A 72,089-nucleotide genomic window follows, 5' to 3' on the forward strand; every position below is an offset into this window, starting at 1 on the left:
CCCCCCCCCTCCAAAAAATAATGAAGACTTCATTCCGAAGCAAAGATTACTTTGGTTTGAATCAGAATGAACGAGGAAAAAACTGGAATGAAAAAAGAAAAAAAATAGAATGAAAGAGGAAAAAATTACAATGAAAGAGGAATGGGAATGATAGTGGAGTAGGAATTAAGATCCAAGTTTATGTTACTTTCCTTGTTGCCTCTGGATGAGCTGAATGCAATCCCTGTGAACGGCTGTCTGCAACTGCAAGCTCCCAAATACTACCATTCTCCTTTCGAGGGATAGGGAGAGAGTTAATGGACTTTATATTACAGGAAAACTAAACTATCCAGTTATATTAATGCCACCCTGTGAATACACCTCTCTCTAGCACAGGTTATATAAAAAAAAGAAAAAAAAGTAGGGTATGGAGAGAAAAACAGAGACTAAAAAGGTGAGGATGGAAAAGTGGAGACTAGCGATCATTACTACTTCGTTCGCTGGCGGCCTTAAACACTCACTCTTTACCCTTGGGGGACGCGGAGAAAGAGAAAAAGGTTGTGTGGTGAAGTGGAAGGGGAAGAGAAAGAGGGCGGGGGTATACTTGGCAAGGAGGTGAGAATCGCGGAGAGGAAGAAAGGAAAGAATTAGGAGAAAATAGTAAAAGTAATATAAGAAGGGGTGGAAGATACCAGAGAGAGAGAGAGAGAGAGAGAGGGGGAGGAATGATCGACACAACTCCAGGACCATGGGTATATTTGGAAATGAAGTGATAATTGCGGAGAGGAAAAGAGGAAAGAATTAGGAGAGAAAAAAATGTAATAAAAAAAATAGGGGGTGGAAGGTAACAAAGGGAGAAAGAGAGAGAGAGAGAGAGAGAGAGAGAGAGAGAGAGAGAGAGAGAGAGAGAGAGGATCGTGATCGACACAATTGCAGGACCCTGTCACAGAACTGGCCTATATTAAATCAGGGAAGTGCTTGGGAGAAAAGAGGAAGAGAGAAGCGAGAGAAGAGGAAAGAGGAAGAGAGGAAAAAGGGAGGAGGTAACGAGTACGAAGGAAGAGAAAGGGAAAAATGGGAGGAGGAACATAGGATGAAGAGAAGAAGAAGGGAGAAGGAAGAGAGGAAGAGGGAACAAAAACAAAGGAGAAAGCAGGAAAAGAGTGTGAATGTAAGGAAGAAAGGAGGAAGAGCGAAGAGACGGCGGAATAGAAGACGATGGGAAGGAGGATGGAAGGAGGAAAAGAGAAGTCAGGAAGGGAGAAAGAAGAACAGAGGGAGAGGAGGAGAGAGACTGAGGGAAAAAGGAGAAACGAATGGGAAGGAGGAAGGAAGGGCAAAGAAGGAAGGACAGAAGGAGGGAAGGAAGGAAAGTGGAGTAGATGAGGAAGACTTGGGGAGTAATGAGAAGAAAGAACGAAGAAAGAAGGAAAGGAGGCTGAAGAACGGAGAGTGGAAGAATAGAGGAAAAAGAAAAATGAAGAGAGGAGGAAGTGTTTAGGGGGGAAAATGAGAGAGAGAGAGAGAGAGAGAGAGAGAGAGAGAGAGAGAGAGAGAGAGAGAGAGAGTCGGTTCAAACTGAGTTCTTTCCCATTAGAAAACTAGAGGGGCACTCAATGGAGCGCATCTCTCCGGCAAGGGCCACGTAATTTCCAAACCACTGTTCATAATGGGTTAGGTTTTCTCATCACTGATTAGGGTTTCGCAAAGGGTGTTTTCCGGATCCATAATGTAATACTATTCGGATCGATCCCAGAAGTTAATCGATTGTTCCCTGGGACATGGGCTATCTACCCACCAAATTTGGTCCAAATCTCTCATTTAGTTCTTGAGTAATCCTGCTAACAAACAAATAAACAAATAAACAGACAGGGGTGAAAACATACTCTCCTTGTCGTCCAGAACAAGGCTTGAACGTGCACAAGTATAGTTATTCGCCCATGACAGATCAAATTGTGCAAGCCGGCCGTTAAAATAAAAGAGGAATTTTTTTTTTCTTTTTCACACTACCGCAACTATATAATTAAACTGATTTATAAAGAATCTGAGCCGCATTATGCCCCTGAGCGATGTTCCCTTAAGCGTGGGATTCTGCTTAACACTTCTGCCATAGAGATTTATTTTGCATATTACACTTCAGCGTTTCCATGCCAGTGACATTCATAATACTATTCTTGACAAATTTTACTCAACTTGGAAGGATCCCTGGAAGTGAAGGTATGAACTTAAGGTGTATTCAACCCCACCAGTCTCCCCTGTGTCCCCTAATCTGAATAGAATTGTCGGAAGATTGATGGTGGGCTTTAGTGCCCAGGTAGTGATATGTGGAGGTGTGTAACAAGCAGGGGGACTATAGGGGCTTAAGGAACGGGAGGTCAGGCCTACGCCAAAAATAGAAGACATTAAAAAATAAAATCATACTAGCGAAAACCTAATATCTGTAACAGGGTCAGTCAGAATAACGGTCCGCTTTTCTTGTTGACAGCTAAGAACAGAGAGAGAGAGAGAGAGAGAGAGAGAGAGAGAGAGAGAGAGTGATTCCGGTTCCCGGTACGACCGTCTATATATATATATATATATATATATATATATATATATATATATATATATATATATATATATATATACCGGTATATTTATGTATAGATAGATATAGATAGATAGACGGATTCTGGTTCCCGGTACGACCGTAGCTCAGGTAGCGCTGGAGGTAAGAATGCCACGTTAAATGTCTGACTTTCCTTACGCGTACACCTCTGCCAGGCGCATATCGCTCACGCACATCGTCACATGTATTGTTTTATGCTAAGCTGCATCTTTTGTTTACCTGTGTAGTACAGTCATGCAATATTATTTCGTTACTATTATCGTAAATTACTCACATACTGCCACGGTGGTCCAGGAAACAGACAACAAAATGACGAAAATCTCCGTGGTTAAGGTGGATTAACTACGCCAGGTGGGAAGTAAATGTATGTAAGAGACGTTTTACAGGATAAACTGCTGTGGCGACGTGGGCAGAAGTGGCTGTCGCTGAGAGTGGTTTGTGAAGGATGTTGGGATCTCATTCTGATGTTAACAAACTGGAAACTAGTGTTATAATGAAAGTCACTACACTGAAAGAATTTGTGAAGAGGTAAGGACGAGGATGGCTTGTACAGTAGGTGGGGACATCTACACTCATTGTAGTGGTATCATCAGGTGATTCTACACTGAGAGCAAGAAAAATGATTTTCTGTAACCCTGAAGGCTATTTTCTACTTCGGGCAGCAGCCATGCAACCAAATGAACGCCTGGTTGGCTAGTGGATTAAGGCGCTTCAATCAGATTTGACCATTTGTTTTTTTCATCCAAAATGTTATTGAGGTTTAGTGCTAGAATAATGCCACCCAGGAAAAAGCAACTGGTTATTGGCATTAAATGTCGAGAGTAAGTACCTTATTCCCGGCTCTCAACACTCTTGATGGCAAAAACACGGCTTAATAAACAATGTCAAATATGTGAAATACGAGTTAAACAATATGCATTTTTTTTTTTTACTTCAAATGAATAAGTACATACTCCTACACTTTATTTTGGCTACCACTAAAATATTTAATTTAGCTTTGGGAAATTTTTGACCATCCTGGGGTTAAGCCTGTCTAGAACCATTTATTCCGTTTGACATTGCGTTTAACAGTCTCAGCTGCTACCACATAATTTTGTTTAGCATTAGATTAAAACTTCCAACTAGAGGGGTAAGATATGATTTTAAAACACACCATCACTATAAGAGGCCATTCCATTGTTGAAAAAAAATTCTTCCTGCAGTCATTAAGAATAAAGTGATAAAACACACACACACACACACACACAAAGTCAAAGGATTACAACTAAAGATTTTGCTTTCAACTAGACGATTTTGATTAGGTTCGAGGAGCCTATGGCCACGAAGGGATTGATCAGTATACATCAAGGGTAGAATTTGAGATTTTCCATAAGTCTTTCAGTTTTAGGAATATTTTTGATCATATACGAATGTTTCTGCTTCATTGCTATTACTTGCTTGTTTTAACCTGACGTATATCCACCACGTCTTTCAGTTCAATTACTTTCTAAATGTGGCCAGGCTGTAGGGTAGATCTGGCTATAGAGCATTTGTTACAACCTGAAGAGGCAGGACGTTCAGCTCGGTTGAGGGCCTGGTGTAGTCAAATTATAGGGCCGTTTTAATTAGTAACCAAGGAGATTCACTTCTCCCTCATAACTAAGGATTTTCGAATTTCATGCAATCATGGCATAGTATTACAGGTTGAAAGAATGGCTAAATAACGTCAGATGGAAAGAAGCGACTTTAGTAACCAAAGACTCATTTATACCTCGTAAGTAGCGATCACCGAATTTCATGCAACAACAACTTAGTATTCAAGTTCCGGAATTTGCCCATTTTCGTCAGATGAAAACAAACTATTTATAAAACAGTTTAAAAGACTGGTTGAACAGTAGCATGTTACCTGGCTTCATAGTTATGGCGTTACCTTGTTCATTGTTGTGGATCTCTTCTAGCTATTTTCAGATACTTTAAGTCAGTTATGGTTATACTATAAATTAATGAACAGATAAATAAATGAATAAATAAAATTATATGTATGCATGTATGTGTGTGTGTGTGTGTGTGTGTGTGTGTGTGTGTGTGTGTGTGTGTGTGTGTGTGTGTGTGTTTCAGGGAATTTGTGTAACCAATGATTTCATGGAATCTCTAGGGAATTCGTGAAATGAGTTTAAAATCGGATGGGTTAATTAAGGTCAGGTTGATTTAGGCTGCAGTTAGACCAGGCTGGGATAATCTTTGTTTAGGTTAGGTTAGGCTAGGTTAGTTAGATTAGGTTAGGTTAGGTTAATTTAGATGAATGTTTAACATACCTTGGCATTCATCTAATTTAACCTAACCCAACCTAACCTAACTAACCTAGCCTAACCTAACCTAAACTTAACCTAGATTATCCCAGCCTTACTTAACCGCAACCTAAGTTAACCTACCTTTAACACAAATTCCCTGTAACATTGCCAGTGTTAATCAGGATCCCCCAGACACCACCTTCCCTTGGGGGATCACGTCCTACCTACAACCTATAGTCGGGGTAGATTACCATTGTCCTCAATTTCGTTCACCTAAAAAAAGAAAAAAAAAAAACTCATACTACCATTATCATCACTTACACTCTAATTACTACAAGTCACCACTACCACCATCATCACTACCACTGTTAACACTGCCATTACCATAACTACCACCACCATCGCTATTGAGGATTCAATTTTGAAATACATACTTATTTACCATTACATACACATTAATATCCCCATCCCTCATCATCCCTTCTCGCCTCTATTACCTTCCTTCCCACTCTCATAATGCTGTTCATTTATTCACTTCAACCCTCCAACCCACAATACCTAATCCAGTCACCCTTTTCATGTTTATAATAAAATATCTGGTCACTCTGGTCAGGGTGTTGATAGGATATTCCCCGATCCCACTCCGCCTAAAACCTGGTTGACATGGACGGCTACCACTGTGCAAAAATTCGTTTTCCTAGATCAAAGGTAGTGGTAAAGCAAAGGTGGAGGCCGACGCCATGGGGCGTTTAGCTTCACTGCTAATTTATTCTAACAGGTCTTTGAGCATGTGGCGGGTTATTCACCCCCTATCCTGAGAACCAAGACCACTGCATTATCCACGTTGCCACAGTTACCTCCTCTAAGGTTTACTCTAGGTATTAATTTTACCTACCAACCAACAAACGGTTGGTTGGTAGGTAAAATTAACATGAGTCGAGTGACGATAAAAAACTACAGCACTGAAAACACACACACACACACACACACACACACATCTATCTATCTATCTATCTCTCTATCTATATATATATATATATATATATATATATATATATATATATATATATATATACAGGTCTTTATATTAACATGATAAATGGAGAGAGAGAGAGAGAGAGAGAGAGAGAGAGAGAGAGAGAGAGAGAGAGAGAGAGAGAGAGAGAAAGTTTAAAGACGGAAAAGTACAAGGTGTTGTGGACGTTTATACCAAGGTCTAATGAGACTTAGCCCTTGGTTGTTACCAGGTAAACATCACATATTATGTAGTGTATGAACGGTAATATGCAGTATAAAAATGTTCAAAATACTAGGTACAGTCTGTCAATATACATCCATACGTCTTTATCCCTGAAGAGGTGGCAACAAACGAATCAGCTCCATGTTACCGTGTCCTTTGCCATCAGGCTGCCGTCCCTGCAGCTCACACCGTCTTTACTCATATACTACGCCACCTAGCTTTCCAATCAGCTGAACTTATAATCCAACTCGCCTACAGGTACTGCAGAAGTCGAGATGATCGGTGGTGGGTGATGTTGAGCGGACTGACGCTCCTGGCCCTGTTCTCTCGGCAGATTGGATTACATCACCCCCCTGGTACCATGTTAGTAACACTACAGTATAGAAAAACAGAATTTTCACTGATTGGTTTTAGTGCTGTTGGTAGGGGTATCCACCATCAATTTACCTGATGCACTTGTACTTTCAGATGGCTGTACACTGGGTGGGAAGCCATATTGTTGCTTGTAGCCCGGGAAGCCATTTACTACGCTGGGCAGTAACCATATTACCAACAAACAGACTCTTGTTGTCCTAGTGGGTTAAGGATAGCTCCAACCAGATGTTCCTAAAAAGGGGTTAAAGCTGAGGGAAGGTTGGGACTCAATGGTAACATAATCGGCTCAGGGAAATGGCGGCTGATCACTTTTTTTTTTTTTTAATTTCTGGACTTAGCTTAGCCCTGGGTCATTAAGCGAGCCACCAAACTGGACACGTGTAGAGTTAGGCATGGGAGAATTAACGGATACAGCGAAGTTATATTTATTTTAACCGTGTAGTGAATATGGGTTTCATCAAATCTTTCGTTCTATGTGTCCGCTTCTTTCGCACGAGAGCTGTAGTGATAAGTCTTTACTGTGTGTACAGGTCATCCTCCAACTGAGAGACTCGAGGTTCAATCCCTGGCCTGTCCGTGAAATCAGAGGACACGATCTTATTTACCCATTTTTGTTAGAAACCAAAATATGAACTTATGTGTAAAACGATGGTTGTATATCGTAGTCTTAGGAAATGCTTAGATGTTATCCATGTCAGTTACGTTTGTATGTGTTTGTGATTGTTCCTGAATCACAAAATATTGCCCCTGAAATTTCACTTCCTCACAGTCTAATTCTTCCTCTGTCATTCTTTCCCCTACAGATGGGACGAGGTGCATTTCGGCAACTTTGCTAACCAATACCTGAATCGAACCTTCTACCACGACGTACACCCACCACTCGGCAAGGTGGGTGAGGCGTATTTGTCACTCTATCTACAGTCAGACACCTTAATCTAGGAAAGGGTGTACAGAGACAAATTGCCTCCAGGTCACCCTTAACTCTGTCATCAGACTGCCCTCCCTCCAGCTCACACCACCCTCATTCATATACGTCACCACCCTATCCCTTGAGCTCATCCTCGGTCTCCCTTTCCTCCTGCACCTCATTTACACACACTCCCCTGCACATGACCAAATCAAAGTATGTAAAAGCGTCATTAATAGAATCCTTCACAGTTCACCAGTCTCTAATTCACTAGTCAACAAAATTAAGCAGCTAGTCCTTACTCTACTAAGGGAGCCACACAAGCGAGAGATCCAGCGTTCGATTCCCGGACCGAACACTGGACCTGTAGGCATGGTCTCCTTTGCCCCAAGCTGTGCGTTACCTTGATTTGGAAATATCGACCTGGGTTTAAATCTGCGTGGGGTATCTGGGGAGAATATTTTGGATGCGAGCTGGGGAGAGGACAGTGAATTGACGGGGGACAAAGCGACGTGGAGGCGGATTGTTTGTGGCCACCCCTTACGGGATTGAAGCGTCTGGCAATAGATAGATGTACAGTTTTGGATGCCTTTCTTATCCACAAAATGCTGCCCACCTATGTTAGGTCAGGCCTCCACACTTGTACTTTCAAATAAAATTGGCTTTCACACTGACTCATGCTTCCCGTGTCCCCCTCCTTCCTTCCGACTTGGTGATAAGCCCAACAACATTGTTTTGTCCTTTTTTCTTTTTTCTTTTTCTTTTTTTTCTTGAGAGGGAGGGTGCTGCTCTCTCTCTCTCTCTCTCTCTCTCTCTCTCTCTCTCTCTCTCTCTCTCTCACACACACACACACACACACACACACACACACACACACACACACACACACACACACACACACACACACACACTCATTAAGGGTTATTATTATTATTATTATTATTATTATTATTATAAATATTATTATTTTTGCCCAAACACTTTAACAATCTCAGGCTCCTAAAACTTACCTTCAGCCGATTTGAAAGAAAAAAAAAAAATCTGGCTCTGAATTATAATACTAGTGTTGTTATGGCCGAGAGAAAGTTAATGGTGATGACACAAGGATTTACAGGTTGCTATACTAATTTTAATATCATGGCTCGTATTCTCCTCAGTAAAGAAGACACCGTAACACCTCTTCCTTAGGGATTTAGTTTTGGATATGGCTGGTTAATATCCTTCTGTACGTTATCCATGCAGAGTATGGTGACAATGGAAGGATTTATGTAACACAGAGGCTATGGCTGTTTAATATCCTTCTGTACGTTATCTATGCAGAGTATGGTGACAATGGAAGGATTTATGTAACACAGAGGAGGACAGTAAGGTGTAATAACCAACATAAGTTACTTAAGAAGTTTCCTTACGCGACAAGAAACTGGTTCATGTGGCGATAACTGGAATAGATCAGTAGAGTTGTTGCAGTCATTAAAAGCTTATTGTTGACATTTTTTTTTTTTTAAATATCAGAACAGAGGAAAGACAAACAAATGAATAAAAAATATATTAACACTCAGGCTCCTCTGACTTTTTGGCCCGTAGGCTCGTGGATTATGGAAGTTCTCTAACACCTTTTTTTTTTTTTTTTTTAAATAACAGAACGGAGGAAGGAAAAACAAATGGGGAGAAAAAAATAATCCATACATCAGATTACTGGTGTCCTCTGTTCATAAAATATCTGTAACAGTTAGACTTGAACAGTTGTAGGTTGAAATTTGGAGGAAAACAACTCTGGGGAAGCGAGTTCCAGAGAGATGCAGTTCGGGGAATGAAAGAATTCTGATAGGCAGAAGTTCTGCAATATGGTTGAGTGACATTCCAGTCATGAGGGCTACCTGATGCCCGTGTAGCACGAGGGAAGGCATGGAGAGGTGGCACCATGGACGCAACTTCGTCTGAGCATTTGCCAAAAAAAATATCTGTAAAATAATGCAAGGGAGGCAACATTCCTTCATACTTGCAGGGGAGGTAGTTTATATGTAATGGCGGGGTTGTTAATGATTCTAACAGCTTTATTCTGAATTTTGTCTAGTTGTCTTAATGCTACCTCTCCACAACCATTCCACAAGGGTGAGCAATATTCAAGCTGAGAGCGCACATGACTCTTATAAATTATAGCTAACTGCTCATCGGCGAAGAAGTTACGGACTCTGTACAATAATCCAAGTTTCTTTGAGGCGGTTTTAGCACGTGATCTGACATGAGAGGTCCAGCTGAGGGCACTGTTAAGTGAGACACCAAGAATTTTAATACTTTTGGAGATGGGAATATTAGTAGCACTGAAGGTTACGTACGAATCTGGCAATATCTGTCTATTAGTAAACTGTATATATTTAGTTTTACTAGCATTAAAAGAGACAAGGTTGTTTTGTCCTCATTCACTGATTGTAGATAGATCTTGATTTATGGAGATGGCTGTACTGAGTTGAGAGGTAGAGATATTAGACTTTGTAAATGGATGTCTGAGTGTGAATGAACTATGTAGTGTTGAGTCATCTGCGTATGAGTAATGGGATTGTGAGTGACAGATAAGAGATCATTGATATGAACCAGAAATAGGGTTGGCGCCAGAACTGATCCCTGCGGCACGCCGGCGTTAATTGAGTGGAAATTGGAATATACATCATCTACTTTTACTCTTATTTTCCTGTCACTAAGATAAGAAGAAATCAAAGGAACAAAAGACGTTAGTCCATAGCAAGGGAGTTTGGACAGCAGGGAATGGTGCCATACTCTGTCGAAAGCTTTAGAGATATCAAGAGCTACTGCATGAGTTTCTCCAAAAAGATCAATTGATTGATGGATGGTATGAGTTAAGAGATTGAGTATGTCAATGGTGGATCTTTCGTGGCGAAAACCGTATTGTCCATCACTAATTAAGTTGTTGGATTCAAGATGTTTAACAATATGCTTATTAATTAAAGTTTCAAATACCTTACCAAGAGAAGATGTGACAGCTATTGGTCTGTAATTGGAGGGGTCAGACGAACTTCCTTTCTTCGGAACTGGGTGGATATTGGCTTCTTTCCATGAATTTGGGAATAAAGAAGTACGTATGCATAGTCTGAATAATTTAGCTAGGACAGAGGCAAGGTCAGGGGAACACTTTTTCAAAACAATTGGCTGAATTCCATCTGGGCCAGGAGCTTTGTTGGTAGGTAAATTGTCTAGGATGGATTTTACGAATCTTGTCTGTATTGTAAGTGGGGCAATTTCGGGAGAATCAAGTTCCAGTACTGAGACATTCTGGCTGGTATCATCTATGGTAGAGTTTCTTGCAAAGGTACTAGCAAAGATATCTGCTTTCCCACGTGGGTCATTTGTAATATTGCCATCTGAAGATTTTAGTGGGGGAATGGAAGATGACTTGTTAAAGTTATTATTGAAAGAATTAAGAGTTGACCAGAATATTCTATTGTCATTAGGGTTGTTAAGTAGTTTTGATGCTTGCTTTTGAAGAAAGTTTGATTTAAATAGATTTAATACAGCTTTTGCATGATTTCTAGCAATTTTAAATTGGGAGAGTGATTCAGATGTTTTTGATTTTAAGTAAGAGTTATATGCTAATGACTTTTGGGCTGTTGCTCTGGCTGTTGCTAAGCAACTTATTATACTCATTACATCTATCTGTGTATTACATAAATCACTCTAATATCGCCATACTCTGCAGAGATAACGTGAAGAGGACATTAACCAACAGTATCCAAAAATAAATCTCTAAGGAAAAGGTGTTTGGGAGCCTTCTTAATGAACGAGAATACTGGTCATTGCCAATTGATTGTAGTCGCCATGATAGAATCCAGGAGTTGTTTCGATCACGAGTCTCAAAGTCTTTTATTTTCTCCACATTAATTCCTACAAGACCTTCATCTTCACTGAAACAATGACAAAAAAATGATATCTGTTTTAATCCTTTCATCTTCCCTGAAACATGCAAGTGTAAAAAGAACATGAAATTCAACGTACTTCATTCCTCCTTTCCTTCTCACCGTCTTTCCTTGTCTATTTCACAATGGAATCACATAAAAAATAATTAATAATGAAATGCCGCCTATCTCCACAACAGGAAAGAAAATATTGGCGAAATTTGATCGTCAGAGCACAGAAAGAGATATAATGTAAATGGAATTCTATTTATTTCAGCATATCATTTTATCTCCACTACAGTTACTGATAGCGGGAATCGCCTGGGTGACTGGATACAAGGGGTCCTTTGAGTTCCAACCTGGCAAGATGTATACTGATGATATTGACTACACCACTATGAGATCGGTGAGTACTGGGTGTGCTCTCTCTCTCTCTCTCTCTCTCTCTCTCTCTCTCAAGCAAGTTTCATACCCACATGTTTATTTCATTTCACTAATTGGTACTGAAGGCAAGGTTATTTTCTGTCCCCTATTCTCCACCTTACTGTCCCAGTTTATTAAGAGTGTGTCTCATTTTTGGCTTTATCAAATTTAGTGTCCGTTTGGGGAAATAATACTGCTCAATTTTCTTCCTCCTCCTCCTCCTCATCATCATCATCATTATCTTTTTCTTCCTCTTCTTCCTCCTCTCCTCCTCCGCCTTCTCCTCCTCCGCCTTCTCCTCCTCCTCCTCATCATCATCATCATCATCATCATCAGCAGCAGCAGCAGCAGCAGCAGCAGCATCTTCTTCTTCTTCTTTTTCTTCTTCATCTCCTCCTCTTCCTCCTCCTTCTCCTGTCTCCTCCTCCTCTTATTCTTCGTCCCTCTTCTCCTTCTAAGTCGAACAACTCTGAAGCTCTTATATTATATTCTGAAAATCACCAGGCCTTCTTAAATTGTACAGTATCTCTGTTTTTCATAAGCGATTGTTCACTTTCTCTTTATTGATCGTAAGAAGGTGATTGATAGTTATGTCCCCCATCTCTGTTTTGGAAATTCTATAATCTTTACAATATTATGGGAGGAAACATAAATATACAATTATTCTCTCTCTCTCTCTCTCTCTCTCTCTCTCTCTCTCTCTCTCTCTCTCTCTCTCTCTCTCTCTCTCTCTCTCTCTCTCTCTTCACAGATGATGTCAATAGTGGGAGCCAGTTTGGTGCCTCTGTCTTTCCTGATGGTGTGGGAGCTCACCTTCTCACTCCCTGCCTCAGCCATGGCCGCCTTTTGCGTACTTTGTGGTGAGTTTTAACACTATAAAGTTACGTGTAAGTACTGTATATTTACGTGTATTAAAGCGACAGACTTCCACAAACCTGAGATGGGCAGGAAGGCTCTACTGTTATGTTAAGCACTTTTTCCCATGTCCAGAAAAGCAGGTAGGCAGTAGGCTTGTAGTGGGAGATGTACATAGGGAAATTTGCAGGAGTTTTAGTCTTTTTTAGTTAGAGAGTCTGTATATTTCAGTGAGAGAACCAACAGGGCCAGAGTACAAGAAGGATATATTATTGCACCCAGTTCAGTTTCCGTCTTCAGTTGTAATCGAACCCTTCAGAGGACTGGTAAACGCACACGTTACCAACCCGACCACCACATGACAACATTCATTCCTGCTGGATGGTCAGGAATTGTAGACTATGAGTGCCTTCAAGTATTAAAGTAGTGTGATGAGTGAGGAAGAAGTATTGGAGGATGAAACCTGAGAGTACAGTAAGATATGGATGTTTGCTGGCACACTGAAGGCAGCTGAGTATGGAATTTAAAAAGTTGCTGCATGAGAATATTGTGATCCCCACTCTAAAGGATGGAAGTGAATCTTGGACACTGTTGAAAGGATACAAGTCAGGAGTAACAACAGTGGAAATTGGTGATCTGGGAGGAGCATGTGGAGTTATATGGTGAGCCAGAGAATTGAGGAAGTAAAGAAACGGTGTGGTGTTATCACGGGTGGATCCAGGAATTTTCGGTGGGGGGGTCTGATTCGCTGATTCAACCAAAGACTTGGCGCGACACACTGATAATTCAATGTTCAAATTGCCTCTTTATTCAGTGATGCATGGCCGGTGGGGGGGGATGCATCCTCCCTCTCCCCCCTCCCCTGGATCCATCCTTGGGTGTTATGTGGATGTGACTGAGAGTAGCCTATGAGCTGTAGTCAGAAATGGTTTCACCATGGGAAAAGGATGGTAAACGAGTGACTGACTAGAAGAGTGTATGTGAGTGAGGTGGATGGATGAGGCAGAGAGGAGGACCAAGGATTAGATGGTGAGGTGGAACAATACTGATATTTTTGTTGTTATGATAATGCGTGTGACATTCTCTGTCTCTGTCTGTCTGTCTGTCTGTCTGTCTGTCTCTCTTTCTCTCTCTCTCTCTCTCTCTCACAAGATACCATTCCCAACAGATACATTCGTGCATCGCCTCAACACACTAGTCCTCCTGGACCCGCCCCTCCTCGCCTCCATGCTGGCTTCTGTATACGGTTCTCTGAAGGTGCACAATCTCAGCCACAGGTAAGTCTAGTCTAATTGGTTCTGGAAAATTCGTAGCACCTTCTCCTCAGCGCTTTATTATTTCGTTTGTTCGTATTCCAAGTGGATTTTGAGTTTCCGTAACACTTCTTCATTGGAGATTTAATATATACTGTATATATATATATATATATATATATATATATATATATATATATATATATATATATATATATATACAGTTTATGTATATATACATATATATACAATTCCACCTTAGACGATTCCGGTGCTGTTCCTCCATCACTTCCTGCCTCTGACTTCCTCATGGCTGACATTAAAATTTCTTCAGCTGATGTATTTTCTGCCATCACTGACCTCAATACTAACAGGGCATATGGTCTTGATGGAGTCCCTCCTGTTGTTCTCAAGAACTGTGCTTCTGTGCTTACACCCTGCCTAGGCAAACTCTTTCGCCTTTGTCTGTCAACTTGTACCTTTCCTTCTTGCTGGAAGTTTGCTCTCATTCAGCCAGTCCCAAAGAAGGGTGACCACTCCCAACCCTCCAACTATCGTCCAATTGCTTTAACATCCTGTATTTCAAAAGATTTCGAGTCAATTCTCAATAGAAAAATTTTAAGGCATCTTTCCTATCACAACCTTCTTTCTGATCGTCAGTACGGGTTCCGTCAGGGACGCTCCACTGGCGATCTTCTCACCTACCTTTCAGACTCATGGTCATCCTCCTTTCGAGACTTTGGCGAAAGCTTTGCCATTGCACTTGACATCTCAAAGGCTTTCGATCGAGTCTGGCATATATCTTTAATTTCTAAACTGCCCTCTTACGGTTTCTATCCTTCTATCTGTGCCTTCATCGCTAGCTTCCTTTCTGGTCGTTCTATAGCCGCTGTTGTAGACGACCATCGTTCTTCTCCTAGATCTGTCAACAGTGGTGTTCCTCAGGGCTCTGTCCTATCACCAACTCTCTTCCTTTTATTCATCAATGACCTTCTAAGCTCTACATCTAACCCTATCCACTCATACGCTGATGACTCCACCCTTCACCTTTCCATTCGGTTCCCGCAACGCCCATCTCAGCAGTTACTTCAACAAACAAGGGATGAGGCTATGGCACACCTAATGTCTTACTTGGCTCGTATCTCTGACTGGGGTAAAAATAATCTTGTTGTTTTTAATGCATCTAAGACTCAGTTCTTACACCTATCAACCCGTCAAAATCTTCCACAGGTATACCCACTAATGTTTAATAATATTCAGCTTAATCCTGCATCATCCTTGAACATGCTTGGGGTTTCATTTACTCAGGACTTATCTTGGAAAGATCATATTACATCTCTTGTAAAATATGCTTCCAAGAGATTGGGTGTGCTTAGCCGACTCCGTTCTTTCTTTACCCCTGCACAATTGTTGACTCTATACAGGGGTTTTATCCGCCCCTGTGTGGAGTACAACTCTCATGTGTGGGGAGGCTCCCCACATACAGCTTTTCTCAGTAGGGTGGAGTCAAAGGCTTTTCGTCTCGTTAACTCTCCTCCTCTTACTGACTTCCTTCAACCTCTGTCTCTTCGCCGCACTGTTGCATCTTTATCTCTTTTCTATCGCTACTTTAATGGTCACTGCTCCTCTGAACTGTCTGCATGCATTCCTCCACCTCTACGACGGGCGCGTAGCACAGGTCTAGCAGCAAACTCTCATCCCTTTTCTGTCCAACTCTCTAATGCAAGAGTTAACCGTTACTCCCAGTCCTTCATTTATGCAACAAGTCAGGTCTGGAACTGTCTCCCTCTGTCTGTATTTCCTGCTGCCTATGATCTCCAGTCTTTCAAACGCAGTGTGTCCAGGCATCTCAAAATGAACGGATCTTGAATTTGGCTCTCTTTTGTATTTTGTTTTTCTCTTGGAGGGAACTGTTATTGCGAGTTCATGGCCTTTGGTTTCTTCTTCCTCGCATAAAATATATATATATATATATATATATATATATATATATATATATATATATATATATATATATATATATATATTGCCAGACTCCACAATCCCGTACGGGGGTGGCCATTTGACTCTGAGTTATTTGTTTTACAGGGAGGGGCACTAACCCTTCACCAATCCACTTGACACGTAGGAAGCACGTATGGTTTGGTTATATGGGTACCACCCTGCGTTGTAAATGGTTTTTTGGCTTATATATATATATATATATATATATATATATATATATATATATATATATATATATATATATATATATATATATATATATACATGGTATAAGTCGATGAGGAATAGGCACTGCGAAATTTATGAACCAACTACAACTACGGCCTTGTTTCCCTTTCTAAATGTCCTTGGTGACTTCCTAGCACCTTTTCTTTGAGGATTATTGTGCCTTTTACCCTTCAGCATTCTCCTGTAATGTATGTTGTCTATATAGCTTTGATATCAACATGGTTTATACCAGCAGAATACAGTGGGATATTGAGGTCCAGTGTGCAGAATAAATCGCTAAGGAAGAGATGCTACGAAACTCCTATACCAGTTAGAATACGACCGTATGGTACCACGATTTTGAGGTTCCCATCCAGTTAGTAAAGAGGAAGATTTTTGCTTTACGAACTTTGTGCGTGTGTGTGTGTGTGTGTGTGTGTGTGTGTGTGTGTGTGTGTGTGTGTGTGTGTGTGTGTGTGTGTGTGTGTGTGTGTGTGTGTGTGTGTGTGTGTGTGTGCGCGCGCGCGCGTCACCTTTGAGTTTTAACCCCTTAACTGCAATAATGTCTTCTTTATCTCACACGTACTGCCAACTGACGATTTTATTCAGCTTAGGAGAGCCCCAGGTAGTGAAGGAATTATTAAGCACTATATGTAACTCCTCCAGTAAAAAACTCTGTCCTGAGCTTAATAAAACCGTCTGGAGGTGATAGGAATAAATCAGTGAAGTCGTCGGCCTAAGTAGGTTAATGCAATGAAAAAAAAAAAAATGTTGCTATTTATTGTGGTTGGTTTTGCTGGCCTCAATTGGGCGTGAACTCTGTGGACTGTAGGTTGAAGTTGTCCTTTTCCTGCAATGTATCATTATATTTTCGGGGGATGATGTGGGGATTGTGGAACATTGGCATAACACCACCGCTTACAGGCGTCCCTCTCCTGCACCACACGCACACACACCAAAAAAAAAAAATGAGTACCTTAATCTTTGTAGCTTTTACAGAGACCCCTCCATGAGGTGGCACTGATATAACCGGGCGATGGAGCTGTATACAACGCCTTTCAGCTTCCTCCTTGTACTCCGGAAGAAGAATGATGGACTGCAGAGGAGGAGTAACCTCAGCCTATAGTCCACTGGGTTCACAATCAAATGAACCTGAGTGGGTACAACTACTGCTGCTTCTGTCTGGTGCGGACAAACTTGCACATTAAATTCAGGCTGATATTAGACGATATTCTTATGAACGCACGTATTCGATTAGAGCTAGTCCATCCATCCATCAAGTTTTTTTTTTTTTTTTCAACAAACGGGTAGAGTTACAGGACTAGGCTATTCACCTGCGACATATAAGGCGAGCGTGACCAGTCTTGCTCGTCCTTGAATGACATTTTGTGAGCAATAAGCCCTAAACAACTCTCTGATTTAGCTCATTACGAGTTCTATCCATTCAGAGCATCCTAACCCGGTATATCACCAGGAGCAACTTGGCTATATGGGCACGATTTTGCTGAGCTGAGAGGAATCTTATAAGTTAACGCCTGCAGTACGATGGTGTGCTTTAATATTTTATTCTTGTACCTACATATGATATTTAACCGAGGGAAAACCTCTCCTTCTCAGGGGATTACTGGAGGCTAAAAATAATTCCTGACATACTTTGAATAAAATCGTATATGGATGGTAAGAATAGAACACAAAGGACGTCATCGCAGTGTAGTGGTTTAAGAGTTGACGATCGTTGCTTCTTCAAGAAACATGAAATTAACCCTTCTGTAATGGAGAGTCGATTATGCATTTGTCTGCACACTTATCTTGCAACTGGAAGAACCCGAGTTTCAGACTCTTGGGCAACCAGAAAGACAACAAAAAACCTTACTGTAACATCGACTACTGTAGATATTATTCTAGAGGAAGACTAGGATTCATAAAAAAAAAAAATGATCATATGTCTTAATTGCCACAATTTTGGTCAGCTTATGGGATTTTCTTGTGCTTCTTTCTTACCAAGTTGTTTGTGTATTAAGGAAGTTATTGTTCTCCTATATGTTATTTATGCAATCTGTGCCAGCATTAGAAGGATGTAAATAACATAAAACAGCCTGTTAAGGTGTAACATGGAACAAATCAACAAGGAAGAGGTGTTGGGAAATCTAACTCCACGGGGTACGACCCAGTGACCTTCGTGCAGTCGACAGGCATTAACCCAAGCCTTGTATTTTTGTCTGTGCTTCAAGGTCGTGGAGTGTAAGGTGGTGGGGATGGCTGACGTTTACTGGGCTGAGTCTTGGCACAGTTGTAAGCATCAAGTACGTTGGCTTGTTCACCGTAGCCACCGTTGGTCTACACACAGCCTACCAACTCTACACCATCGCTGCTGACCCTACAAGGCCTGTGGTTAGTACTCCTCACTGTACTTCTGTAATGTAATGCAATGTAATGCAAACTCGTGAGTCATATGGAATTACTGTAAGCGCCAAGGAGGCTTCATGGCATCTCGTCCTTGGCTATTTATTTTGCAAAATTATAATATGTTAACTTTCTCTTGCACATTTTATATATATCTCTTCAATATCGACATATACTGAATCACTGGCCCAACATAAAGGAGGACTCTCAGATGCAAGGCCTAGAATAACTCGCAAAGGAAGATGTGTTACGAAATCTCAAAAGACCGTGATCTCGTGTACTTAGGTTTTCTAGAACCTCTTTTTTAGCCATGTATCTTCAATCACAAGACCCCAATGACGCGTTCTTCTATTTCGTCTTTGCTACCTACAGGTGATTAAATTAATTTTAGGCGAGATTTCTGGTGATGGACGAGTTAATGAAGACTGAACCGAACCCCTCCAGTGGTAAAAGTCTCTCTATATCTTGAGTAAAATCGACTGGTGGCAGCATGAATAAAATATAAATCCGCCAGTTGATTAAGGGGATTAATATAACACATCAGTATCACCTTTCATGCAATTGATATCTTTTCCACACCTACGCTGATTACATGGATTAAATGCAGTATTATATAAACATGTCATATGCACAAGCTATACTCTGATCACTTTGCCTTGGCCTAGAATTGCCATCTCTCTATCTTCAGTGCCGAGTCATATTAACAGACCAACACTAGAATATGATGCTAGTCACGTAGAAGTACTGCAGAAAGGATGTAGGTCCATAGTAAGAGTATTGTTTTGTTCTGCCACTGAGCTGCGTTAAGTAAGCAGAAGAGGGATGAAAATTTGGGCCAAGTTAAAGTGAATGGACTATAACAAGGAAGAGATGCTTGAAGCTCTCCTAAATCGACGAGAATTTGCATGACCCTCGTGCAGTTGATATGCATTAATCTTGAGTCTCCTTTTCCTCACAGTGGGTAGTGCTGCCTCACGCCATGGCCCGAGGGACAGTGCTAATTCTGGCACCCTTAGCCGTTTACGTCACCGCCTTCCTCATCCACTTCACCATCCTCACTAAGTGGTATGTCTCATGAACGGCCATATCGTAGTATTATACCCTTTTTACTCTAACTTGGCCTAATCTTGCCATCTTCCAATCTTAAATATTGAGGTGCAACAATGCTAGTCACGAAAAAGTGATATGAAGTGGATGTACAGCTGTAAAAAGGTCATACTGTGCCACTGAGCTATGTGAAATAAGTTGTAAAAGGACGAAATTCTGAGTCATCTGAAGGTAAAAGGGTTATAGCTGGAACTCAGGGCTAAACTGAACATGAACCCAATGGACTGTCTTCTTCTGTAGTCCACCGTCCTCCTTTCGGGGAAGTATGGGGGAAGAATGACCTTTGTGTCACTGGGCAGCTTCAGCGTCTAGTCATGTCGGTGCCACCGCATGAAGGCGTCCCTCTCCAGGACCTCCATAGCAGTAATTACTCTAATCTGAATAAAAAAGTCAGATGGTGGCAAGTGGAAAATGAAAACGAAATATCCGGGGGGTTCAGAGGGACCCATTCAGCCTGGAGACGTCTTTTTTTCCCTAGGTTCTTGTGAAACGTGGAACCAGTAGACTGCATGTCCTACAGCCACCATCATCCTTTAGGGAGGTAGGGAGTTAAGGGACATTTGTATACCCAAGCAATGGAGCCACCAAGTTATATGGGTGCAGCCACGTGAAGGTGTCCCTGCCCAGCACATTCTTCCGTTGTATTCTTTCAATCTGACTATTTTATTCAGATCAGGATAGACGTTTCGAACTGAAACGGTTAGATACAGGCTTCATTGACATCTTCAGTACGAGAGGCCTTCTTCAGTTTAATAAAAAAAAAATCGTCTGATGGAAGACTTAGCTAAGAAGGATGTCACTCAGGTATACGAGGTTTACCCATGACGACTTTTTTGTTCTTGCTGCTGCCAAACGACCTTCATTCAGATTAGATATTAATCCTCTCGTCTTGGATGCTTTTTAGCCTTTTTGTACCTTTGCCTGTATCTTACCCTATATCTTATCCTTACACTTAGAGAACAAGAATCTATCCTAGGCTGAGCAACACAGTCTAGCTGAAGTAACAGTTGAAATAAAAACACGTCCCTGGTCTGAATAAGTTAAAACTGAATGGTTGACGGTGGAAGCAGGCCAGTATAATTCGACGGTCATTTATGGAACTCCTATAAGACGTTCACTTCAACTGGGTGTAAATATGCCCAGTCTCCATTTTCAATGCTGAGCTTTAACAGGAGATTAACACTAGAATATGGTGCTAGTCAAGAAGAAGAGTTATGGGAAAGGTATAGAGCAGTTGCATTGTTCTTTCCTGCCAGTGAACTGCATTATAAGCTGCAAAAGGAAAGACATTTTTGCCTGATTAAAAGGCAGCAATTATACAGAGGGATTTAACGTGGTCCATCGTGATCAAAAATTTCAGAAAAAATAGGTAAAAAAAAAATATGGAGACTACCACTTTTTCTTCGGTAGCAGAAAGTATTGTATTATTGGTGGCTTGCAGGTTTCTTAACAACTCATTCTTAGTGATTCGTTTTGCCTGATACACCTTATATATTATTCTGTGTGTTACTGCTGCAAGCTTTGGGGTATTAAGGCGATATATATAAGATACATGAGAGTGCTAAGATGCAAGATGGAAAAAAAGGCGCTAAGGAAAAAATGCTACGAAGCCTCCTATGCCTTATTAAATTTCGCTGTGAATAATACAGCCAAAATTCACGCGCCAAATTATCTGTCGTCAGAAAATACACTTTCTTTATAGGGAGTTTATTATAAAATTTACGATTACCTTAATATTTTTTTTTTCCATGAAGGAGAGCGAGAGACTAACAAGGAGAGTATTTATGACTGACGTGGAGGGGGGGTAAGGGAGGAGGTGGCCGAGGATGAGATGGGGGGGATGGAGTGAAGAGGTGTATGAGAAAAGGGGGTGTGAGCTGGGGGGAGGGCAGTGAAATGGTTGGGAATAGGACGACATGGAGGCGATTAGTTTGTGGCCACCACTTACGGGATTGAGGCGTCTGGCAATAGACAGATAGACAAGGAAAAGGGAGCACAAAATCATCCTATTATGCTTGTTCTTCCTGCAAAACGAAACTTTTAGTTACGACAAGGAATTATATCAAGCTTTTTTTTTTTTTTTTTTTTTTTTCCCAGGAAGGTGAATGGTGGCGGATTCTACCATACCAAGTTCTTTGCAGCGTTTGATGACACGGAATATGACAACGTGACCTTCCCTGAATGTGAGCATAGTTTCTCTCCCTCCCTCCCTCTCTCTCTCTCTCTCTCTCTCTCTCTCTCTCTCTCTCTCTCTCTCTCTCGCTCTCTCGCTCTCTCTCTCTCTCTCTCTCTCTCTCTCTCTCTCTCTCTCTCTCTCTCTCTCTCCCCTATTCTTTTTCTATTTAATCATCAGTTCATCTATCTAGCTATCTATCACTGTCAACCTATTGATCTATTTGTTAATGTATTTTTGTCAGTCTGGCTATTCATCTCTCTCTTTCTTTCTTTCTCTCTCTCTCTCTCTCTCTCTCTCTCTCTCTCTCTCTCTCTCTCTGCGGACATAGAAGTTTGTTTATCTCTTCCTTTACCTAATCATATGTCTATTTCTTTTATGTGTGTGTCTATTTGTGTATTTATTTATTAATTAGTGTTAAGTTTACCTTTGAGTCCGTTTACCTACGTATGTGTTTATTAATCTCCTGGTCTCTTTAATTTTGTCTTTCATTCTGTCCACTAGTATGTACATTTTTTATCAGGTACTGCCTTTTTTACTATATATGTCCGTTTGTTCCAGCGTAAGTCTTTCAATCTGTCTCTTGATCTATATGTCGGTCAGTCTCTCCATCTGTCTATTTACAGGATGTTAGTATAAGAATGAAAGCTTCAAACATGGACTAATAACAGAAAATCTCTTGGAGAAGAAAAAATGGAATCACTCATTTTTCACTCGTAAGGTCTTTAGTAACCTTTGCTCCGAGCCATTGATATTTGTGTTCATATTGCATTTATTATCAGAATTAGAGTAAGAATAACATGACCTTTCTCTGATGTTTCCTGTGACACCCAATAAAATACTATCAGTCAGTCTCTGCACTTCAGCCTATTAGCTAGTCTATAAATAATAATAATAATAATAATAATAATAATCTGTAGCTAATCATCAATCTCCCTATATATTTCAGATGTTCACTATGGTGCCAACCTTACCATTCAGAGCAGCCGGCCTCTATGCGGGTACCTTGAATCTTGGTATGATCTTTTCCCAGCTGCATGGACTGCCCCCTGCCAACAAGTTACCACGGCCACCATTAGAGATGATGAAGCTCTTACATGGTGAGTTACGATTTGCCTGTAGCAGAATCTGAGACTAAAGTTCATCCACGTTTCCACTCGTCTGTCTCACATTTAAGGAATTTGTCTCTTTCCTCCCTGATGCATCATGTAAAAAAATCACTATCTATGGGCAACTGAGAAATGTACCAAGCCCCTCTTAGCCTTGAAATACTATAGAACAGAAGAGGAAAGTGGGAAGCAGCGTGGGTGGAATGTTAGACGAAGTTTTGCCCTTGACGGAACCTCTATAGATGATGAGACTTTTACATGGTTAGCTACGAGCAGGTTGTAGTTAGAAAACATACCACTGTAACGTTACGCTAGTCCGTTGTGGTGTGGTGTAGTTTTCATCAATATTACTTCAGACCTACTTTGGGTGATGTGACTATTCCCTCGTCTTCCTCCTTGAATCCCCACCATAACTCTCTTTCTGGGCACTCAGGTGATCGAGTCAGTAAAGCTTGTAGCTTCTAATCCTTCTAGTCTCGAATTAAATATATCCAGACTGTAGACTTTTAACTGATTCTTTCTTATGTCTTCTTAAAATTAACTCTTCCTATATCCAGACGACTCTGTACAACTTAGAAATGATTTGTGTTGGTGAAATTGTTAATGCAGACTGGATCAATACCTTACAATCCGACAGATCTCTCCTAAACTGAAAAAAAATTATACTGATGTACCGAGAATATAACAAAAATACATCATCGGATTGGAAGGATAAAATGGGCACAGCAGTATGCTTTTTGATGTGTTCTTATGTCATCACACCCTGTAATAGTCCCCATTATAAGCTACAGACTCTCACTCACACTTGACAAATTACCACGCGCACGTCTCGTCCTGCCAAAAGCCGTCCACACTTATCCCTATGTGAAGCATTCGGTTGAGACGAATCTCTTCTCCAGTGACAGAAAATAGTGTCTTTTGGCTCCATGGATCAGGTAACCTTCACGACACGTATTGCACGGCTTGAAATTGTGTAGCAGAGATGCGCGCTTGTGTTACGTGTGCAAGCCAGCCACAATATTACGTACGTACATCTGCTAACTTCTCATTTTTATAACATCCATTTTTCTCTTGTTAATGTTCATCCATACTTTTCTTCACCTTTCAGGACCATTAAGAAAGTGGATCTCGACGCTGGTTCCATATTCGATGGTTCAGACCCCGGCCAGCCTCCTTTACTTGTCCGATCTGGCGACCATGTGATGTTAACTCACGCCGCCACGGGACGCTCCCTTCGTTCCCATGGTCACCGAGCACCCATCACCAAGAGGCACTACCAAGTCTGTGGCTATGGCGATGTAAGTGGACTTGGTGACTGTGGAAGCAAACGCAGTGCAGTATATATTTTTCATCATCATCATCATCATCATCATCATTCCCTTTTTCCATGTATGAGATCTATTCAGCAGAAAGATAAATAACTGTCACCATATGTAACTCTGATACGAAGATGGTTGTGGGTATTGTGGTTATGCACGTAGGTTCAGTATATATAAACGGTGTCAAAAAACTTGCTTGGTTTGCAAAAATGTATCACGTGTATGTTTTCTGTTTAGTGAAAAGGACTGGAAAAAAAAAAATCAGGAGGTATTCTTTCATAGAGGAAAAGTGCGTCTCAGTAAATCGCTTTTGTGTCAAATTGTCCGCCGTAAAGTTGCTCTACCTAGCACACACTGCCCTCTCCATCCCATTCCTCCACCTCATCGTCTGTCTTTCCCTTCCTCTCCCTTTTCCTCGTCACTCATATTCACTCATGTAGTCAGTCTCTCAATCTCCATCACCTCCACATGACCAAAGCTGTTTTTATAAGCAATACATTTTTGTAAACCCAGGAGGACTCTGTAGATACCCTGTCTTTCTCAGGTAGGGGAAAAATCATTGTCGTAGAGAAGCAGAGCTGTAACATTAACAATAGCTATTTGCCCCATTGTTGAAGTTCTTTTCTAATTTCGTTGCAGCAGCGGTAGCAGTTATAGTAGTAGTAGTAGTAATAGTAGTAACAGTAGTAATTGTTGTTGTTGTTATTGTTCTTGTTGTTTTTGTTGTTGTTGTTGCTGCTGCTGCTGCTGCTGAGTAACCGCTGCCTGTTTGGTAGCGCAAACTCATCAACTGTAGGCAAGCAAACGCCCCTCCAGGACCATCCCATGCAATGAACCACGTCCCCTTGCGGCAGACAACGACAGTAGTAGTAGTAGTAGTAGTAGTAGTAGTAGTCAGAAAAAAATTATCAGCTGAGTCTTAAACAGTAGATATGGAATCGTGGAGTGAATATAGCAGATTGTATTGTTCAGTGTATGCCCATAATTAAACAAAGCAAATTATAAAGAGAACAACTGCATATTAAAGGCAACATTCGTGTGTGTGTGTGTGTGTGTGTGTGTGTGTGTGTGTGTGTGTGTGTGTGTGTGTGTGTGTGTGTGTGTGTGTGTGTGTGTGTGTGTGTGTGTGTGTGTGTGTGTGTGTGTGTGTGTGTGTGTGTGTGTGTGTGTGTGTGTGTGTGTGTGTGTGTGTGTGTGTGTGTGTGTGTGTGTGTGTGTGTGTGTGTGTGTGTGTGTGTGTGTGTGTGTGTGTGTGTGTGTGTGTGTGTGTGTGTGTGTGTGTGTGTGTGTGTGTGTGTGTGTGTGTGTGTGTGTGTGTGTGTGTGTGTGTGTGTGTGTGTGTGTGTGTGTGTGTGTGTGTGTGTGTGTGTGTGTGTGTGTGTGTGTGTGTGTGTGTGTGTGTGTGTGTGTGTGTGTGTGTGTGTGTGTGTGTGTGTGTGTGTGTGTGTGTGTGTGTGTGTGTGTGTGTGTGTGTGTGTGTGTGTGTGTGTGTGTGTGTGTGTGTGTGTGTGTGTGTGTGTGTGTGTGTGTGTGTGTGTGTGTGTGTGTGTGTGTGTGTGTGTGTGTGTGTGTGTGTGTGTGTGTGTGTGTGTGTGTGTGTGTGTGTGTGTGTGTGTGTGTGTGTGTGTGTGTGTGTGTGTGTGTGTGTGTGTGTGTGTGTGTGTGTGTGTGTGTGTGTGTGTGTGTGTGTGTGTGTGTGTGTGTGTGTGTGTGTGTGTGTGTGTGTGTGTGTGTGTGTGTGTGTGTGTGTGTGTGTGTGTGTGTGTGTGTGTGTGTGTGTGTGTGTGTGTGTGTGTGTGTGTGTGTGTGTGTGTGTGTGTGTGTGTGTGTGTGTGTGTGTGTGTGTGTGTGTGTGTGTGTGTGTGTGTGTGTGTGTGTGTGTGTGTGTGTGTGTGTGTGTGTGTGTGTGTGTGTGTTTGTGTGTGTGTGTGTGTGTGTGTGTGTGTGTGTGTGTGTGTGTGTGTGTGTGTGTGTGTGTGTGTGTGTGTGTGTGTGTGTGTGTGTGTGTGTGTGTGTGTGTGTGTGCAACCAAAAATTTCTCAAAGTGCGGAGGAGAAACTTTTCAGGAAGAATGTGAATTTATTATCTCCTGATGAGATGATATTACGGTCTTGCATTTTCTTCTTTATACTTGCTGAAATTCCATCCACTGAACATTTGAAGACAGGGGGGACTACGCAGCACTTCCTTCGTGGCGATTTATTTTACCGATTGCGCCTAAAAATTATCTTGTTTATTATTGGTATCTTTTAAATAATGATATGATTTGCATCAATAACACACGAGAGGATAATGAGGTGTAAAGTGAAAAAAAAAAAAAATAATTGAGGAACGGGTGCTACGAAATTTCCAAGGCTACTTACATGATTCCTGGGCCCGTATTTCCGTGTTGTCTGGAGGCTTTCAGATAGATATTTCTTAATGCTTTAGCCTGAATAATAAACCTAGCCATTCTCTTGTGCAGTTCATGTCTTTCAAATACTGACAGAGTGCAGACGTAATTTGCAAAGGAATATTATTGTGCCCAACGCAGAAAAAAACTGGCAAAGAGGAAACGTTAGAGAAGCTTTTACATGAGATCTGGAGAGGGACGCCTTCTTGTGGTGGCGCTGATGCATCTGGCCGGAGGTCCTGCTTAGATGCACAAACATCCCCCAGCTCCCCCACCACCCTAAAGGAGGATGGTGGGGTGCAGCACTTGCTTCCTGCGTTCCATTGGATTCATGTTCAGAGGAACAAAAAATCTTAGTGACCATAGTAAAATAATATTAGGTTGAATCAGTCTTCTGCAAGAACACGTAATATTGGATACATAATCTTCTCGTGTCTCTAAATCTTACAGACAGACAGACAGACAGACAGACAGAAGGACAGACAGACAGACAGGGAAGTTAATTACGACTAAGAACTCATCGTGAATATGTTTGAGCAAACCAGTCACTTTTCACTTTAGTCAGGATGATGCAGAGGGATCAGTGGGGATATGGAGGCTGGAGGTGCATGGTGCAGAGGACGGACACCCCTTACCATCATCAATACGGCTTTCCATAGTCCTGTTACCTTTAAACGATGTTTTGCGCTTACCAGAGACTTTTGAAACTGAAGGGTGCAGATAACTGATTTTTGCCTTACTCTTTATTTAATTATATTCTTTACCTGTTTACCTATTAAATTTTTCCTATTATCTCAACTTTCTTCCATTATCTTTAGACGATTTTCTGTAGCTTTCGGAAGATTTCCTTCGAGGTAATTAGCCGGAAATAAGAAGAAAATCATCCATACCACTTGTATCTCAATCATAACCAGTTTCTTACTCGTCAGGATGGGGCAGGTGGGCCAATGGAGACGTGGAAGCTGGAGGTGGTTGGTGCTGAGAACGGTACACCTCTTACCATCATCAACACCGACTTCCGCCTCAAACACCACAAACTGAACTGTTACCTCAAGGCCAACGAGAAAGTCCAGCTGCCCAAACAGTGGTGAGTGTACGAGAGAAAGTGCAGGGGTGAGTGAGTGATGAGTGAATGATGAATTGTTGACTCGAGGGCAATTAAAATGGTCAACTACCCAAACAGTGGTATGTGATTAAAAGACTAACAGTATATCATTTTTGTTTTGATAGGGATATATGCTTGAATAATGACTTTTTTTTTTCAGGATAGTAGACAGACTTTTATATGATTAGTTATATATTTCATCGCTTGTTTACCAGGAGTGTAGATGACGACAAAGTTTTTATATGCTTGGGTTTAACAGCATTTAACCATTCGTTTATCATGATAGTAAATGGAAAAAGAACTTTTTACACGAATTTAACTCACTCGATGTAGTGCTGCTCTCGGGTGTCTGCTCTTTCCTCCCCTCCATCCTTCTTTCCTTCTATCCTCTTCTGTCTTTCTTTCCTTCATTCTTTCCTCGTCCTTCTGCCTACGAGTGACTTTACACTCCCTCTTCTGTTTTTCTTTCCTTCATTCTTTCCTCTTCCTTCTGCCTGTGGGTGACTCTACTGTACACTGAGTGACAAACCAAATGGTTTTCTGTACACCAGGAAACCATTTACTACGCTGGGTGGTAACCATATAACCAAATGTTGGCGCTTGGTGGTTTAGTGGGTAATTACGGCACTCCAGTCGGATTGAGCCGGTGCAGGTTTTCTATCCAAAGGGTGATTGGGGCTTGTTGCTCACGTAATGCCACTCAGGGATGAGTGAGGTTGGTCACTCTCATCTTAAATGTCAGGACCAACTTGCCTAGTCCCGGTGCTCCTGCGCTCCTCATGGGACAACGTACGACTGGATGATGGATGGATGGAATTTAACAATACTTTATCATTTGCTTATCAGGCTAGTAGGTGGAGATAGATTTGTAATACCAAGGCAAGATAAAGAATGACGAGGTGGTCCAGTCTGAAAACCGTATTCCATGTAGCATAAGAGGCTTCGTAGCACCTCAACCTCATCGATTTTTTTTTTCCATGTTGCACGGTAACAATCTCTCGTATGTTTTTCGTATCGTTTTATTCTAGTCTAGCGTCGTGCGACTCAAACAAAAATAATTTTATTGCTTTTTTTTTTTTTTAAATTCATTTCACACACAGCTCTCCTCACACCATCTTTCCAACTTCCAGGGCGTTCAACGGAGCCAAGGAGGTGACGTGCACGAGAAATGGTGACCAGCCGGGACTAGAGTGGCATATAAACTGGAATACCAGTCCACTGTGTAAGTACGTTCCCTAGAGCCCAGTGTGTAAATCCAATTCCTGAAGCCCGTTGCTTTCCTTTAATATGGGATGGGATTCTCAAATATACTTACGGCTGATTCCTTGCCGTAGCTTGAATCTGATTTGCAGGAGGAGCTAGACACACAGGAAGATTCTGCACTCTTTGGTCTTTGTTCTTCCCACAGAAAACAAGTAAAATATCATGATCAGTATCAGCTTGTAACTAGATGACTGTGTTTCTGCCGCACCCACCGGGGTAGCCAGGTCCAGTGCATGTCCCTGCCTGGTTCAGTCACTCACAAATTTAACATGTCCCTGTATCTTTTAGGAGAATTGGGATCATGCGTTTTGAGGATGAGTGTCTAGGGATGAGGAAGGGTTATTTGGTTTGTCTGGTGTGCGTCTGGTGTGTGTCTGGGTTGTGTCTGAGGCGTGTGTGGTGTGCAGGTAGTCGACTGGGTCTCTGCATCGCGTTGGAGTAGCCGTAAATATGACACAAGGGGCCAGGGCAGCATAGTGGCAGTTAGATGTACAGGGACGGCTTGAGAGCCAGAAGGGCGTCATTTAAGAGCTAACCAGTGAATAATTACTTCCTTCCTGTTAGAATACCACAAGCGTGGGTGCGGGTATCAGAGGTGTCCTTTGTCGTTCTGCTTGGAAAAATAAGATATGTGGGCAAAATCATCTCTTTTCCTTCCTTGCACTTCTTGCGAAAACACTAACGACGGGAGATGCTTGTTTTTGAATCCGGACTCTATTCACTCCTACCTATATTCACCACATGGCAGTATTCTGAGCGGCATATGACGCTTCGTAGCATCTCTTCCTTAGCAATTTGTAGGACGTATTCTATTTTACTGTCTATCTACCTGTAGCCAGACGTTTTAGTCCTGGTGAGAATGACCACAGACATATCACTCCCACGTTATCGTTTCCTCTGCCATCAGGTTGTTCTCCCTCCAGTTCACGTAACTCTCGTTCATACTGACTGTGAGATGGAGGGCCATACTCTTGGTGGCTAGGCGTGGGTTCGTAACACCTTTTCCTTTTCATTAAACAATATATATATCAACTCGTTATACTTCGGATACAGTCTAAATCGTTTTAATTTCAACGTGATTTGCCTCAATAACACACAAGAAAATACTGTGTTTGTATGTTACAGAACAGAACCTTAGCGACTTATATATTTCACATTAACATTCTGTTGTATGCTACTTATATCGTTTTAAAGCCTCCATAGTCTAGATCAATAAGTACCCTTTGCACACGACAGTACCGAAGCGAATATCGGCCCGGAGTCGCACGGTGGGCCTGTGGGGTAAGCTGGTACAACAACACCTCAACATGTTTATAGGCAACGCAGTACTGGCCCCGACGAAGGACGAAATGGAACGATCGTCTAGACCTTGGATGTGGCCTACGCTTTGGCAGGTAAACCAAGGAAGTCTGTCTATCTGTCTGCCTCTGTCTATCTATCTGTCTATTTATACCCAGGCGCCTTAATCTCGGAAGTTGCCTCCATGTCTCTCTGTCCTCTGCCATCAGACTGCTTTCCCTCCAGCTCACACAACCCTTAACCTCTTTACCTGCTCCCTCCATCTCATCAACTTTCTCCCCCTTCCCTTCTTCCCCTCCATCTCACTCACACTCTCCTCATCAGTCTCTCATTCTTCATTCTCTCTACATAGTAACAAGGAGAAAAAATATGGGCAACATAAGGAAGATTGGAAGTATTGGAAGGATAGATAGGAAATTATGAAGAGACAAATATGGAGTGACAGAAGAGTGGACAGAGAGTAACAGAAAAGTAGAGAGGGAGTGCTGGAAAGGTTTTTGATAGAGTGATAACTTGATAGAGAGTGACTGGAGGATATATTAAGAGTGATAGATTAGAAATTAGGGAAAGATATATGGAGAGTGATAGAGATAGATAGGGAGTGATAGACAGATAGGAAGTAATAGAGATAAATAGAGTTATAGAGATATACACAGTAATATATAGATAAAGGTGTGACAGGCATATTCTTGAGAGTTACAGAGACGCAAATAAGGGGTAACAGAAAGTAGAGATAGAGGGTAATAGAGAGTTAATGAGAAAGATAAAGGAAGACAGGAAGAAAAGTAAGGAAATGGGAAGGAAGACGGGCAACAACAGGAAGAAGATCAGATAACAAGGAAAATCAGGTTAAGGACTCTAGCTAGGCAGGCATCACAAATAAAGTGGAGTTACAGAGCTAAGGATATGGGCAGAGAGAGAGAGAGAGAGAGAGAGAGAGAGAGAATGACTGAATGAAGTTGCTTTTTCATTTTCTCCCACTGCAGTTAGTAACAGTTTATCTGACTATGTATACACACGCACACACACACTCACAAATACAGAGAGAGAGAGAGAGAGAGAGAGAGAGAATGACTGAATGAAGTTGCTTTTTCATTTTCTCCCACTGCAGTTAGTAACAGTTTATCTGACTATGTATACACACGCACACACACACTCACAAATACAGAGAGAGAGAGAGAGAGAGAGAGAGAGAGAGAGAGAGGGAGAGAGAGAGAGAGAGAGAGAGAGAGAGAGAGAGAGAGAGAGAGAGAGAGAGAGAGAGAGAGAGAGAGAGAGAGAGAGAGAGAGAGAGAGAGAGAGAGAGAGAGAGGGAGAGAGAGAGAGAGAGAGGTTGTGGGCAGAGTGGGATAGAAGGAAGGTTTACAGTCGAATCAAGTGTAAAAACAAACACACTTGAAATTCTGTAAACCGATACTCTCTGGATGATAGTGGAATATGGTTTTCTATCTAACTATCTATCTATCTATCTATTTATCTATCTATCTATTGTCAGACGCTTTAGTATGTGTTTCTGCCTGGATAAAGAGACAAAAATGCACTAACACTAACGGTCTATTCAGATGTGGTTCAAGAGTCATTTCACTTTCTTTGCGTCATGTAAGGCTTCTCCAATGGGTCGTACTGTATGTGGCTTTAGAGATTTCGTAACAAGTCTTCCTTAGCGATTAATTCTGCATAGTACACCTCAATATCCTCTTGTATGATAATGATGTGATGTATGTCGATAAAAAAGAGATATAAATGCAACACAAGAGATTGCTTAGATGTACAATGAAAAATAAATCGCTAAGGAAGAAATGCTACGAAGCCCCCCATGACACACTGAATAGAGACTTTCATAACTTGGTATGGCATGAGATGGAGGGATGGAGTGGAAAGATATCTGAGAGAGGGGTATGTTAGCTGGGGGGAGGGAAACTAAATGGCGGGGGACAGGGCGACATGGTGGCGATTTGTTTGTGGCCACCCCTGTTTGGATTAAGGCGTCTGGGAATAGATAGATAGAAAGATTGATAGATCTTTTCCAGGCTAGTGTGTTATTTTTCCCACATGGACATTATACAAACCCATCCTTAGTTAGCAAGTTACTGTATAGATTTTACGTCCGTGTTCAGAGACTGTACTTCGATTCAGTAGTTTGAAGAGCATATTAAAACTTCAAACGTTACTTAGTTCTGTGAGAGCAAGTAGGTGGCAAATGCTCATTGCTTTGGAGAGACATAGGGACAACACCTTAGAAATATGCCTGAATCCGCCTCTGACTCACATCACTCCCTTCAGATTGAAATAATGGATGTATGCACTGTGAAAGGGGAGGGAGAGTTCACAGTCGGCATGACCAGCCCGTTCCTCACCTGTCTGAACTTTGCCCTCCCCCCCCCCTCTCTCTCTCTCTCTCTCTCTCTCTCTCTTTCATTTACACTAATTCTCTCTGTACCACCTCCAGGTCCAGACAATGGGTGCATACACTGTGAATGGAGAGGAACAGTTCACAGTAGGGATGACCAACCCGTTCCTCACTTACCTCAACTTGGCCACCCTCCTCGCCACGCCTCTCCTCACCGCGGCACAATCCTTCTGCCTCAAGCGGGAAGTGCGGCACCATCGTTGGCTTGTAGGTGAGCTCTGGAATCAAAGAACCATATATATGTTGTTGGTTTGTTGGTCTTATTCAAAACTATTTCGGGGATTTTGTAACACCTCTTCCTAAGCTATATATTCACTTCCGTATCCTCTTAAATGCTGTTGCTGCAAACTAGGCCGATGATTAAACGATATCAATAATACACAAGATAATGTTAAAGTGCCAAATATATCGCTGTTGACGAGGTGCTACGTGTTCTCTCTACCACTATAGAATGTGGGTCCTTGAGCAAAAAGATCGTGTTAATAAAAGCGAGATGGCAAATGTGTAGGCAAGCCCTCAGTTTCAGGAGACGATGAAGATAGAACGTGTCTGGATTCCCTATATCGTACCTGGGTGCATTGTGCAATTTTGGGTTCAGGCTAATCACATCTAAGAATCTATCCATCCTATTAATGACCTTCAACATTTGCCTTCCCCTTTCGCAGTTTAAGTTTTATTAGTGCAACCGTTGCTACTAACTTTTAATATCCAAGCTGACTAGAACTGTTCGGTATTAGCCATGATAAAATACGGTGAACTATCACTATAGCAAAAGGTCGCCGACACTTCCCTGTCAGCTGTGGCGATGAAAGGTGTTACAGGATATGTTCTAATAACATAATATGAAACACAACTCAAAAAAGGAATGAGAAGGAAGGATGCTTTCTGATGTTCGAGGAGGAATGAGGCATGTGAAAGGCAATATCCAATACCGACAGGGAACTCTCGGTGCACATTTGTTCGTGACTACAGTACATTCTCAGACTGAAGGAGGTTAAAGCACAAATTTCAATACATTACTGGAGCTATGAATTTTCCACTAATAAATTCAACTGCTTCGTACCTGTATAGATGAATCCAATACTTCTGACTGAGACGTATTAAAGTTAACCTATATTACTAATACTTACTCCCCTTAAGTTAATAGCCGATACTTACGTTTTGGCGGGAAAATTGAAAGGTTTAAATATCCCCAAAGTTCAGTGGATCTTGAAAATTAGCCATCAAGATTTCGAGTATTACTGATCTCAGATGATAACTTGTGTACACTAAGGACTTGAATGACACTCAAGAGGAAGGGGTGGGGCTTGTTAGTGTAAGTTAGATTAAGTTAGATTTGTTGGGTTATGTTGGGGTAAGTTAGGTTGAGGTGGTGATGATGATGAGGATAATGATGATGATAGTGAGGATAATGATGGTGATGGTAATAGGGATGATGATTATGATGATGATAAGGATAATGAAGATGATGAGGATCAGGATAATGATGATGCTAAGGATAACGATGAGGATGATGATGATAATGATAATAATGATGATGATGAACTGAAGAACAGTTGTCTTAATGGCATACAGGAGACCATTTAGCATCTCATATCAGCTATCTGGCCAACACATTACACCTTTATACTATCCCGTTTGTTATAGATGCAGCTATATTAATATCAAAACGATAAGAATAACGTACACGACAATATTAGGGCATTATAAGCAAAATAAATCGCTAAGGAACGGGGGCTAAGAAATCTCTTATGCCACACAGAACATGTCCTTAAGGAGAGTTGGTTTGGCTGAGTAGAAGGGCGCTAGTGCAAAGAGAAGTGGTGTTTTGCTTATCATTATTGTTATTATTATGATGATGATGATGATGATGGTGATGGTGATGATGATGATGATGATGATTTTATTATTATTATTATTATTCATTTACCTATTCATTTATCTATTTGTTTTATGAATCAGGAAAGCTGAATGGGGAATCATTCAGTGTATCTAGTTCTTCTCGTGTAAAATCGGATCTGCGTTACGACAAAGAATCAATCAATGGCCAAACGTCTCTTAGGGGTACTGAACCGTCCTGATGGCACAGTGCGAGATCGTAACTATGTCTGCGAATCCGTCCACAGAAAGGTGCCGGTACACAGTGAAGTGGTGCTGGTGGCTGGCGTTATGCTGGGCCTTCCACTACCTCCCCTTCCACTTCATGTCCAGGGTTCTCTACTACCACCACTACTGCCCATCCTACCTCTTTTCCTGCATGATTACAGGTGAGTTGTAACCCATGCTCGTGCCTTCGTTAGCTAAAAAGGGTCCCTCTACACCTTTCCCCTAGTGGTTTATTAATGCATACGGTACGGTAGCATAATGTGTGTGTGTGTGTGTGTGTGTGTGTGTGTGTGTGTGTGTGTGTGTGTGTGTGTGTGTGTGTGTGTGTGTGTGTGTGTGTGTGTGTGTGTGTGTGTGTGTGTGTGTGTGTGTGTGTGTGTGTGTGTGTGTGTGTGTGTGTGTGTGTGTGTGTGTGTGTGTGTGTGTGTGTGTGTGTGTGTGTGTGTGTGTGTGTGTGTGTGTGTGTGTGTGTGTGTGTGTGTGTGTGTGTGTGTGTGTGTGTGTGTGTGTGTGTGTGTGTGTGTGTGTGTGTGTGTGTGTGTGTGTGTGTGTGTGTGTGTGTGTGTGTGTGTGTGTGTGTGTGTGTGTGTGTGTGTGTGTGTGTGTGTGTGTGTGTGTGTGTGTGTGTGTGTGTGTGTGTGTGTGTGTGTGTGTGTGTGTGTGTGTGTGTGTGTGTGTGTGTGTGTGTGTGTGTGTGTGTGTGTGTGTGTGTGTGTGTGTGTGTGTGTGTGTGTGTGTGTGTGTGTGTGTGTGTGTGTGTGTGTGTGTGTGTGTGTGTGTGTGTGTGTGTGTGTGTGTGTGTGTGTGTGTGTGTGTGTGTGTGTGTGTGTGTGTGTGTGTGTGTGTGTGTGTGTGTGTGTGTGTGTGTGTGTGTGTGTGTGTGTGTGTGTGTGTGTGTGTGTGTGTGTGTGTGTGTGTGTGTGTGTGTGTGTGTGTGTGTGTGTGTGTGTGTGTGTGTGTGTGATGTCGATATAAAGACATAAATAACATGCACGGGAACAAGAAACTGAAATATGAAAAAAAACAGATATTCAAGAATGAGGTGCCAGAAAATAACCTAATCAAGATGGCGAGAATATTGGCATTTCTGTCATATTCCAAGTGGATGGGAAGATTCCGTAACACCCCCTTCAGTATCCAATTGCATCATGCTGACGAAAATTGTGTAGATATTGATGTAAAAAAAATACAATAGAATGTGTACGTGTAAGAGTACTTTAAGTTCCTTTGAAGATTTTGCAACATTTATTCCTTAGCAATTTATTTTGCACATTACGCTTCAATGTCCTCTTGAATGGTAGTGATGCAAGCTATGTTGAAATCAAAACTATATAAGTAACATACAAGAGAATGTTAAGGTGTAATTTGTAAGATAAATCGGTGAGATAGAGGTGTCACGAAGCTTTCTATGCCACTTATAATACGGGTGAGGGTCAGTCCTTTTCATTATATGGTGGCTGTTTTTCTTTTTCTTTTTTTTTTCTTTTTCGTTTGAGGGAATCTGAATATTCTCACAACCTAATAATATTAAGTCGTGGTAGCGAGAATTTCCATGAGCCTTAGTTGTGAGGCAGGAATGAATCCCCTTGGTTACTAGTCAAATTTATCTTCCAATCTGACAACACCTGATCATATACAGAGCACTGGGGGCTAGTGAACTTCGTCATATGAAAACAAAAACAGACTGTAACAAAACTTCTCAGACATTTCCCCATCGGATGAGGTGATGTGTGGTGTTAAAAAAAAAAAATAAAAAAAAATAAAAAAATATATATATATATATATATATATATATATATATATATATATATATATATATATATATATATATATATATATATATATATATATATATATATATATATATATATATATATATATATATATATATATATATATATAAAATGTGTGTGGGGGGGGATAGACAGCAACATACTCGTAAAGTACAAAATAGTAGACTATGAGAAGGAAGGAGGCCCTCCGACGTTCTGGGTGGAATTTCTAAGAGCCGTATCCTAAAGCCACCATCACACGGACGTCCACTTTGCCAGGGACTTTCAGACTTGGTGCCGCGCGAGTGTTGTGGACAACCAAGTGCGAAACACCAGATTCATTCGTGGATCCACGCTCACCGTTACTTTCCCAAACTCCGTAATTTCCTTCTTCTTCATAGAGTTTATCTCTAGTTGTGGCTGAGTAGTATGCATCGTCTGGTATCTTGAACTCAGCAGTGACCTCCTCCTCCTCCTCCTTCTTAGTCTTCTTGCAGATGCTTCTTCCTCCTCCCAGAGTGCTGGGTGAGGACTGCAATATCTGTTGCAAAAATCATTGGCTGGTTCACGTCCGTTGTTGTTTTTGATGAACATGTCTTTTGCTAGGAAGCATGGACAAGTGAGTGGGGTGGACTTAATAAAGGAGTCCGCCGACGCACACTGTGTGAAAGAGAAAGCAGAGTTTGAATGTCCATTCTTTTCTGCATGCTGTGTACAGTGTCCCCGTGCGATAGGGGCTTAAGTGGCATGGCACCTCCACTTTAGCTATTTAGTTTGCATATTTTACATCAAAATTCTCGTGTATCGTATTTACATTGTTTTGATATCGACAAAATTTGCATCACCCGAGCCAATTAGAACTCAACGTAACCTCGAGAACATTATGCAGGCAGGGGATCGCTTGTGAAGTTTTGCTGGTGATAATGCATTTGTATTTGAATCTATCCACTCTCTAGTCGTTTATTATCATTTTCCTGCTTCATAATACTTCACAGTAACTTACGATGCATTACATTGGCATATATATCGATGATTGTTTTAGCACAGTCAACGTATTGGTCTCCAACCCATAGATAATATCATTAAATGCTTTGTTGTGTGAAGCGTTAGGCCTGTGGAGTGGAGCCCAAATTTGTCAAAGTTTGGATAATGAGTAAATGCACGCACGACCCTGTACATTATACTCTTTTCACAATAATATGGCCTAAAATTGCAATCTATCTTGAATGCAGAGTTATATCGACTTATTAACACAACTGTAGACTGTGATGTTAGTCTTGAACAAAAACTGTGGAAAAGATGTAGAGCCGCAAAACTGTCCTTTTCTGCCACTGAAGCTACGGGAAGTAAGCTGGAAAGAACGAATCTACGCCGAGTCAAGGTGGAAGAACTACAGACACCCTGATGGCAGCTCCCCTTCTACTGTGCTTTCTTTTTTTTTTTTCTAACTATTCCCCCGCTCCTTTAGATCCAGGTGTCCATTTATGCTGCTGGGTGAACAGGGACGATGAGGAAACAAACTTTGTCCTATACTCTGTCCGGCTTGGGAATCAACTCATGTACTTCCACCTGCAAGTTCGATTCCCGAGCCCGTTAAACTGTTGGCCAAAGAGTGCTTCTAACTTGTCTCTGTTTGCCAGCAATGGGGACCTGTATTTACATTTGACTGTGCCTATCGATCTCCAGGGATGATTAGAAATTAGGAAAAACTGACTGTCGGCCTTAGCGACCTTCGTGCAGTTGATAGACGTGAATAAAACCGTTCTTTTGATTTCCTTCTTCGTCTTTAAACCCAAATATTAGTGGAAAACCAAATTTGGATGATGATAATGATGATGATGATGATCATGATGATGATAATTTAGCACAGTCAGGTGATTTCATTTTTGTTCTGTGCATGATGATGATGATGATGATGATGATGATGATGATGATGATGATGATGATGATGATAATGATGATGATGTATATTTTAAATATTTTTTCCAGGTGTGATGTTGACCTGGGCATGTGAGTGTTTGTCTGCAGTGCTAAGACGAAAATGGAGGGCAAAGGGAGGAAATAAGCACAGAAAAGGAAGGAAAGGTGAAGACATTGGAGACATCAAGGAGGAAGAGGAGGAAGCTGAGAAGGGTACAGAGACACGAGAGAGAAAAACCGGAAGAGGAGAGAGGAAGCTGGACGATAAAGAAAAACCGAATCACGCAAATGGCAGGAAGGATGGAGAGACTGGAGAGAGAAAGGAGGAAGAAGCTGAGAGAAACACAGAGGGACGAAAGAAAGGAAGAGAAAACAAGGAAGAAGAACGGAAAGAGAAAGAAGATGAAGAAAAAGAAAGCCACCTCAACCTCGAAGACAACAAAGAAAAGGAAGAAAAAGACGATGACTACGAAGGAAAGGAAGACCATCTCACTTCCTTCCTCCTCCTCTTCCCTGCCTCCCTCCTGCTCGCCTCTTACCTCTTCTTCTTCCCCATAGCCACGCACATCAAGGGCAACCAGTTTGAGCCCCACCCAGTACTCAACCGGGGCTTTGATTTGTTCTACGTGGGGCAGCTTTGGCCCGAGTTTGGATATAGGATGAAGGAGTACGAGGTGGTGACGTCGACCACGGTAAGAGAGAGAGAGAGAGAGAGAGAGAAACAACTATGAACATATCAAGAAGATATATGCTACAGAGAAGATAATATATTTTTGCAGTGATATGCAAAATAAATTGCTAGGAAGAGGTAAATTTTGTCACTTAAATTTTGTCTAAAACTGCTATCTCTCCATCTTGAACTCTGAGTTGCAACAATAGATTGACATTAGAACAAAATGCTAGTCGACAAGAACTTGTATGTAAGTTATACTATGACCTTACAACAGGATGTAGAACGTTGTACTGAAATTTTACCTGTCACTGAGCTGAGTAAAATCAACTGTAAAGGGGTAAAAATCTAGGTCGCGTGAAGCAAGCCTCTTTAGTCGAGGAGAATAAGACAAAAGCCTCTCGTGTGTCTATGAGAAGCAGAGTTTGGAGGATAACGTGTCCTAAGGCCGTTTTCTAAGTGGCCTTGAAGACTTCGAAGCCACTTCTTCTTAGCGGTTAATTTTGCACATTGCACCTCTTCCTCTTTTTGCGTGTTACTGATGCAAACTATTCGGATAATAAAATGATAAAAATACTAGTTTCTAAACCAGAGGTGGCTGCTGCATGAATGTGCGTCGTAGCCTAACTTGCTCTGGTGTTCCCAAACTTGAATCTGCCTAGTTCTGTAAGCTCTGGTCATAGCTCTTCTGTCATTTGCTAACGAAATATATCTACGCCGTTAATTATCCCCTGATTCTCTCTGACATTTAAAATGAAACACAATCTCTCCAGCTTTCCTTTCTCATAACTCTCATTTGTAAGTTAAACGAGTGTTTATCACAACCTTCGGGTCACCTCTCCATTTGCTGATTAATCTTTTGAAGTAGCTTTTGTATTTTCTGTCATTAATATCCTAGAGCAGCTTGCACAGCATCAGACCCTTATCCCTGACCGTCTTGGAGAGACCCCTAATCTATTGATTTGTTATTATTAATCTTTCTGCTTTGTCAGTCTTTTCTCTTTTGAGCTCCTCCTATAGCAACCATATCTTTTGCAATCCGCCCTATCGTTTCAGTATGACTTGTGGATCCTCTCGTGAAACAGCATCTGTGGCACAGTGGAAATGCTAATTTGGAGACTCTTCCTTAGTACTTCTTTGACATTCACTGGAATGATTATTGTTTCCATGACCAAGAGCTATTCGAGTGTGCATTGTGCAATATGGAGGCTATTCATCCGGGCACAGAAGCATACATTCTTTCTCTTTCCCTCTGATTAATGAAGAAAAAATAGTTTAATTAGTCTTCTTTTAATGCTGTCCACAATAAGAGGGTGGCTTACAAAAGGTGCTGATGCCAATCTACCCCTGAATCACATTTTTTTCGTCGTCTTCTTCACAGATTGACCGTCTGAGCGCTGGATTCCTGGACAACCCTCACATCAACGCCACCCTCTACTACGCCACAAACCTCAGCACCAACCCTGCCTCGCCTCATCTCATCTCCCCCGCCCCTGCCTCCACCTTTGACAGAGACCAATGGGGGGTTGGGAAGAGCTTAAAAGAATCTGAGGGGACAGAGAAAGTTCAGGAAGGAGTGACGTATGCGAGTCGAGGAATGGTAGAAAATGCGGCTGTGGAATAAAGGCAGAAATGCGGTAATCAAAGTGGCCCCACAGATTTCATGGAGCCTATTATTCTACTTAGTGGTTTATTTTGCACGTTGCACTTCACTATCCTCGTATATGTTACTAGTAAAAACTGTATCGATAATGAAAAGGTATAACATACTTGAGGATATTTACTTGCAGCAGGCAAGTAGATTGTTAAGGGTGAGATGCCATGAAAAATCTAATACCACTTACGATATGGCCCTATGTCCTCATACTCACTGCAGATAGTCTCAAATTGCTGCTAAAATTAATTATATTTTTTCAAAGGGAGGGACGAAGGGGGTGAGTTACAGCAACCTTCCAGTATTCAATTAAATGGGCAAGTTTGTATAATATGTGGCTAGAAAAAGAGATCCCTGTAGAGCTCAGTGCTCAGTCAACTTAGTGGCTAACAGTTCATATCACATCTAGAAGATCAGTGGATTGGTCTGAGTCTTGATGGATGGGTAAATGTGTCTCTCAGCAGATTACCAGCCATTTGCTCTTTTGTCACAGTCAGTCTCGCATTAGTTCCGGGACAGCTAATTCAAGTACCTGAGGAAGGCGTCAGGGAAGAAGGGCAATGTGACTGTTGCGGCGCTATGACTATGGATCACTACCCAAAACGATAGATGATAGATGCCTGTTAGACTAGGCAATCGTGGGGGCCAACACGAAAATAAATATATATATATATATATATATATATATATATATATATATATATATATATATATATATATACGAAAAGTGCATAGGTACTGGTAGGTGGGGGCGTCCATCATCCACCCACTTAGTGTAGTGGTACCCTGTTTTTAAGGTAGCTCTACATCGAATGGCAAGCCAAATGATTGCTTGTAAACCAGGAAATCATTTACAACGCTGGGTGGTAACCTTACAACCAACCGAACGTGTTCCCTACGTGACAGGAAGTGGGTTGACGGAGAGTTAGTGCCCCTACCCGGAAAACAACTAACTAAATATACGAACAAGAAGCCATGGACCAGGACTGACCAAAAGATGACGACTAAGGACACAACAAAGGACATGATAAGGATGGCGACGTGGAATGTAAGAGGTGCAAATGATGAGGTGAAAGAGAGATTCTCCAGGTGCTTGAGGGTGCGAAAGTGGATGTATGTGGATTAACTGAAACTAAACGGCATAGTGAGAGTGTGAGACAATGGGAGTATGGATGGGGTATATGTGCAGGAGTAGATGAGAATGAGAGGGCAAAAGAAGGAGTGTGTATTGTTGTGAGTAACAGATGGAAGGAGAACATAAGAGAGTATGGATCAGTTGGCTCAAGGATTGTATGGGTAAGACTGAAAGTTGGAATACAAATGTGGGCGATTGTATGCGTGTGTGCGCCAATGCAAGATCGTGCAAGCAGAGTGAGAGAAGAGTTCTGGACAAATGTGGAAGTGTGCATGGAAAAGTTTGGAAGGAATGAGAGAGTTTTTGACTGGTGATATGAGAAAGGTATGGTGCCAATTGACTGGGCAAGTGCTTGTGTGGTCCCGTTGTATAAAGGCAAGGGTGATAAGTATGAATGTACTAGCTTTAGGGGTATAAGTCTATTGAGTGTTGTAGGTAAAGTGTATGGTAGAGTGTTAATTATGAGAGTTAGAGAGGGTACAGAGGGAGTGATTAGTGATGAGCAGTGTGGCTTTAGGAGAGGGAGGGGATGCGTTGATCAGGTGTTTGCTGTGAGACAAGTGTGTGAAAAGTATTTAGCGAAAGGCAAGGATGTGTTTTGGGCATTTATGGATTTAGAGAAAGCGTATGATAGAATTGATAGGGAGGCTTTGTGGACTGTTTTAAGATTGTATGGACTTGATGGTAGGTTACTAAAAGGGGTGAAAAGTTTTTATGTAAATAGTAGAGCGTGTGTAAGAGTGGGAAATGCTGTGAGTGATTGGTTTCCCGTGAGAGTGGGGCTGCGACAAGGATGTGTGATGTCGCCTTGGTTGTTTAATATTTACATGGATGGTGTTGTAAGGGAGGTGAATGCAAGAGTTTTAGGTGGTCTGAGTCTGGTAAATGTTGATGGAGGAGAGTGGAATCTGAAGCAACTGCTGTTTGCAGATGATACTGCATTGGTGACTGATTCAGAGGAGAAATTGAGACAGTTGGTAGAGGAGTTTGGAAGGGTGTGTGAAAGGAGGAAATTGAAAGTAAATGAGAATAAGAGTAAAGTGATGAAGTGTACGAGGTTGATAGATGGTAGGGGGATGAATATAGTTTTGAATGGTGAGTTGCTTGAGGAGGTAGATTGTTTTAAATATCTAGGGTCACATGTTGCTGTGGATGGAAGAATAGATGCAGAAGTGAAGTTTAGAATTAATGAAGTAGGAAAGGTGCTGGGAGGAATGAAAAAAGTGTTTAAATGTCGTTCGCTTAGAATGGATGTAAAGAGAAGGCTGTATGAGGGTGTTGTGGTACCGACTGCGTTATATGGGGCTGAAACATGGAATATGGGTGTAGCAGAGAGGAAAAGTTTGAATGTAATGGAGATGAGATGTCTGAGGAGTATGTGTGGAGTGACGCGTATGGATCGAGTGCGAAATGATGAAGTGCGAAGGAGAACTGGAGTTGTTCGGGAGATGGCTGGTAGAGTTGAGCAGAGGGTGTTGCAATGGTTTGGGCATATGGAGAGAATGGATAATGAGCGATTGGTGAAAAGATAACTAGATCTGATGTGAGAGGTGTAAGACTGAGAGGAAGACCACGAATAGGATGGATGGACAGTGTGAAGAGAGCGCTGGATGCGAGAGGGATGTCTGTTGAGCAAGGAAGAGTGGCTGTGCGTGACAGAAATAAATGGAGAGAAATTGTGAATGAATAAGTGATGACGCAGCCCTGAGGGGATATTCTCCCGCATTTGGTCTGATCAGCTAGTCAGGTCAGGTGCGGGTAAGGGGATGGGTCTGTTATGATGTGGCAGGGGTAAACCAGTTCTGCTGTCGGGCCCTGCTGTGGATGTCACTGGTTGCATTGCGCAGTTGACCCTTGTGCGGTGTGATGCGGTGAGGATCTGTCCGTTCTCCCCTTTGGGGCTAAGATGCGAATGAATGTGTTTGAATGGATGAGTAAATGGAGAGTGAGTCGTCCTGTCTCGGCTACCTCCCTTTCCTTGGGGGAAGCAGCCTAGGTATATAGATAGAGATAGATAGATATGAAATGGTAAAATAGGGAATGTGAAGGCGGATGGAATAGTTGGTGAGTGGGGTGTGCCTGCTGAGATAGATAAAAGTGGCAGTGCTTTAGTGGACATTTGTACTGGGAGAGGGTTGGTGATAGCCAATACCCTCTTCAGGCACAAAATGATCCACAGGTATTAATGGCGAGTAATGAGAAAGATGTATGGTGAACTGAATGAAAGGAAGGCAATGATTGATTATGTGTGTGTGGATGAAAGGATGCGAAGATGTGTAATGGATGCAAGAGCATATAGAGGTTGGGGGAGTAGACTTTCTGACCACCACTGGTGGTGGTCAGATTCAGGGTCCAAGTAAAATGGAGAAATAGAAGAAGGGAAGGACGGGAGGAAGGAGTAGATGGAAGAAGAGTGGAAAGGTTACAAGAGGATGAGAAAAAGGCAGAATAGAAGAGAAGTGGAGGAACGATTGGGTTAATATGAACTGGAGCAAATGGGGGACGTGGAAATTGTGTGCAAGATATTCACAGAAGAAATATGTGTAGCATGTGAGGTGGTGTGTGGGGTGAAGAGAAGACGAAAGGGGGTACAAGGAACAGCATGGTGGAATGAAGAGGTGAGACAAGCTCTGGCACAAAGAAAAAAGGCATGTAATGGATGGATGAGAAATAGGGACGAGGAAGAAGCTGAGAGACGGAAGAGGAAGTTATGTGCAGAGAGGAAGAGAGAGGTGAAGAGATTAGTATGAGAGAGTAAGAAGAGAGTGGATCAGGAATTTGGAAGGAATTTGAGGGTCAAGTGGAGGGAGTGTAAGAAAATGCTCTGGAAAGAGGTGAAAAGAGTAAGACAGGGTGCCAGCGAAGTTAATAGGGGAGTGAAAGATAAAAATGGTAGATTACTAGTGGAGAAGGGAGAAAAAGTGAGCAGATGGAGAGAACACATTAAGGAATTGTTGAACACAGAGAATGAAAGTAGTGTGAGTGTAGGTGGCTGGGGAATGGCTGGGAAAAAAGGAGGGAGGTGAGAAGACAGGAAGAAATCAGTCCGATGGAACTTGTGGAAGCAATGAAGAAAGTCAAAATGGAGAAAGCCCCAGGAATAGATGGAGTGTGTGGTGAAACGCTGCAGCATGGGGGAGGAATAGTTGTAAAATGGATGTGGAAGATGTGCAGATTGGCCAGGGAGGAAGGTACAGTCCTGGAGGATTGGAAGTCAGGTATAATTATTCCCTTGTACAAAGGGAAAGGGGAAAAAGAAGTGTGTGGTAATCATAGGGGCATTTGTCTTCTTAGTGTAATAGGAAAAGTATATGGTAGGATACTTATTGACAGAGTTAGGGAAATAACAGAGGAATTAGTTTGAGAAGAACGGGGAGGCATTAGGAAGGGAAGAGGTTGTGTAGATCCAATATTCATTCTTAGATCTTTAGTGGAGAAGTTTCTAGAGAAGGGAAAGAAGTTGCATGCGGCCTTCATGGATTTGGAGAAAGCATATGAGAGGGCGGATAGACAAGGATTGTGGAGTGTATTAAGAGTATATGAAGTAGATGGGAAGTTGTTGAATGCTGTGAAGAGTATGTATAAGGGTGCTAAGGCTGCAGAGAGTGTGGATAGTGAAATGAGTGAGTTTTTCTATTTGAGGGTTGGGTTGAAACAGGGATGTGTCCAATATGTATATGGATGGGGTTATAAAAGAGATACAAGGTAGGGCAATGGATGTTGGAGTGGCCCTAATGAGTGAGGGTAGTGTTTGGAAACTCCCTGTACTATTGTTTGCAGATGATAATGTGTTGTTAAGTGAAAACGAAGGGGAGCTGCAAGGCTTGGTGGATGAGTTTGGGAGAGTGTATAAGAAACAGAATATAAATAAGACTGTAGGGAAGAGTAAAGTTATTGTCTTCGAGAGAGGTGAAGTCAGTGAATGTATAGTGAGGTTGGATGATGAGGAAACGGGAAATGTGAGTACGTTTAAGTACTTGGGTAGTGTGATGAGTAAGGATGGAAGTTTGGAGGGTGAAGTGCTTGAAAGGGTACAACAAGGAAGAAAGGTTGCTGGTTCCTTGAAGGCAGTGATAAGAAACAGGGAAGTGAGCATGGAAGTGAAAAGGTTATTACATGACAGTTTTGTGATACCAGCACTAACGTATGGAAGTGAAGCTTGGACGATGTTGGAGGGACACAAGTCAAGAGTGAGAGCAGTGGAAATGATTTATCTGAGAGAAGCCTGTGGAGTCACATGGAGAGACAAACTGACAAATGAGGATGTGAAGAAGCGTTGTGGTGTGGATGTGGATGTGATAGGAAGCGTCTGGAGAAACACATTGAGGTGGTTTGGCCATGTGGAGAGGATGGAGGGTGAGAGACTGACGAGGAGAGTGTATGTGATTGAGGTGGAGGGGGAGAGAGGGAGGGGAAGGCAAGGCTGAGATGGAGGGATGGAGTGGAGAGGTATATGAGAGAGGGGTGTGTGAATCGGGAGCAGGGCAGTGAAATGGCTGGCGACAGGGTGACGTGGAGGCGATTTATTTATGGCCACCCCATATGGGATTAGGGCGTTTGGCAATAGATAGATAAATAGAAAGCATAGGTGGTATGGATTTTTTGGCGCTCATCCATGCCGCATCCAGCGTCCTACCCCTTAATGTGTAGCCTAGGCTAGTTACGGTACGGAGTCAGGCTCTGCCCTCTTGACTCTAGAGCATGACATTGGACCACAGGAAACTGCTGTGTTGTTCCTCTTTAACTGCCTGCGGACAGAAACTGGACAACTGTTGTATAGCATAAACAGGAATATTGCTACTGAGAGCATCAGCAACTAAATTTGCACAGCCTGGAAGATATTTAAATGTTTGCTCAAATTTGTGGATTGTTAAATATCATCGAGCAAGATTGCCTTTGCATCCCCCCCACCAACCTCCCCTACATTGTGAAACGCTGTGATGCGTTAGTTGGTGTGGGGTGGTTTGTTTGAGTCTCAGTATTGAAATTACAGTCTGTTTCTGTTCTTTCCATGGTTTACAAGTATAAGTGTAGGGTAAAACGCTCAGTATTATGCAAAAACCGTTGTCATACGTAGTGAAGTGAGCATGACATGACACTGATAGCGAAGATTTCAAGGGTTCATACCTTGTGTTCGTGAATTTGTTGCCCACGAGACTTGCTGTGTGCATCTGTATATAGAAATGGACTGGTTTTATGTATTACAGTATAAGTGCATTTTGACATAGTTACATAGAAGGGAAATAAATGATATATAGTTCATGTTGTGTGATGAAGGCATATATTTCACTCACTATGCTTGGACGGACGAATGGGCGAACTGTTTCGTACACGCACTAATTGTGTATTTAATCGGAATTACCTCGGATGACACATGATTAAAACATACACACAAGATTACAAAAAGGCACTTATCTCGCTTTTGTGCGCGCGCGCGCGCACACGCACACGCACACACACACACGCGCACACACACACACACACACACACACACACACACACACACACACACACACACACACACACACACACACACACACACACACACACACACACACACACACACACACACACACACACACACACACACACACACACACACACACACACACACACACACACACACACACACACACACACACACACACACACACACACACACACACACACACACACACACACACACACACACACACACACACACACACACACACACACACACACACACACACACACACACACACACACACACACACACACACACACACACACACACACACACACACACACACACACACACACACACACACACACACACACACACACACACACACACACACACACACACACACACACACACACACACACACACACACACACACACACACACACACACACACACACACACACACACACACACACACACACACACACACACACACACACACACACACACACACACACACACACACACACACACACACACACACACACACACACACACACACACACACACACACACACACACACACACACACACACACACACACACACACACACACACACACACACACACACACACACACACACACACACACACACACACACACACACACACACACACACACACACACACACACACACACACACACACACACACACACACACACACACACACACACACACACACACACACACACACACACACACACACACACACACACACACACACACACACACACACACACACACACACACACACACACACACACACACACACACACACACACACACACACACACACACACACACACACACACACACACACACACACACACACACACACACACACACACACACACACACACACACACACACACACACACACACACACACACACACACACACACACACACACACACACACACACACACACACACACACACACACACACACACACACACACACACACACACACACACACACACACACACACACACACACACACACACACACACACACACACACACACACACACACACACACACACACACACACACACACACACACACACACACACACACACACACACACACACACACACACACACACACACACACACACACACACACACACACACACACACACACACACACACACACACACACACACACACACACACACACACACACACACACACACACACACACACACACACACACACACACACACACACACACACACACACACACACACACACACTCGAGCGCGCAGATGCTGGGACCATTGTGTGGATTCGCTGGGTAGTTTGGAAGTGCTTCGTTTGATTCCTAAATTCTAAAAAAGCTATTGGCTTTTCCCGTTGTGTGCATGTTTAATGATGATATTGCAGGGAATAAAATGCACGAAACTAATACATATTGCCATCTATACAGCCATAATATTACGATTATCTCCAGCAGGATGAATTATACATGGCAGACTGAGAGTCAAGCTTAGATTGGTTCATAACATGCCTGTACGTGTGTTGTCCCGTGACAGTGAGAATGGGCCGCCCGTCCAGAAAGAACTCGGTCCTAGTCTCCATCCCCGACCGGGGTGCATGGGCTAGAGATTGTGGTTTCCGAGTGTACGTTTTCAAAAGACACTGTTCAAAGCACACTTGAACTTATCGTAGTCTTTGACTCGAGGTGCAGCTTTGAAAGCAAACACCTTGAGAACATCATCTGCGCGACTGCTAGGCTACAGTAAACATGCAGTGGCGTATACAGGACATTTGACTGGGATAGCCACGACTGGACACAGAGCTAGTGTGGAGTGGCCATGGCATAGCGAACCTTAATAAATGGCAGGTGATCAAAATTATGTAATTACAGATGTTCAGTGCATCGCATTTGCTTCAACCTATGCAAAGATGAGTTATAAATGTATCTCAAAACTCATGTTATAATCCATTGTAATATTTGTATTCAAGGCCAGGTTGTTGTTTTTACATTTTAAAATATAACATTAAACCGAATGTGCCATGCTGACCACAACAACTAAAAAGAAAAAAAAAAAATTGACCCCCCGGCCTCCCCCCAAACTGAAGTCCCCATATACCCATGGACAAAACGCACTGGACACATCTGTGGTGTTAGTGCGGTGTAGTGTGTCACTGAAGAAATGGTGTACGTAGCACGAAATGAAACATTGTCAGAAATTACTAGAATTTGCACCTGTGATGAAATCGTCGAACTATCGTGTGACACGTGAGATCTCCATCTACAGAACGGAACTTGCGCACGACAACAATAAAATTGTCAAATTATTGGCAGAAGTGCCAACAGCAAGAACAATCAAATTTGGAGGTCTATGCGGCCGCTTAATAAGCGGCTGTCACTGAATTTGTGAACAAGTAACTGTGTTGATTAGAAACTGACCAACGAACAGTAAGCAGAAAGTGATGTTAATTGACCAGCGTTTGTCTCACCTTATTGTGTTGATGAACTTCACCAGCAACCTAGCTCATCTGGGGTGGTCAATGAGATATCAGGGGTAGCCGTGGCCACCCCAGGCCACCCCCTAAAATCGCCGCCGTTGGCATGTGAACGGAGAGAAGAAATCATACCCTCTACACTTGTAATGCTACTACTGCGCATAACATCTCTACAGTCTGAGAGGTAAGTTTGAATGCAATAATTATCTTTCTCAGAAAATTTGTGTACGGCATGACTTTATGGCAAGACCTTAACTGTTGTACCTTGAGGTGAAGGCCTGTTGGATGGAAGGTTAGTTACTGTGAGTGAAACAGGTTTTGGAAAAGGTCTCCCTGAACGATGTGTACGAGAATGTACAGCAGACTTCCAACGTCAAAACAAGCAGTATAATTGTCCAAGAACGTTTCTAAAACCTCGACAAACTGAGGACTAGTTTTAGAATTGGCTTCAGGAGGCCTCCCAAGAGAAGCATCACACTCAGGATTAAATTCACCTTTAAGCCAATTAGGTAGGCTAATGGCTCGACTGAGTGTTGCCTGTTATCAAAGACTGAACTCAAATTTAAATTAGAATCAGATAAATACGAGTCTGCAGACGACTGTGAGATTTAGGAATTACGACACTTCTGTGTTTTGCGTTTAAACGGCCCGAAGAAACTCACCATACACGGAAATCTATACCACTAACACAATGACAATGAGGGAAAAATAGTAAGAGAAGATATTTGCATACACTAGATAGCAACACAAGATATAAAATATTACGAGATATCTAGATATAGATGTGGTGATACAACATGTACACACTACTGCTGTTCACATATATGTACGGTACACAAATGATTGGAAGCAAGGTTTTAATATGTTTTATATTATTATTACATTTTTTATTTAAATTAAGTTCTTTATTTATCATCAGTACAAGCCCCAACACTTTGGTGAACCATGTCCTTTTTTTTTCTCTGTCTTATTTTTTAGGTTCTTTATTTACCATTCAGTACAAGCCCCAACACCCTGGGACACCCAAGGAGGGAAGGGTGCATGAGAGCAGGGAGGCGAAAAAAAAAAAAATCGGTATATGAGGGAATAGAAGATATGGAAGTAATTATCATTACAAGCACAATATTGAACAAAGACATACAATGGCACATTCATGGTACAAAGTTGTTACAGTAATTATCATTACATGTTTTGAGATGAGTAAACTGGTACGTAGATACAAGTACGTACATACGTATGCTGAGAGAGGCACATGCACACATACATGTACGTATATGTCTATACATATATGCACAGTATATATTCACGCACATGTAGCCATAGACATGAAAATAAAATCTCTCTATCTCTCTATATGCCTAGGCTGCTTCTCCAAAGGAAAGGGAGGTAGCCGAGACAGGACGACACACTCCCCATTTACTCATCCATTCAAACACATTCATTCGCATCTTAGCCTCAGAGGGGAGAAGGGACAGATCCTCACCGCACCACACCGCACAAGGGTCATCTGCGCAGTGCAGTCAGTGACATCCGCAGCAGGGCCCGACAGCAGAGCTGGTTTACCCCTGCCACATCATAGTAGACCCATCCCCTTACCCGCACCTAACCTGACCAGCTGATCAGACCAAATGCGGGAGAATATCCCCTCAGGGCTGCGTCATCATTTATTCATTCACAATTTCTCTCCATTTATTTCTGTCACGCACAGCCACTCTTCCCTGCTCAACAGACATCCCTCTCGCATCCAGCGCTCTCTTCACACTGTCCATCCATCCTATTCGTGGTCTCTCTCTCAGCCTTACACCTCTCACATCAGATCTAGTTATCTTTTTCACCAATCGCTCATTATCCATTCTCTCCATATGCCCAAACCATCGCAACACCCTCTGCTCAACTCTTCCTGCCATCTCCCGAACAACTCCAGTTCTCCTTCGCACTTCATCATTTCGCACTCGATCCATACGTGTCACTCCACACATACTCCTCAGATAATTCATCTCCATTACATTCAAACTTTTCCTCTTTGCTACACCCATATTCTATGTTTCAGCCCCACATAACGCAGTCGGTACCACAACACCCTCATACAGCCTTCTCTTTACATCCATTCTAAGCGAACATCTAAACACTTTTTTCATTCCTCCCAGCATCTTACCTACTTCATTCATTCTAAACTTCACTTCTGCATCTATTCTTCCATCCACATCAACATGTGACCCTAAATATTTAATACACTCTACCTCCTCAAGCAACTCACCATTCAGAACTACTGTATATTCATCGTCCTACCATCTACCAACCTCGTACACTTCATCATTTTACTCTTATTCTCATTTACTTTCAGTTTCCTCCTGTCACACACCCTTCCAAACTCCTCTACCAACTGTCTCAATCTCTCTTCTGAATCAGCCACCAGTACAGTATCATCTGCAAACAGAAGCTGCTTCAGAAAATAAAATAGTTTGGGATAAAATACAGGGAACTAGAAGTTAGCTCCGTTAGAGAAAACAAGTTCTTGAGGGCTGACTATTGTAAAAGAAAATTACTGTAATTCGCAGTTAAGTTTTTCAGACCATGAATTTGACTAACACTAAACGTGTGTGAACTGCTTAAAGTTCTATAAGGTAATGAATGCTGGAATAACTAACCAGAAGATGTCGGGCTGAATCTTGAAATTCTTGCATGTGCTCACAACTCTCCTCCAGTCGGAAATGAGCACGAGAAGGGTGTGGCTGGAACACGACTCATTGTGGGCTAACGTCTCTGACTTGGTTAATCCTCTCATATTTAGAACAACTCTGGTATTCTGAGTTTGTTCAGCTGAGAATCGGTCTTGGAGTATTAATGCTAACAGTGGTGCCATTGCCTTTCAAGGTCAAGACAACTCCAGTGGCCTAATCCGTTCCACCGACCGTCAGATACATTCACTAAATGTAGAATGAGTTATAGGAATCTGAGTGTTAATTCTTTTCCCATTTTAATTCCCACAGTGACACCAACTCCGTTATTTTATTTTTGTCAAAACCAGAGGATTTCATTCAGCTGAGGAAGAGTCCTAGGAATCTAAGTTTTAATGTTGTCTCCATTATCACTCATGATCGAAACAACTTGCTGTTTTAGTATGGCTCTTACTAGACCATTTAATTCAGCTGAGTGGGGCACAGGAACCCAAGAGTGTTGATTTAGTCACTCTGGCTCACAAAGGCCCGCCTGCTGGTTAGCTTGGAAGAAATGGCAACACTTTCCCTAGAAGTCGTTGTTGCAATCCCAGGCCCATCTGAAAAAGAAAAAAAAAAATGAAGGCCAAAGCTGAGTTTCTGCAGTCCACCATCCTCCTTTCGGCGACTGGGAGGAGACTGAGGGGCATTCGTATAACCGGGCAGCTCCACCGTCTTTTCATATCGGTGCCACCACATGAAGTCGTCTCTCATCACCATACTTTTCCCAAGCTATATATAAGGCATGCTTCACAGTAGATCTTGAATGTTTTAGATATTGTTACACCGTAGAGGTTTTGTTGACTTGCCGAGACCGACGCGTAGACAGGCCAGGCGGTTAATCAGAGGCAGCTGAACACTGGGCTTTATGCCTTCTAAGCACGGCTGAGGGGTACACTTGCAAAACTACCTCTCTCTCTCTCTCTCTCCGTCCTTCACTGATTACTGCTATCTCCCTGTCCGTTCATTGACTGACTGACTCTTAATTACTGACTCTGGCTGACCCTTCCGGCCTTCGTTGATTAGCTTTCTTTTACTCACTGACTCTTCACTATCTCACCGCTCACTGAATGTCTGTCACCGACTCTTTCACTGCCTGACTGCTTCTTGCCTATAAACTCGCTGTCGCATACAGACTAGGGTACACTACCCCCGGCTCACTGACTAAACTGAATTGACTCACCGACTGCCACACACTAACTCACTCAGTCTGTTACACTTGGGTAACTAAACACAATTGAACTGAACTGTCCCGGAGGCGATTTCCCCCCCCTCCCCCTTTTTACTGTAACTGGTCATCAAGTCAAATCAGCAACATTGGATCGAGTGAATCAAGAAAAGACTCGGCAACGTCACACCTTCGTTATCCTCCCAAACAAGGTAAGGAATTTTGGGAGGTTAATGTTAGGTTAAGCTTAAGCTGGTTGAGTACAGGTTGGCTTAATGTCAAAACATGGCTTTTCTGATGCTTTTTAGGTTTGATTAGCAGAATTGTTTCATCTGTTCCCGAATGTTGGTGCAACGTTGCCGAATTATTTCTCGGTGAACTCGCTCCCACGTTGCCGATGTGACTGGATGGCGAAGTATACCGAGAGAAAAGTATAAAACACACATCCTGGAAAGAGGACGGTACCCCCACTCCCCGACTCCATCTTCCAGAGCAGTCCAGAACACTCGAGAGCCTAGGGGATAACTCATATTTTTCTCGCGCAATAATGCATATTTTAGAACCGAGGAGAGAACTTGCATTTTCCCACACAATAATGCAATACAGAATAGCTGTGATGACAAGACCTAATTCCTAAGGTATGAGGGAAAATAAACAAAGCAGTCATCCTGAAATCCCCAGAATGTTCCTCACATCTCCAGATATAAACATTATCCTAATCCTACACCATGGCACTTAATTTCTAAAACGTTCCTCACATCTCCAGATACAAACTCCGAACCCAGTCCTACCGGCATAACAATGTTTTTATTCCCTTCCGCCAAATGACGTATAATATGAGTTTAATCTCCCTGCCTCCAGACGTTCATTTTTAACTCAAATGGAAATTTGTGTGGTGAAGAGGTTACTGAAGACTGTCTAAACACTCTCCTTCTTAAACCATCTCCTTTGGTGGATACAGCTCCCGGAAATGACATAACTGAAATGTAATATATGCACTCAGGTTGAAGTTTTTTTTTTTGTTTTTTTTTCCAAAAATATCGATATTGTTTGCCTTAAGAGCGGTAAATCATAAAAACAGCAACCAGCAAACATTACCTTCCGTATTGAATTCAACAATAATTTAGCTCTCCTCAGCCAGCTTCATCTATCTGAAGATGTACTTTTTAAAATGGAGGGCTGCGTAAGGCATTTGTCGACCGCCTTACCACAAAACATATCCTTTAAGCTGAGTAAAATTGCCAAACGATGGTTTGATTAAAACGAACAAAGACTTCATCTGATTCAAGAGGTCAAACGAAGCTAAAGCCTCTTCTTAATGACGGTTTCACATCCTGTCTTACTGAATGTGGGTTTGGACATTTGTACTACCTCTTTCTTGGATATATTTATTCTATACAATATAGTACCTCGATGTCCTGTGGTACGTTATTGATGCAAACTTCGTCAGTATTAAAATGGTGTGCAGTGGATAACATGCAAGTGAATACCAAGGTGTAATACACAAAAAAGTCGTTTGGGAAGAGGCGCTATGAACACTGCTGTGTCGCATGAAAGAAGAATCATGAGGAACAAAAGGTCATTGGATATGGCAGACTTCGATACAGTACTGACTGTTAACTCCTTCAATTTCATGATGTATTTTAGACGCGGAAGCATCTTTAGGAGCAGCTGGGTTGGTCGGTCACTCTGAGGAATTTTGCATGCACGGTGCTTCAGCCCCATGCCTTGTGGAACATCATATTACGGCTCCTATGGTCCCTCATCTATTGTGGACTTTTTGTACTTGTTCCGTTGTGCTGGAAAGGGACGCCTTCACGTGGTGGCATTAATATAACAGGGCGGCTCCTCTTTCCGGTTATACAAACGTTCCTCAGCTCCCTCTATCCACGAAATGGAGGATGGTGGACTGCCGGGGACAGCCATCTTCGGCCTACAGCAAACTGGGTTCTCGTTTCAGATGAACCTGAGGTTCCAACAATTACTACTATAGCTTGTTGCACATTGTTCTTCCATCTTAAACATTATTTTTTTTTTCAGCGTAAGAGTGGCATTTCGGACTAGAAAGGTTAAATATATCCTTCACTGTGGCCTTGAATTAAACGGGTGTGTCATAAATTGAACAAAATTGTTTGATCGTAGGAGGAATAAAAGTAACAATACATCATTTGTCTGAAAGGATATTGAATGGACCAACAACTATTTGTATAAGTAAAAGAAGCACTGCCTTATTACCAGGAAGGACCAGAATGTGCCACTGAATTTGTCACCCAGTAGTAAAACAAGTTTTCACTAATGCATATCAATGTAACGATGGTCATTAAGGAAGACAGTAATTTTGGGGGCTGTCTACGATCTTTCCCAGGCACACGGCCCGTAATGATTTGCGTGTTGTACATCCAGGTCAACTATATACTAGACTGCATTTCCGCTGTTCAAAAATCAGTCAGCAATGAGGTAGGAAGATCGACGTGCGTTTCGGCAGTGACCTCAGATACCTTGTATTGAAATTAACCCATTCTCTCGCAATCACAGGATTAATAATATAACCAATTCTCTCGCAATCACAGGATTAATAATATGACATAGTCTCTGCTTACTATTCACATCAACTTTTCTGTTTGACCACATTTAGCCATCAACTGAAGTGAAAGAAATTTGGAATCCTCATCAAGTTAAAGTAGGCAGTAGCGTTGCAGCCGTCGCACAATTGTGCAGAAATAAGGGAATAGAACCAAAATGAAGTTTTTGAAAGAAAGACACTGAGCAAACTCAGTAGGTCTCCACCATAGTGTGACGATGTAATAATTCTGAGGTGGAAAAAAAAAAAATTAAAAGACCACACTGTAGTGCCCAACTTAATGCAAATTTGATTAAAAAGCTGGCAGACCTTAATATTCGGAACAGTGTGTGTGTGTGGGGGGGGGGGGAAGAGAGGCTGAGTGTTGAGCTAAATGCACGTAGTCAATTGTATGTTTATTTACCAAGATTTCCCATGATATGCCAGTAGTAGTCAAAGGCTCACCCCTTGATTTCGTTTACCTATTGTTTATTATAATTTCAGTACGAGTGTCTCCGGACGATTTTCTCTGCCTTTCTCTAAACTTTTCAACTGGAGAGGCTAGATAAACTCCTCAGTAACCCTTTGAGTGCGAGAGGTATTTCTGAGGTTGAAAAGAAATTCCATCACAGATAAAGGACAGAAGGAGTCCTTTATCTGTGATGGAATTTCTTTTCAACCTCAGAAATACCTCTCGCACTCAAAGGGTTACTGAGGAGTTTATCTAGCCTCTCCAGTTGAAAAGTTTAGAGAAAGGCAGAGAAAATCGTCCGGAGACACTCGTACTGAAATTATAATAAACAATAGGTAAACGAAATCAAGGGGTGAGCCTTTGACTACTACTGGCATATCATGGGAAATGTAGGTGGAAAAGAAATTGACAAAAAGAGAATTATATGACACGAGGAGGAGCCGAAATGAAGGAGGGTGGAGAGACGAGGCACGGCAGCGGAGATCTGAAGTAGAAAGCCTTTGATATTGTAGTGAATGGAGAGATTGGGAAGCCGAAGGGGGGGGGGAGCAAGAGAGGAGGAAGAGGCATAAGAGGGCTGGAGAGGGTGAAAGGTCAGAAGGGGTGAATGGATAAGAGAACCGGAAAGAAAGGAAAAGTGCAGAAGAAAGCATAGAAGGCCTGGCTATATCAAAAACCAAAGGACTGGTGGAAAGATGATGCACATATACTTGCATACAGCTGTCTGTACCTATGAACGGGACAGATAATGCCCGTTGCTTGAACTGGAAAATTTCACAACCGGGGCGTAACATTCTCTCTCTCTGTCTCTCTAGATGAGTGTGTGTGTGTGTGTGTGTGTGTGTGTGTGTGTGTGTGTGTGTCCGGATTTCGGGCATAGACCTGATAGTCCGTTTTTTGGCTACCAACACACCTCTAATGGGTCACAACACCTTCACATGTCATCATTTCGGTAGTTAATACCTTCCGTCCGTATTTTTTTTTCTTTTCTTTATGCGAGGAAGAAGGAACCAAAGGCCATGAGCCCGCAGTAACAGTTCCCTCCAAGAGAAAAACAAAATACAATAGAGAGCCAAATTCAAGATCCGATCATTTTGAGATGCCTGGACACACTACGTTTGAAAGACTGGAGATCATAGGCAGGAGGAAATACAGACAGAGGGAGACAGTTCCAGAGCTGACCTGTTGCATAAATGAAAGACTGGGAGTAACGGTTAACTCTTGCATTAGAGAGTTGGACAGAAAAGGGATGAGAGTTTGCTGCCAGACGGGTGCTACGCGCCCGTCGTAGAGGTGGAGGAATGCAAGCAGACAGTTCAGAGGAGCAGTGACCATTAAAGTAGCGATAGAAAAGAGATAAAGATGCAACAGTGCGGCGAAGAGACAGAGGTTGAAGGGAGTCAGTAAGAGGAGGAGAGTTAATGAGACGAAAAGCCTTTGACTCCACCCTATTGAGAAGAGCTGTACAGGGTGTTCCAACACCTTAGCCCCCCCCTGCCCAGCTTAAATTAAAAAAGGTAGAAAGGAAACAAATATATGACAGAATAGCTGTATTAATTGCCAACACATGTGCACACTTGTAAGAATTTATATCAATATTTGGTGTGCCCACCGGCCGCCGCTCGAACTGCTTCCAATCGTGCCGGGTAAGATTCCAGGAGTGACACAAACAACTCGCGGTCGAACTCCATTTCTTCGAGGACATTGGCCATAGTAAGCAGGAGGTCTTCCCCGGCGTTCTGCAGACGTTGTTCAACCCTGTCCTTAAGTATTGCTCCCAAATGTTCACAGGCGTTGAGGTCAGGCGATGCTCCGGGCCACTCATCATTTCCAAAAAAATCAACTTTGTTTGCCTTCAGAAGATTTTGCGTTGCCAGAGCACTCATGCACGGAGCTCGATCGTGCAGAAATGTGGTTTCCTTGATGCTAAGGACATTTTCTGAGCTTTTTAGGAATGGAATGACATGTTGACTGAACACAATGTCTCGGAAGTATCTTCCATTCCATGATTGTCCTTGTTCTTTGACGACCCACATCAACCTTTTCGCCGTGAACATCAAAAAGATACCAACACATCGTTCAGATTTTGATCTCTCTCGAATCTTCAGTTCTTGCGGAATGTCATCAGTGTTAAGAGCCCAAATTCTGTCGTTCTGAAAGTTGGGACGACGAACCTCATAAATAAAAAATTCATCTGAAGGAGTCAAGAAAAGGAAATCATCTGTTGTCCACTCGCTCAAAAACTCACAAAACCACATGCGATCCTCCACATTTTTCTGCGACAGTTTTGGCGCTGGAACCTGATGAAAAGCCTTGGCACCAATGGAGTGAAGAAACCTGTGGATGCTTGCAAGACTCTTTTTCTTCCCTCGAATCCGTTCAATCTCCTTTTGAAGCCCGCGGATACTTTTTTTCTCTCTAGCAAGCGACTCGGTGATGATTTCCTTGCTTTCCTGAGACAAGCTTTCTGCCACTTGAGCAGGCCGGCTGTCCATCTCGCAGTCAAATGGATCACGATTCCAATTACGTTTGACAAAGTCTTCAGATCTCTTCAAGTATCTGGCAACCCAGGATCGGGATATGGTTCCTGCCGGCTGATCTTTGGCGATGCGAAAAGTGATGGCCATAATGCGGCATATCCACCTCAATTTCTCTTAATCATTCACCAAAGACATGTTTCACAAAATCTGTAATAAAAAGAGAAATAATTATTAGATTACCATAAAATTTGGTATTTGAATAAGCAATTAAATGTACTTTCCTACTGTATTAGTGATTTTAGTTGGTGACGACCCAGTTATGCTGCGCACGGGGGGGCTAAGGTGTTGGAACACCCTGTATGTGGGGAGCCTCCCCACACATGAGAGTTGTACTCCACACAGGGGCGGATAAAACCCCTGTATAGAGTCAACAATTGTGCAGGGGTAAAGAAAGAGCGGAGTCGGCTTAGCACACCCAATCTCTTGGAAGCAGATTTTACAAGAGATGTAATATGATCTTTCCAAGATAAGTCCCGAGTAAATGAAACCCCAAGCATGTTCAAGGATGATGCAGGATTAATCTGAATATTATTAAACATTAGTGGGTATACCTGTGGACGATTTTGTCAGGTTGATAGGTGTAAGAACTGAGTCTTAGATGCATTAAAGACAACCATATTATTTTTACCCCAGTCAGAGATATGAGCCAAGTCAGACGTTAGGTGTGCCATAGCCTCATCCCTTGTTTCTTGAAGTAACTGTTGAGATGGGCGTTGCGGGAACCGAATGGAAAGGTGAAGGGTGGAGTCATCAGCGTATGAGTGGATAGGGTTAGATGTACAGCTTAGAAGATCATTGATGAATAAAAGGGAGAGAGTTGGTGATAGGACAGAGCCCTGAGGAACACCACTGTTGATAGATCTAGGAGAAGAACGATGGCCGTCTACGACAGCGGCTATAGAACGACCAGAAAGGAAGCTAGCGATGAAGGCACAGATAGAAGGATAGAAACCGTAGGAGGGCAGTTTGGAAATTAAAGATTTATGCCAGACTCGATCGAAAGCCTTTGAGATGTCAAGTGCAATGGCAAAGCTTTCGCCAAAGTCCCGAAAGGAGGATGACCAGGAGTCTGAAAGGTAGGTGAGAAGATCGCCAGTGGAGCGTCCCTGACGGAACCCATACTGACGATCGGAAAGAAGGTTGTGATAGGAAAGATGCCTTAAAATTTTTTTATTAAGAATTGACTCGAAAACTTTTGAAATACAGGACGTTAAAGCAATTGGACGATAGTTGGAGGGTTGGGAGTGGTCACCCTTCTTTGGGACTGGCTGAATGAGAGCAAACTTCCAGCAAGAAGGAAAGGTACAAGTTGACAGACAAAGGCGAAATAGTTTGCCTAGGCAGGGTGTAAGCACAGAAGCACAGTTTTTGAGAACAACAGGAGGGACCCCATCAGGCCCATATGCCTTGTTAGTACTGAGGCCAGTAATGGCAGAAAATACATCAACTGAAGAAATTTTAATGTCAGCCATGAGGAAGTCAGAGGGGGGAAGTGATGGAGGAACAGCACCGGAATCGTCTAAGGTGGAATTGGAGGAGAAAGTCTGTGCGAAGAGATCTGCTTAATCAGTAGAAGAAATAGCTACAGAACCATCAGAGTAGAAAAGAGGAGGGAAGGATGATGAGGTAAAGTTGTTAGAAAGATTTTTGGCAAGGTGCCAGAAGGAGCGGGAAGAATTCGAGTTGGAGAGTTGAGAGCATTTAGTATGGATGAAATTATTTTTAGTAGAGCGAAGAACAGACTTAGCACGATTCCGGGCAGAAACGTAAAAATTATGTGATTCAGGGGTGGGTTGGCTCTGGTACCTTTTGTAGGCCTTCTCCTTGTTGCGGACAGCATTAGAACAAGCGTGATTAAACCAAGGCTTTCTTGCGTTAGTCAAAGGATATGAGAAAGGAATGTATGCTTCCATGCCCGAGAGAATAACCTCCGTAATGCGCAAGGCACACTCAGATGGCTCACGGCCATGGAAGCAATAATCATTCCAGGGAAAATCAAAGAAGTACTGCCTGAGGGCTTCCCAGTCCGCAGCTCCAAAATGCCAGAGACGACGTTTCCCTGGAGGGTCCGCAGGCCGTACTGGAGCGATAGGACAGGTTAAGGTAATAAGGTTGTGATCGGAGGAGCCCAACGGAGAGAAAAGATTAACAGAGTAAGCAGAAGGATTAGTTGTGAGGAAGAGGTCAAATATGTTGGAGCTCTCTCCAAGGCGGTCAGGGATACGGGTAGGGTGCTGTACAAGCTGCTCTAGGTCATTAAGGATAGAAAAGATGTAGGCTTGTTCACCAGGTGGATCCGTGAAAGGAGAGGAGAGCCAAAGGTGGTGGTGAACATTGAAATCTCCAAGAATGGAGATTTCAGAGAAAAGAGAAATGGACAGAATGTGTTCCATCGTAGAAGTAAGATAGTCGAAGAATTTTTGATAGTCAGTAGAATTAGGGGATAAGTAAACAGCACAGATATATTTAGTCAGAGAATGACAGGAAAGCCGAAGCCAGAGAGTGGAGAATTCAGAAGAATCAAGTTCAGGAACACGAGAGCAAGATAAGTCGTTGCGTATGTATACACAACAGCCACCTTTGGCTTTGAAATGAGTATAGAGAAAGTAGGAGGATACAGAAAAGGGTTTGCTGTCAGTTGCCTCAGACAGCTGAGTCTCCGTTAGAAAAGAAGGTGAGGTTTAGAGGAGGAGAGGTGGTGCTCAACAGAGCGAAAGTTAGATGAAAGGCCGCGAATGTTGCAGAAATGAAGAAGAAGAGAGTCAGACAGTGGTTCCAGGCACCTCGAGTCGTCACCGGGAAAGGGGCAGATGGCGGGGGCATTTATGGTCCCCCCCCCTGGGGACTCCGAGGCTGGGTGAATTGACGCCATTTTGGTGAATTTTGAATAGGAAGTGTAGTGTGTACTGTGCATGTAGTTTGGTGAAGATAGATAGAGAAATTTGTACTGGAGATATGGTATTAATGGGGAGGTTTATATGACGCATTGGTTCCATGCCGGTCAGTAAGTTCCGCTTTAATGAAATTCAGATCATCAGTCTGTCCCCTGACTCAGCCTGGAATTAACTCTCGCCCTTTAGGAATTGCAGATAACTTTTAGAGGCGTTTGGCCACCATATCCTCCTTATTATTTTTTCAACATAATTTTTTCTTTATTTATGAAGGACATGCTGTAAAAAAAATGTAGCATATATATATATATATATATATATATATATATATATAGCCACGTCTAGTTTTAAAAAATCGTACCCTAATCAGAAAACATTCTCTGCACTTTTTATTTTAGTCTCTATGCGAATATTTGTTCTTTTTTAATGTAGCAAGTGTGTTTTGTACTGAAATGGTTCAGTAATACTATCTAGAACACTTACATTTAAAACAGTACCCCCCCCCAGCCAAATATAATCGCCATGAAATAGGAAAAAGGTATATATAAAAATTGTTTTCGTGTTTACTGAAGCACAGATAAGAATGGCATCATCGTTGAGGGTTAATTTGTGTTTTTTAATGAAACGCTTTCGGGGGGGGAAAGAAGACTCAGATTTCATGTTTGTCGACTGCACGCGTATTTACGGTCGAGTGTCACGTTTTGCTGTCCCGGTCTTCCCCAGAATATAACCCGCAATAGTTACTGCTACATTCAGGTCGTCATCCTTACGTCTGGTTGAACAAGGTCAAAAAGAGAAACAAACTTCACCAGAAAGACTGACCAGTCCTAGAAACGATGGAGTGAGATTATGTTAAAATTTATATTCATTTGCTTCCCCATCAACAATTACCTTATGAAATCTGTAAAAACAACGAGACAAAGTGGTGTTACTCGTTGCTAAGGATCACTTGCCATTCAAGACACGTTAAGTATGTCTTCAACGTGTTCAGTAAAGCTACCCACCTATGCCAGGCGTGTACAAGCCAGCCACCAAAATACATAAAACAGGGCGGGAGGAACGCCAGTCAATATTCGTCTGCAGTTCATTTGCCTTTACTAGATGGAGATTTCCGTCCTTCTGCAGCTTCTTTCCCACAACTGCATCAGTCAGTTATATAGCCATGCATCCCTTCCATAGCACATTATTCTACAATGATAATCTAGTGTTAACCTCTTGCTATAACCCAACATTCAGGGTGGAGAGACGGCAATTTTTCGCCTAGTTGAAGCGAAAGGAATGTAATGTTGAGAAGGGAGTATTGGATGTACTCGGGCGTATCTAATTTTCTATCCATTTTGAGTAGCCTATTTTCTAGTTACTGGACTTGTTAATTCGAGGGACAATGATATCATTTATAGGCCATACACTGTAGTCTATAATCTATATATTACAGAACCCAGTTCCCATGTTGCTGCAGGGGTGGCTACTTCAGTTACTAGTGTTTACCTAACATAATTATCCGCTTCCTGTAACTCTTTTGATACTGCATTCTATTCTTGTTTTTTCTGTTTTTTTTCTCCTTTTTTATAACATATAGTGATTGCATGGATAATTAGTAATATCATGTGTCAGCCATAATGCCTATACTCCTCGCATAAACAGACTGAGTCGTCCTCGCAAAACATAAGGCTGGAAAAACAGTATATGGGACACTTTTGCTTCAGACTTGCTTTTGCTACATGATTTAATTCAGCTTAGGAGCACCGTCACCCCTGCTTCCAGTTCCGTCTTGATGGGAGAAATTTCGTTTCTGCTTGTCCCAAAAGGTAAAATACTGACGACTGTAGTGACATGAAATTTCTGAGGTATGTGTGTTTCTATCGGTGACATTAAGAATTACTTATAAAATAATGACTCGATGTAATGACGGTGGTAGAGGAATGGGTTCATGAGAATAATAAATAAATGCGTTGAATGAGTACTAAAATATACTCTCTTCACTTAACGTTGGCCTAAAATTGCCCTCCTTCTGCCTTAAGCGACGAGCTGTAGCAACAAATTTGCATAATATGATGTTAGTCACGGAAAAGTGCCATGGAAAGAATACAAAGCCTTATTATTTTTTTTTTACACTACAATTGGACTTCACGGAATAAGCTACAAAAGGACGAATATTTGGACCACGGTTAGACGAAAGAACTACAGTAACAGTGTACAAGTAAGCTGAACAGGAAGAGAAGAGGGATGTAGGGAAAGGAGGAAGAAAAAGAAGGAAAAAAAGAAGAGATGGTGAGGAGGATGGGGATACAGGGGTGGATCCAGCAATTGTCAAAAAACGGATCCAAACGATTATCCTACTTTTACGCATCGACAACAGGCGTAGTGTTGGAGAGAGACGCCTTCATATGATGTCACCGACATACTCAGGTGACTCCGCTGTCCAAGTATACTAAATCCCTCCGAAAAGACGCTGGTGTCTACATAAGGAAGGAAGGACCACAATAAAAGGGAACTGGTTATATTCATTAGGTTAACGGATGAACGAACTCTTCCCGAACATGCAGTAGATAGTAGACTGTAGCACCAGTCGAGGAGGGCAGTACTCCTAAGGTGGGTGGAAAGCTGATGACAGGGAGAGCTGGAGCTCCCGTTTCATCAGTCCTTGGGACTAGTTCCTGACTATCCCCCTTTGATGAACTTTTCAGTGTTTCAGTAACATAGAGAGTAGGCCAGCATGCCCTCCAATGCAAGTTTCTCTAACTGTGAACACCAGTCTACATGCACAGTACACACTAAACTTCATTTTCAAAAAAAAAAAAAAAAAAAGACATACAATAACCAGGCCTCGGAGTCCCCGGGGGGGGGGGGACCATAAATGCCCCTCTCCTGGTTACGACTCAGTGAGATGCCTGGAACCACTGTCTGACACTTCCTCTTCATTTCTGCAACATTCGCGGCCTTTCATCTAACTTTCTTTCTGTTGAACACCACCTCTCCTCCTCTAAACCTCACCTTCTCTTCCTGACAGAGACTCAGTTATCTGAGGCAACTGACAGCAAACCCTTTTCTGTTTCCTCCTACTTTCTCTATACTTATTTCAGAGCCAAAGGTGGCTGTTCTGTATATGTACGCAACGACTTACCTTGCTCTCGTGTTCCTGAACTGATTCTTCTGAATTCTCTACTCTCTGGCTTCGGCTTTCCTGTCATTCTCTGACTAAATATATCTGTGCTGTTTACTTATCCCCTAATTCTACTGACTATCAAAAATTCTTCGACTATCTTACTTCTACGATGGAACACATTCCATCCATTTCTCCTTTCTCTGAAATCTCCATTCTAGGAGATATCAATGTTCACCTCCACCTTTGGCTCTTCTCTCCTTTCACTGATCCACTTGGTGAACAAGCCTACATCTTTTCTACACTTAATGACCTAGAGCAACTTGTTCAGCACCCTACCCATATCCCTGACCGCCTTGGAGAGAACTCCAACATACTTGACCTCTTCCTTACAACTAATCCTTCTGCATACATTGTTAATCTTTCCTCTCCGTTGGGCTCCTCCAATCACAACCTTATTACCTTGACCCGCCCTATCACTCCAGTACGGCCTATGGACCCTCCAAAGAAACATCGACTGTGGCACTTTGGAGCTGCGGATTGGGAGGCCCTTAAGCAGTACTTCTTTGATTATCCCTGGAATGATTATTGCTTCCATGGCTGGGAGCCATCTGAGTGTGCCTTGCGCATTACGGTGGTCATTCTCTCCGGCATGGAAGCATACATTTCCTTCTCATATCCTTTGACTAACGCAAGAAAGCCTTGGTTTAATCATGCATGTTCTAATGCTGTCCACAACAAGGAGAGGGCCTACAAGAGGTACCAGAGCCAATCCACCCCTGACTCACATCTTGTTTATGTTTCTGCCCGGAATCATGCTAAGTCTGTTCTTCGCTCTGCTAAAAATAATTTCATCCATACTAAATGCTCTCAACTCTCCAACTCGAATTCTTCCCGCTCCTTCTGGCACTTTGCCAAAAACCTTTCTAACAACTTTACCTCATCATCCTTCCCTCCTCTTTTCTACTCTGATGGCTCTGTAGCTATTTCTTCTACTGATAAAGCAGATCTCTTCACTCACACTTTCTCCTCCAATTCCACCTTAGACGATTCTGGTGTTGTTCCTCCATCACTACCCCCCCTCTGACTTCCTCATGTCTAATATTAAAATTTCTTCAGCTGATGTATTTTCTGCCATCACTGGCCTTAATACTGACAAGGCATATGGGCCTGATGTAGTCCCTCCTGTTGTCCTCAAGAACTGTGCTTCTGTGCTTACACCCTGCCTAGGCAAACTCTTTCGCCTTTGTCTATCAACTTGTACCTTTCCTTCTTGCTGGAAGTTTGCTCTCATTCAACCATTCCCAAAGAAGGGTGACCATTCCTAACCCTCTAACTATAGTCCAGTTGCTTTAACATTCTGTGTCTCAAGTTTTCAAGTCAGTTCTTAACAGAAAAATATTAAGGCATCTTTCCTATCACAACATTCTTTCTGATCGTCAGTATGGGTTCCGTCAGGGACGCTCCGCTGGCGATCTTCTCACCTACCTTTCGGACTCCTGGTCATCCTCCTTTCAGGACTTTGGCTAAAGCTTTGCCATTGCGCTTGACATCTCAAAGGCTTTCGATTGAGTCTGGCATAAATCTTTAATTTCTAAACTGCCCTCTTACGGTTTCTCTCCTTCTATCCTTCATCTATGGCTGCCTTTCTGGTCGTTTTATAGCCGCTGTTGTAGACGGTCATGATTCTTCTAGATCTATCAACAGTGGTGTTCCTCAGGGCTCTGTCCTATCACCAACTCTCTTCCTATTATTCATCAATGACCTTCTAAGCTGTACATCTAACCCTATCCACTCGTACACTGATGATTCCACCCTTCACATGTCCATTCGGTTCTCGCAACGTCCATCTCAGCAGTTACTTAAACAAACAAGGGATGGGGCTATGGCATCCCTAATGTCTGACCTGGCTCGTATCTCTGACTGGGATAAAAATTGTCTTGTTTTTAATGCATCAAGGACTGAGTTTTTACACTTATCAACCCGACGCAATCTTCCACAGAAGTACCCACTAATGTTTATTAATATCCAGTTCAATCCTGCATCATCCTTGAACATGCTTGGGGTTTCATTCAGTCGGGACTTATCGTGGAAAGATCATATTACATCTCTTGTAAAATCTGCTTCCAAGATATTAGGTGTGTTAAGCCGACTCCGTACCTTCTTTACCCCTGCACTGTTGTTGACTTTATACACAGGTTATACTCGCTCCTGTGTAGAGTACAACTATGTGTGGGAGGCTTCCCACATACAACTCTCTGGAATAGGATGGAGTCAAAGCCTATTCGTCTCATTAACTCTCTTCTTCTTTTTAGGCACCCTTTAACCTCTGTCTCTTCTTTATCTCTTTCCTATCGCACCTTCAATGGTCACTGCTCCTCTGAACTGTCTGCTTGCATCCCTCCACCTCTATGACGGATGTGTAGCACCCGTCTGGTAACAAACACTCATCCCTTTTCTGTCCAACTCTCTAATGCAAGAGTTAACCGTTACTCCCAGTCCTTCATTTATGCAACAGGTCAACTCTGGAACTGTTTCTCTCTGTCTGTATTTCCTACTTCCTATGATCTCCAGTCTTTCAAGCGCAGTGTGTCCAGGCATCTCGAAATGAACGGATCTTGAATTTGGCTCACTTTTGTATTGTTTTTTTTTTTTTCTTGGAAGGCACGGTACTGCGGGCTCCTGGCCTTTGGTTCCCTCCTTCTTGCATAAAAAAAAGAAAAAAAAAAGCACCCACCATAGCTACACTTATGCACGGTGCGATGGACGCTGGTGTATAGAATAAGGCAGAACTTTCTCAGAGGAGGAGACACAACTAATAATTCATTTTTTTACAGTCCCACATACTAGGCGTGTGTGTGTGTGTGTGTGTGTGTGTGTGTGTGTGTGTGTGTGTGTGTGTGTGTGTGTGTGTGTGTGTGTGTGTGTGAGCGCGCGTGTGTGTGTGTGCAAGTGTTTGTGGGCGTGTGTGCGTGCGCGTTTGTGTGTGTGCTTGTGTGTGGGCGTGTGTGTGCGTGTGTGCGTCCGAGCGCGTGCTCGCGTCCTTGCATTTATTCGTTTCTTTCACGAGAACGGTAATAAATATGAACTTAATTTTTTCTGCCTTAGGTCGGGGTAAGTTCAGGAAGTGTCAGAAAAATGCCAAACAAAAATTCTGACAAACGCACGCGACGCGACGGCACAAAACTGTCGGAAATCGCGACTCGCGAAAATGTGAATTTTATTTTTTTGTTACTTTTTGGATAGAATTGGTCATTGTAGGCTCAGTAACGGTAGGGTGGCAAAGATACTGGTATTTGCAAACATTTTGTGATGGAGAGGCTATTATTTAGTCCCGCAAATTTTCTCGGGAGAGCACAACTTTGTAGTAAAATGAAAAACAATATATTCACGTTAACACAAATTGCTTTATAACCATAAGCCATAAGCCTTCGGCAGTAGGGCCGAGTACATAAAACTAAAGAATTTTCGGAAATATATATCATTTTCGTCCAAAAATCATGTATACTTGTCGCTAACAAAAATTAAAAATTGCTGCAGATAAAAAAATGTCGGTTTGGACTTTCAGGACACTTCCCTCCCTCCCCCCACCTCCAATCTGAATAAGCCCCCTTTTTTGTTAAACCTTAAACTAGTCCCTATTTTCCCCTTTTGCAGCTTATTTACGGAGCTCAGTGGCAGGAAAATAAAAGGAAAATAAAGTACTACGGATTTATGTCGTTTCCAGTTCAATTTTCGTTGCTAGCATTACATTCTTGTACACATTTGTTTTTATAACTCTGAATTTAAGATGGAGAGAAAGCCAAGTTAAAGTGAACAGAGTGTAGAGCATAAACAGGTATCAGGTTGCCTTCATAATGTTTCTTTGTTCGTGTTCGATAGGCAGATATTCATATAACCTGATAGTCGAACGGTTAAGCAGGAATATAATCAGACAGATGGACAGTTAAATAATCTAACAGACAGACAAACCGATATTCAGACAGTCAGATAATCAGGCAAGAAAACAGTCATATAGCCAGTCATATAGTTAAACAGACATACAGAAATTTAAGCATTTAAGTAGACCTGGTAATCAGACAGGTAGATAGTCAAGCAGGAAGGGAAGCTGGCAGACAATCAGACAGACAGTCATATAGTCATGTAGACAATCATCATCATCATCACGCCATCGAGGTCCCTTTCCACTCGGTATTAATTTTTGGCCAATTTGTCCCCATCATTTCTGTGAGCGAGGTTTTGGTTGATTGGTGATTTGGTTTTGATGGTGGCGGTGGTGATGAAAGCAGGTGGCGAGCAATATGGCTCCTAGAAAGTTTTTTGTTTCTTTCATAGCATGTACAGTTAAGTGAAGTATTGGTGCTTTAAATAATGACCTTTTTAGTGCAAAGCAGAAAGAAGAGGAAAGTACACAAGACAGCTTACGAAACTTGTCCTGTTTTAATGTAATCTCCACAAGAGGGAGAGCCAAATTCAAAATCGGCTCCTTTCCAGAATTTTCGATATACTGAAGGAAATTTGATGGTATAATAATAATGTTATCTAGGAATATTGCTGCAAAAGTTAATGATGCTTTCCATGTTATTATTTTGTAATTACGATACTGTGTGAATTTTCTTGCTGTGATTGTGTTGGTTATCGTTTTGATGGCATGCTGGGCACATAATTATAATTCCGCTTTCAAAGTGAAGGTAGAAAACATATTAATTCTTTTCATAGTAGCAATATTTATAGTATATACTTTTCACCTCAATTTTTCTTCTAGCAGACGAAAGGGTATAAATAAATCCTCTTTTAGACAGAACTGGCGGAAGTTCCTCTCATCACACACACACACACACACACACACACACACACACACACACACACACACACACACACACACACACACACACACACACACACACACACACACACACACACACACACACACACACACACACACACACACACACACACACACACACACACACACACACACACACACACACACACACACACACACACACACACACACACACACACACACACAAGCACACACACACACACACACACACACACACACACACACACACACTCACGCAAGCACACACACACACACACACACACACACACACACACACACACACACACACACACACACACACACACACACACACACACACACACACACGCATGCACGCACACGCACGCATGCACGCACACGCACGCACGCACGCACACGCACGCACGCACGCACACACATACGCGCACGCACACACATACGCGCACGCACACGCACACGCACACGCACGCACAAACACACACACGCACACAGACGAGAGAGAGAGAGAGAGAGAGAGAGAGAGAGAGAGTTCATCCTGTGTAACCAGGGTGTTTTACTGTGGTGCCCTATGATAATTTATTAACTTCTTTTTCCCTATAGATACAAGAACGTATCTAATTCTAGTTAACGATGGAGAATTGTATTCAGCTCAGAGAAGTTGACCGTTGACCTATAGTTAACCTTAATAATAACGGAATGTCAATTCTGTGTGGCATTCTTTACTACCTAAATGCATTATATTCATTTAAAAAAAGCAAGCTGTTGAGGCAACGCATATGAGCAAATACAGGACAGTTCCCAAGTCTGCTTCTAGTAAAGGGTCACCATTTTATGCTAAACATAAGATCTATTTTCTCTTGTAGATGTACAGTAAGCTAAAGGACACGTTCTAATTGAACACTCCCTGTACAGAAGCCACTGTTAAAATAAAACCCATGCCCTTGTAGGGATGGTTGCTTAGTGGTTTCGCGACTCTCTATTGGTATTTACGAGCCCTTCTTCGTACACATATGGGGCTGAAAATCATTTCTAAGTCCTACATTGAAAAGATGAGAAATATGCCTCGAATTACGAGGACTGGGGACCAGCAGAATGATTAAGGTCAAGTGGACCAGAAATAAAGTCATATGACTGGGGCAGAGAGCACCGTCTAGGAAGATAACATGAAGATGAAAAGAAGAAACAACAATCCCTTAGGAAGCGAAATCAACAGGAAAAAGCTACTGAAAGAAGACACCAGATGAAAACTCTTAAGTAGGCTGCCTATGAATGTTTCTTGGGCATTACGTTTCCTTCTGCTGTGCTTTTATGCATCTTATCTGGGTAGTATCCCTTTTATGGCCGCTAAAACTCAACTATTCTATTTCAGTTAACACCAGACGATTTTATTCAGTTGGGAGTGAGTCATAGGAGGCTGAGATTGTTAACACCCCTCCAAACTCATCCACCAAGCCTTGCAAATCCCAATCATCTTCATGTAATACCTTCAGAAAACAATAGTACAGTTATTTACCAAACGTAGGCATTCTTTCTTTTATCACATTAAATCTCTTTAGCTTACACAGTTCCCTTAAATCTGTTTCAATGAGCGATTGCCCAGTGATTTGCGTGCATCAGTCGTGTATTGCTTATTATGGATGTGTGACCAAGATCGGTAAAGACAAGTATCCTATCTAATTTTCGGGACGGATTATTTGAAAACGGCGACTATTCAAGAAGAAGAAGGAGGAAGGGGAAGAGGAGAAGGAGGAGGAGGGGGTTCAAGAGGAGAAGGAGGAGGAGGAGGAGGAGGAGGAAGAGGAATAATGTCTTTCTTCTTCAATATTATGACATATTGTACATTTACTTATATTTCTAGCATCTCCAGGTAATTAAAATAAACTTTGTGAACAACCCCTTAGCAAGAGATTATAGTAAGTAATATTAAGCTCCTCTGCTTCGAAAAATTCAACTGGAAAAGACCATCTGA

At 42.2% G+C, this 72,089-nt stretch overlaps 2 protein-coding genes across 2 annotated transcripts; one reads left to right on the plus strand and one right to left on the minus strand.

The window, feature by feature from the left end:
* The first annotated feature begins 3,361 nt into the window (after positions 1 to 3,361).
* LOC145405344 (protein O-mannosyl-transferase 2-like) lies at positions 3,362 to 40,701 on the plus strand. Its single transcript, XM_080276755.1, has 20 exons — positions 3,362 to 3,408; positions 6,356 to 6,460; positions 7,276 to 7,360; positions 11,589 to 11,693; positions 12,462 to 12,570; positions 13,734 to 13,842; positions 18,261 to 18,420; positions 19,391 to 19,497; positions 21,637 to 21,722; positions 22,662 to 22,812; positions 23,930 to 24,119; positions 27,462 to 27,619; positions 28,768 to 28,859; positions 30,137 to 30,294; positions 32,649 to 32,808; positions 33,407 to 33,421; positions 34,736 to 34,876; positions 38,477 to 38,549; positions 38,898 to 39,099; positions 40,459 to 40,701. Exons 1-20 carry the CDS (start codon positions 3,362 to 3,364, stop codon positions 40,699 to 40,701), a joined length of 2,496 nt encoding a protein of 831 aa, XP_080132881.1.
* A 17,652-nt stretch (positions 40,702 to 58,353) lies between these two features.
* On the minus strand, positions 58,354 to 59,388 carry LOC145405346 (uncharacterized). The gene has a single exon (XM_080276756.1). The coding sequence runs from the start codon at positions 59,386 to 59,388 to the stop codon at positions 58,354 to 58,356; it is 1,035 nt and encodes a 344-aa protein (XP_080132882.1).
* Positions 59,389 to 72,089: the final 12,701 nt, after the last annotated feature.

Source organism: Coenobita brevimanus, chromosome 66, assembly GCF_032717465.1.
Source record: "Coenobita brevimanus isolate Jiangsu-jjx chromosome 66, ASM3271746v2, whole genome shotgun sequence".
Lineage (NCBI taxonomy): Eukaryota > Metazoa > Arthropoda > Malacostraca > Decapoda > Coenobitidae > Coenobita > Coenobita brevimanus.

Coding starts and splice junctions, on each gene's coding strand:
- LOC145405344 (XM_080276755.1), top strand. CDS start 3,362: ATGCCACCCAGGAAAAAGCAACTGGTTATTGGCATTAAATGTCGAGA. Junction 3,409..6,355: donor ATTGGCATTAAATGTCGAGA/GTAAGTACCTTA, acceptor ACTCGCCTACAG/GTACTGCAGAAGTCGAGATG. Junction 28,860..30,136: donor CTGGAATACCAGTCCACTGT/GTAAGTACGTTC, acceptor TGCACACGACAG/TACCGAAGCGAATATCGGCC.
- LOC145405346 (XM_080276756.1), bottom strand. CDS start 59,388: ATGGCCATCACTTTTCGCATCGCCAAAGATCAGCCGGCAGGAACCATA.